Here is a 72089-nt window from a genome sequence, read left to right on the forward strand (position 1 = left end):
CCCACTAGGCTCCAACTTCTAAAACTGTGGGTCACAACCCCATAGGGGGTCTTGTAACTGAATGTGGGGGGTCAAAAATTATGATTTATTATCAATAAATATTTGATCTGTAGCCTATTTGATATACCTATATATCCAAGGTCATGTAAAATCCCTCAGGCGAAAAGGGGTAGGGAGTGAAAAAAGTTTAAGAAGCTCTGGGCTAAGCCAGGGACACATAAATTGGAGGATATGATTATATAAGGATACAGGTGGCAATACTAAGGATGCCTATGTGAAAATATGCCATGACATCTGTTTATTGCTGCACATGTAAATTATTCCGTGTTTCAGTGGGCTGGTTTTGATTTTTTCTAGTAAGTCCACTTGGCTGTTCTATTCTATTCCTGCTATAGCAAGTTCCTTCCTGATCTCTGCACTTTTTGACAGTTTTAATGACTAACTTCTCCTTGCTATTCACCTCCCTGTAGGTTTGCAGGACCTCCCTGTTTCTTCTCCTACCAGTTTGGTCACTCATTCTCAATCTTATCTGCTGGATCATCATCCAGGCCATGCCTAATAACAATAGGTACCCCACAGGGCTCTGTTCTGAGTCTTCTAGTGTTCTCCAGAACTGTTCTCCATCTATATTATACCTCTTGGTGACCTCATCAACTTCCATGATTTCAATTATCATCTCTATGCACATGATTTTCAGTTTTATTTGTCTAACCCTAACCTCTCCGTTGACTTCCAGTCCTGTATCTCCAATGTCTATTAAACATCTCCATTCAGATGCCCCACAGACACCTTAAACTCAACATGTTCAAAACAGACCTTATTATTTTCCCACACTCCCCTCCTCCAAATGTCACTACTACTATTGAGAGTAGCACCATGTTCCTACTCACCTAAGTTTGAGACCTAGATGTCACCCTCAATTCCTCACTATCTATTAACTCATATCCAAGCTTTTGCCTCGGCCTGCCATTTTGATCTCTGACATGGTTGCCACCTGGTGCAGGTCCTTATCAATTCATCTCTAAACTACTAAAACACCCGCATGGTTGATGTTGCTTCCTTAAGGACTATGGTCCTTCCTCCACTCAGCTTTCAAATTGACCTTTCTAAAGTACAGGTTGGACCATGTCACATCTGTTCCCCACTAATTAATCAACTTCAGTGGTTTTCTATATTACCTTCAGTATCTAATATCCTTTGGCTTTTAAAGCCTTCTACAATGACTCCTTCCTATCTTACTAGTCATCTTCTATATTATTCCTCTCAATAAGCATTGTGATCCAGTGGTCCTGGTCTCCCTGCTGTTCCTCATACAAGACACTCCATTTCCCAATTTCAGGCATTTGCAATGGCTGACCTTGATACCTGGAACACTCTCCTTCATCTTTGCCACTTAGCTTCAAGTGCCATCTTTTACAAGAAACCTTTCCTAGTGCTTCTTTCCTGAGACTACCTTTAATTTATCCTACAACACACACACACACACACACACACACACACACACACACACAGAATTTGTACATAGTTGTTCATCTGCAATTTGTCTTCCCTATTATTCTGTGAGTTCCTTGAAAGTGGGGACTATCTTTTGCCTTTCTTTGTATTACTATCATTTAGCCCAGAGAATAGCACATGTTAGAAAGTTGCCTCATGACCAATGTCTTCTCCCTGTTTCCCAAACAGTCCCAAAGAGCTGAGATCTGAGGAATGGCCGCTTAGCTTTTGTTCATACTTTCATTGCATGTCTGAGGACTGTCTTGGAAGAATTCATATTTCTGTATTAACGCCTTCATTTTCTCAGCTGGGAGTAGGGAGAAGAGAGAAGAATATTAAGAAGTTGCAGGAGACGGGACTCTTGTTCCCATCAGGAACCTGTCCCCTCGAGCATTGCCCCCTAACTGCCCCAAGACGGGCTCTTTTCCCCAGTGTTTAAAACACTCGGAGCTTCCCAGCTTGAGAAACCAAGTCCCAGGCAAAGAAAACTAGCTTTGCCGTGGACCCTGACACCAACCTGCTGAATTGGAGAAAGACCTTTGGAGATTCCTAACCCCCCCCCCCCCGACTGCTCCCAGAGCCACCACTCTCCTCACTTCCCTCTCTCTAAAGGCCATCGAGGTCCTCTAAGGGCTTTTGTCAAGGTTCCCTCCCCCTGCAAACCACTGTAACATCTGTCCCTGAGCCGATACCAAAGCTACCTCACCCCACCCCAGCCCAGGCTCTCCCCAGTGAGGTTTCCATGGCTTTACCCTTACAGGTTCTACCTGTATGGCCAGTCTCTCAGTTGTCTTCATTGTCCTCCTCCTTGCTCTCTAACTGGGGGCTTCCCTAAAATTGGGGATGTTCTGAGCCCTCTTCTCCTCTCTCTCTCCCTCGGTGAGCTCCTTCACTTCCAGAGGTTCCCTCATTTCTATGCAGGTGACCCTGAAACCTCCACATCCCAGCCTGATGTTTCTCCTTCCCTCTAATCTCTCACCTCCAGCTCTGCCCCTAGGCCACCACCACTGGGGAGGCCCTGTGAGCACCTCACACTTACTGAAGTCAAGGCCGGGTGCCTCCTCATCTTCCTCCCTAAACGCACACCTGCCACACTCACCCTTTCCTGTTGAGGGCACCACCAACCTCCAGCCACTTTGATCCAGTCTTTGACTCTTCCTTCTCTCCACCCCCATTATCCCATAAAAATCAAAGTTGTAGCAATCCCCCTCCCCCTCCTCCTCTCTTTACACCTGCCTGCCCTTCTTTGTATTCCCAAAGTCCCCACCCTGACTCAGGCTCTCTTGGCTTCCCATTCATTCGACAAGTATGGAGGAAACGTGGCCTAGATGGGCCTCGGACGGCCTCTCTCCTGGAGGACCGATGTCATGTCCCCAGGGAGGTCACGCCTCCAGTGTCTGCCCTACACATCAGGCTGCCGAAAGAAGCTTCCTAAGGCACGGTTTTGATCGGGGCATGCCACTGCTCAACATCCTCCCGTGGCTCCCTTCCACTTGCAAGATGGAAGGGGGACTCTCGGCCTGGCTTTGAAGGTCCTCTACAATCTCTCCATCCTCTTCCCAGTGGAAAATTCCAGCCAAACTGGACTCTTAGCTGCCCTCTGAATTCAGCAGCCCCTCTCCAGCCTCTTAGCTATTTGCCCAGGTTGTCCCCCCCACACGCACTTGGCACGTCCTCCCCTCCCCTAGCCCTCGGCCTTTGAACCTTCTTTGTTCAGGTGTTCAGGTTAATCTTGGACCCAGTCTTTCCTGATCGCCCCCATGCCATCTCCCGCTCTGCCACCCGACCCCAGCCGCGCTACAAGCTCTCCCTTTACTGATCCTCGTTTTGTCTTGCTCTCTTCTTGAATGCCGCCTCAAAATGTCCGAGTATCTGGGAACACGCTGGCCCTTCTTGCCCCCATCCCAGGCTAGTAAAATAGCCACTCCTTCGTGGTGGTCTGAGTCCTTGACAAGACTGGTATTCCCAGCATTTAGCACGAGACCCACCGCCTTTGTTGAATGAATAAGGCAACCCCAAACCCACGGCCCCCAAAGACCCAAAACACCACTCCCAGGAGGTTTTCAAAGCATGTTCCTCCTGACTCAGATTTTTGGAGCCAGGAGGGACCTTATCAAACATTAGTCCAGCTCCTTCTTTGTCTAGGTGACTCAGTTGTCTAGAGGTGACCTCTAGAAAGGTATAGAGACTTGCCCGATGTCCCTTCTCTAATAAATGGCCATTCGAGGGTCAGGGATACTTTCTTTTCACATGTGACTTGAACATTCTCTCAGTGATAGGATTAGGGAGAGGGGAATAATTGAAAGTCTAACCCCAAAGCAGCTGTTTACCCTTGAAAAAGGAGAGGATAACAGCACCCAGGAAAAGGCACTGTTTGCTTGTTCTATTGGGAGGGGAGCTACTTCACAGAAGTTCAAGATAACAACTACTCTATTCTCATGTCAGTGATGGGAAAACCAGAACCCTGAGAAGGAAAGGCCCTTGCCAGATGCCACAATCTGTCCTAATGAGGAAACCTGCCATCTCCCAACCAGCTGCCGTGAGGGGAGCAGAGGCCATGGGGACCACCAGGACATTCAATTATCCACTAAGTCTGGCATGACTTGGGAATGAATTTTATCCTTCTATGAAACTCTGGCAATGTGTGATATTCCAAGAATCTACTTCAAACAAAATAATGAAGCCACATCGTGCATTGGATCTGAGTCAGAAAGAATTAAAAATCTGTTCAACTTCCCCTTCCCGATCCTTCCTTCATCCTTACTTCTCTTCCTCCTCTTGGAAATAGTCCTACACTTGGAGCGGATGCAAGATTTGCCCTCTTTAACCTGCCTTGGAGAAGCAAAGGGGCTAAATAGCTGGTCTTCCAATTAATTCTCTGCCAGCAAAGCCAAGAGAAGAGAAAAAGAACAGAACCAGTACACTTAGAGTGGCCATATCCCAGAACTCCAGATGGACTCCTGATCATTCCCAGGTCCTGATATATTCATTCAACACATATTTATTAAGCCATCTCAAAACCTAGCAGAAAAAGAAAGTGAAATTCAACTTAAAAGAACTGCAGATAATATAATATACTTGGGAACCAAACTGCCAAAATACACCCAGGAATTCCATGAACACAATTACAAAACAGTCTTCCAACAAATAAAGAAAAATCTAAACAATTGGAGAAATACCAACTGGTAGGCCAAACCAATATAATAAAAATGACAATACCGCCTAAATTAATTGAGTTACTCATTTTTATGCCTGCCAAACTACCAAGGAATTATTTTCTAGATCTAGAAAACCTAATAACAATTCAACTGAAAGAACAAAAAGTTAAGAATATCAGGGGTGGGGTGTGCAGCTCAGTGGCCCAATGGATAGAACACCAGCCCTGAAGTCAGGAGGGCCAGAGTTCAAATGTGACCTCAGACACTTAACACTTCCTACCTGTGTGACCCTGGGCAAGTCACCTAACCCCAATTGCATGAGCAATAGAAAAAAAAAAAAGATTAACAAGGGAATGAATGAAAAAGAAATGTAAAAATCAACAAGAAAGGAAGGCAGCCTAACAATACCAACTTTTAAACTTTATTACAAAGCCATATCATAGAAACAATTTAGTACTAGATAAAAAATAACGTGGTAGGTCATGAAATAAATTAGGTAAACAATACTCAATAGTAAATGACAATAACAACCCAATGTTTGATAACTACAAAGATTCAAGCTACTAGGTCAAGTACCCACGATCTGACAGAAACTGCCAGAGAAAACCAGAAAGTAGTTTTGCAGAAATTAGGCAAAGACCAACATCTCACACCATACACCAAAATAAAAGTCAAAATAATATATGGTTTAAACATAAATGCTATTATAAGCAAATTAGAGGAACATGGAAAAACTTATCTGTTAAATCTATGGATAAAGGAAGAATTTATATCCAAATAATAGAAGATAAGTGATGGCAAAATGATAATTTTGATTGCATGAAATTAAAAGGTTTTTTTTGCAGAAACAAAACCATAATTAGAAGAAAAGCAGGAAACTGGGGAAATTTTTTCACAGCATGTTTCTCTGATAAGGATATCACTTATGAAATATAAAGGGAACTGAGCCAAATTTATAAAAAATGAGCTTTTCTATAGAGTACTAGTTTCTATGGAAAATGGAAAGCTTAACTAGAGTACGAGTCTTACTGTCATGTACCCTTTGATCTAGAAGATAGACTCTTCATTCTGAGGTGGGACCACTAGAGCCTTCCCTATGTAACTGCTATAAGACTTTCCCAGGAATCAACAGTTTGACCCTTGAAGAATTGTTAAGATAATTGAACGAGATATAACTGGCAAAGTGCTCGGCAAACTTTAAAGTGCTACATAAATTTTTATCATTATTTATTCTTATTTTTTTTTCTGTTATAACTGAGTAATAGGCCAGATATATTGCTGAGTCGTGGCCATTATGGAGATGCCCCTAATTCACTTTCCAAGGAGGGGACACCAAGCTGTGGAGTTTGGGTTGTCGCTGGTTTAGGAAGCAGAGACTGCTTCCCCAAAGCCATCATGCAGTCGCCTCCACTCATACAGGCTTTCTTCTGTTCCACATTCAGAGAAGTAGCTACATCTTCAGTTACAGCTTTCTTGTCCTATGGAAGAAGCACAGAAACAAACGTCTTCATGCTGGGAATGGCAACCCTGAAAATGCCCTGTCCTGCCCTCCCTGTATCTCATCCCATCCACTGGGACTAATCATCCACAGCAGGGTTTTGTTCCTCTACTCCACATCAGTCTCAGTCCTCCTAAAAGAGGAGACCTTCCTTACTTGTGGATTCCCATGAAAGCCCCAAATATCTGCAATGTGTTACAAGCCTCCCCCATTATTCTTCCCCTACACCTTTCTCCCCAGGTTCCCATATTCTTCTGCTTCCATGTCCTTTTGTGATGGTCATACTCCCACAGATTATAGCAAAGGTATCAAACTCACAGCCTGCAGGTTTCAGTCTATAATGCAGTACATCCTTAAGTGGATTAAAATGTAATTAAGAAATATTTAATACAATAAATTAGAATACAATACAAAATAGATGATGCTAATTGTGGTTTTCTAAATCAATACATGTTCCACAAGGATCTGTTTCCATTTGGGTTTGATGCCATCTGTATTAGTTTCTGTTTTCATAGAAACTTTATATTTGATAAAAAACAAGACAAATCACAAATCTTATAGACCACAATGAAGTAAAAACAAGAAGCAGTTCAGGGAGCACAAAGAAAAGCTATAGATCCAAAGGAAACAAGAATTAAATCTTAGTGAGGAAAAGAACAAATCATAGAACAATGAATAATTATGGGAAATAAGACAAACCATTCATAAGCATGCAATTTTGTTAAAGGTGTGAAGTTTATGCCAAGCTTCTAAAAATCATATGACCACATCATCAAACTTTTAAAGTTTGTATTTTTTTACATTGAAAGTATGTAGTGTTGTTCAATAATTCTACATAAATTCTACATATCAATTAACTTATTTATTGATATACTAATGAAACCACCAAAAGAATTAGTCAAAAACAACAAAGCTCATCTGATTAAGTTAAATTGAATTTGAATTAAATTGAATTATTTAAAAATTATTTTTTAAAAAAAGTTAGAAGGTAGGGAGACAAGCAAAACTAGATACCAAACTATACTATATAAAGACATAATCATCAAAATAATCTGGTACTGTATAAGAAATAGATCAATGGAATAGGTTAGGTACATAATATGCAGAAGCAAATGAATATGTATATGACTTAGTGTATGAGAAAGGCAAAGATCCCACATGAGATAGAGAAGCTCACAGGAGGTAAAATAGTATTGATTACATAAAATTTAAAAGTTTGTGCACCAGCAACTTTGAAAGACTTAGGTCTCATGTATTGAAACAGTAAGACAACTGTATATCAAAGAAAGACTGAGGTACAACATGCAACAGCCTCACAACCTGCAAAATGGCAAAAATAATGGAAAATTGCAAGAGTCAGTGTTGGAGAGAGTAAGGCAATAGGCACACTAATGCATTGTTGGTGGAGCTGTGAATCAATACGATCTTTTGGAAAAGCAATTACATTATGCAAATAAAGTGACTAAAATATCTATATTTTTTGATCAAACGATTCCAATGCTAGACATATCCACCAATGAAGTGATTGTAAGAAGAAAATCCCAAACCATGCTAAAATATTTAAAGTGGCACTTTTTTGTGGCAACAAAGAAGTGAAAACAAAATAAAGGGCCATGCATTGGGAAATGGTTAAACAAATTTTGGTGCATGAATATAACAGAATATTACTGTGAAGTGATGAATATGATGAATGGGGAGCATCATGGAAAGGTTTACATGATTTGATATGGTGAAGTAAACAAATACAAGAAAAAATAAACATGACTATACATCAGAAGTAGAAAGATCCAACACAAAACAATCAAAAGTGAATTTTACAAAATTACAAAAAAGAAGTGTGACTGCAAAAAGATGAGCAGCAAATTTCAGAGGGGGGAGGTCTATATGTGATTACATTGAATATATTTGCAATTTTTTCTATATATTGATCACTTTTGCTATTTCTCCCTCTTTTTAATTCTTCAAAAATATTTGTAATATGAGATGACTTTTGGAGAGGAGCAAATAGAGGGATACTAGGAAAAATGCTAGTGATGTGATAAACAAAATATGTAAATACAATTTTATATTTAAAAGGGGGGGGAATTCTGCTTTAGGACATACTCTGGACAAAAGGGGAGGGGAGGGAAGTCTCCTGGCCCTGAGAACATCATCCTGACCCCACAGTACTGTCTACAGGACCTAATGACAAGCCCAAGTTCAGATTGAAGTTCATCAGGGATGAGCCAGGAGGGAGGTCACATGAGGCTTACCTGGTTGAAGAACATCAGAGTCTTATTTATAGATTGAAATAATGGACCCAAGGGTTGATGTTGGGGTTTGGGCGATTACAGAACTCATGAAGCTCATTCTCATAAATGTCTATGAAAACTATGACCAGCTGATGGGAATCAGAGAAAGTCAGATGGAACTAAGGTGCTGCTACCTTGGCTGGAGATTTTCCCACAGTGGGAAGAACACTGGATAATGCTTGCCCTCGATGATCTTTTACTTAAGTTGGGAAGGCAAGCTAACCCATTTCCCCATATGAGAGGGAATCAAGGTAAAGGACACACAGGGTCGGCAAGCAATACAGGTCAATGGCTGGAGGAATCCTGGATTCCTTCAGCAGAACATAAGCTCCTTGAGGGCAGGAACTGACTGTCGTTATGACCCCAATGTCTGGCGCAACGAAGTGTTTAAAGAGTGGAAATCTCTCCCAAGTCTGAAAGGGATCGCACCGTCCAGCTTCTATGGAACCACCTCTTTAGCTCCCCTAGCTTGGGGGGGGGGGCGGCTACTCACCTGCTTGGGAAGTCCGGGGGGACTTGGAGAAAACAGCCTACTGGTGCTCTCCTGACGACAGAGAACCTTGGGGACAGAGAGCCAGCAGTGTTAAATTCAATTATCCTAGTCCCTCATTTTCGCCCAATTCATCCCTGCCATCCCACACTCCCGGGGAGGGGGGGGGGGGAAGAAGCACTTGGCAGAGCACTCAGGACCCCGCACTCTCCTCCTTCTCCTACTTCTCTCACCTCTTCCTTGTGTGCCTGCAGCATTTCGGTGAGTTTACTCAGTTTTTCAGAAAGCTCTTCCACCTTGGTCTTTGCCCTCCGTGGCCTGGAAGGAGAAGCAAGTCAGCTTCCTAAGCGTACCCCTCCCCACAAAGAGATGGGGCCAGGGACGTGGCAGACGTCAGGTGAGAGTGATGGCAGGTACAAGGGTCACAAGGGTGGGAATGAAAACGTTCCCAGGACAGGACGGGGAACAGATCTCCTTCCCGGGAGCAGAATCCATGCCTCAAAACAATGATACCCTGGGAGGGCCCCCTTCTCTGAAGGCCTCTCCAGGGTAGGAAGAGGAATCACCAGCGCTACCATGGGCATGCATTAGGCCCCCGGGAGGGAGCACGAGAACATCAAGCAAGGGACAGAAAGAGTTCACAAAACCAGGGCTGTTGGGGATGGGAGGGTGAGGGAAGGAAAGCAGCAACAGAGCTCTTTGTTCCTTCCTACGTCTCCAAAAGGGCAACAAGAAGCCTGAGGGATGTTCTACCGAGGATGCTTGGCAGGGCCGAGGGATGCTCTGTGTGTGTGAAAATTTTAGGCTGGGGCAGGGGCGGCTTAGGGCTCTGGAAAGGGGCACCCTCTCACAAAAGCTTCTCCCTATGCCCTGTCAGTCACTGCCAGTCTATACCGCAGGGCTCTTTAAGGCCCAGGAAGACGGCTCCCAAATGCTGTGTGGAAGGAGGGCGTCCATTCAATCCACAAGTATGTGTGAAGCACTTCCCAGGCACTAGGCCCCAGAAACGTGGCTGTCGCTTGCTACAGAGCTGAGGACCAGGCAGTGACTCCAGCCAGATGGTCCCCAGGATCCTTGCTGGAGAGTTGGGAGGGAACTGGCTCTGCCGCTTTTCTGGCTCGGTGACCCTGAGCAAGTCCTTCCCTCTACGTCACCCTCGGTTTTCTCATCTAAAAAGCACAAATAACCTGCACATCTCTTACTTTAAAGCACCAAAGGAACCTGTCCTTTGTAAATCCTGATACTCGAAACATGCTGGCACCAGCATTAGGGGGGCTCTCCTTTTCTATGTGCCTGAGGCGGTCCAGAGCAAAACCGAGCCTTGTCACTGGCACAGTGGCCCAGCCTAGCAGAGGTGGCGGTAGTTGTAGCCGTCATCGCTGTTGCTGCTGTCGCTCGCCCTTCGTTCTTGAAGAGGACCGTGACATCGGGGAGGAGATGCCGTGACATGCAAGTGAGCTGGATTTAAGAGAGGAGGGGCCAGGCAAGGCCACCTGCTTCACCTTCCCCTCCAGAGCCATCTGGGTGCAGCGGCCAGATATACCTCAAGATGATGGGAGATGGCCCAGCTCCCTCTGGTTTCTTGGCCAGAGCTCACACTAACAGTAGTGAGCAGGTACCAGCTCTCTCAGTCACCCAAGACTGGATGGAATTTTTATCAAGAGCCCTGAAAGGAAAGCTCTGTTCTCTCCTACCCCCCGACTCCTCCCCTGCTCGGCCTTCTTCCCCTCACCAGCGTATCTTAGCTCGTGCGAGTTATGACCACACTACGGCGCTGATTCGGAATGCATCAGTGGCCTAAGGCCCAAACCTGAGCCAATGGACCTCGGGTCACCCTTCTTTACAGGGGCAGCTATTCTCACAGGGCAGGCCTGTTTCTGGGACAAGAGGGAGCTTGTGTTAGGTGGTTTTAATTTTTAGTTAAATGGGTATCCCCAAATCATCTGTTATAGTCAAGCATTCCTTGTACTATCCCTTAAGATGAGTCTGCTGCAGAACACTGACTCAACTAGAGCATCTGAACCTGTAGGCCACTTGAGGCCTCTAGCCATAGGGGTTCCTTTTCTAGGCCCTCAAGCACATACTTTTCAGAAACACTTTCCTTCTTTTCAGAATGGGGCTCTACTACTAGAGGGAAAGGGTTCAACTTGGGGTCTCTGATCTCCTGAGGTATATTTGGATTTGAGTATTTTGTTAACATCATCCTTTTCTACATTAAGTCGCAGATGTTCAAGTCCATTCTGCAAATGGAATCGTGATGATGTCCCACTGAGGCCAATCCAATTCAAAAGCAATTTCCCAGAGTCAGAGGTGGGGTAACTGTGGGCCACACCCTTCCCCATACCAGGCTTCAACCTCATCTGAGTGCCTTACACTAACTCTGGACAACCCTCGGTTTCATGGAGGAAATGCCTTCATTCAAAACCCCAGCCTCTCAGATCCAGCTCCCATTGGTCCCCAAACCATCCTCTCCCTTCCGGCTCAGTGACAAGAGCCTTCCTCCCAACCCTAAGCCCCTAAGAGCTTCCCTGGCCGGCCGTTCGTGGAGCAACCAAACGCAGATTGCCCAGCGTTATTTTCTCTTCTCTTCTATCCTTTTCTCTCTCCTTGCAGAGTGCTACTCAATTTTTCACGAACATATTTTCTCTCTATCAATGAGATGTTAACTCTTTGAAACCAACCAGGGGCCATGGATTAATGTTCTTTGTCTCCCCCAGAGCACAGGGCTTGGCCCCCAGTTGTTGCTCACTAAGTATCTGTTTATTCAAGTAGTTTCATCACCTATAAGCCCTGATGTGACAGAAGGGGAGTCGCCCTCTGAAGTCAGGCCTGGATTCCTGCATTGGGTGGGAAGTTTTATTGTATGACCTCTACAATCCTTTCCAACTGTGCGAATCTACACATCTCAGCCTGAGAGAACAGAACCAAAATAAAAGGGTGTAAAGTGGATCTCTTCACCCCCACCCCCTCTACCAGTTCTCAGCAGGGCTCTCCCGGGAGAGCATCCCCTGGTTTTTTACCTGGCAGGCTTGTCACTAAATTCAGAACTCAAACTTTCTATCCGATTGATTGCTTCATGCATGAATCCAAGCTGTCGCTTCCCCTGGGCACATCCCTGTAAAAAGAAAACACAAACATCTTTTGTTGAACAAATATAACACCACAAAGAGGCCCAGCTTTCACCACCATCTCTTATTCTCCAAACTCACTGCCTCATGTTCAGTGGTGTTCTGGAAAGAATTCTGGGTGGGGAGTCAGAGAACCCGGGTCTAGACCTGTAAACTGTAAAACCTTAAGACACATTAGCTTTGGGGGCCTCGGTTTCCTGTTTTGAGAATTGGGAATAACGACATCTGCCTCACTTCATCCGCAGTTATTGGACAAGTGAAAGTTGGAAACCTACAAAACTATTAAATGATAACTGTCTTCAAAAGTTAATACAGCTAGGATTCTTAGGAGGATGAAGAATCAAAGACAAACAGAGCATCCTCATTTCCACTAGTCCATTCCAGAATCTAAAACTTGGCTGGCTAGAATTTAGCTTCAACTCTAAGATGAAATTTAATTGGATTCAGTGCAAAGATTTGATTTTTTTTTTAAAGCAATCTCCTAAGTCTCACATTGGGGAGAACTAGTTAAACATTAGTCTATCTGGTAAGAATCTGGTGGTTGATGGGGTCATGTGTCTGAAGAATGTGCCCTGCGAGCAGAGTTCAGGTGGTTTGGGGTTGCATTAACACAGTCATGGTGGCCGGGCCCAAGGAGCTGGAGGGAGCTCTGCATTATGTCCTTGGAAGGGCCAAGCTGGACTATGCGCTGGTGAGTTGTGGGTATCCCAGTCTCCTACAGACAGTGACCGGCTGGAGAACGTGCACAAGTAAATGGCCAATGCAGCAAGGGGCCTGGAGATAATCCCGTGTGAGGGAAAGGAAAAATGGACAACTGATGGGACAGGGATGAAAGGAAACATGGGGGTTGTCTTCATGTATCTGACAGGCTATTACATAAAACGAAGCTGATTTTTATTTTTCTTGGTCCTCCGAGGATAGAACTGAGTAATGGATATAAAGCTGCCTAGAAGCATAGTTTAGTCTTGAGGGAAAGATGTCTTAGCCATGAGAACCCAACAGGAATCATGGTACTTTAGGGGTTCAGAGATTCCCTGTTCCTAGGGGTCTCTGGTCAGGCTGCTTACTACCTAGTGGGTTAGGCCTGCCCACATTCTAAGAGAGGTATGGGATTGTGTCTGAAATGCATCACAGCAATTTACCACCTGATTTTCAGGCAGACCAAAGTCTGTTGGCAGCACCCTGGATGTCCAAGGGCCAGGGGAGTTAAAAGAGCTGGATTTGAATCCTCACTCTACCATCTACCACCCGTATTTACTTGGGAAAAAGTCATTTAAATTGTCTGCCTCAGTTTCTTCATCTGTAAAATGAGGATGTTATGTTTACATAACTTTTAAGGTCTTTTCTGGCGGGCTCTAAATAGATGACTCTGGGGTTCTTTTCAGGGGTACGAGCAGGAAAGCCACAAACATGGCTGACATTTCTGTATATGAACTGAGCCACTCTCCTAGCACAAAATGAAAAGTTTGACTATCTCCAAGGTAGCCCAATAAAAACAGAATTCCTGATCATAATATATGGAAGCTGAGCTTGCTAATTCATTCAACCTGCTCCTTCTTGTTTTGTCTCGGGAGCCGTCACTCATCCTGTTTCTGCACTTGGGACATGAGTGGGACAGTGGAATATTCCCCGCCTGTGGCCTTTCCTACCCAGTTACCAGCTGCTACGAGCCTACCTCGGGCACATGCTCAACTCTGGCCCTGCTGCTGCGTCCATTCCCAGAGCGCGTAGGCGCTTCCGCTTCCCATTCCCCCATACCAGTTCCAAGGGCTTCTCAGGTCATGCCGTAGAGGCCAAAGCCAAGGCTGCCTCCTCCCTGAAGCCATCACTGATGCTGCCTTTGGGGGAACTGACTTTCTCCTTGCTAAACTCGGAGAACTGGGCTTGGCGGTTCCCTAAAGCTCTTGATGTATACTGAGATTCTGAAAATGACCTGAAGTATGGGAGTGTGTGCATGGGAGGTGTAGGTGAATGCCCAGAAGCACCTTCCTGCTGCCTGAGGGTAAGGCCTTTCCCTCATCTAATCTCTGACCCCACCCCCCTCCCCCAGGCTCTAAACACAGTTCCCTGGGTACAATAGGGAGGGAGGGAGGAAGGGAAAAAGGAAGAGAGGGAAAGAGGGAGGAAAAAAGGAAGGGAAGGAGGGAGGGAGGGAGGAAGGAAGGAAGGAAGGGACAGACGGAATGAGGGAGGGAGGGAAGGAAGGAGGGAAAAGAAAAGAAAGGAGGGGGGAAGAGAAGGCAGTAAAAAAGGAGGGAAGGGAGGAATATGTGATGAACGGGTCCTCTCTCTTACCTTAATGAGATCATGATCGTCCGGCCCACACAGCTTCAGTTTGTGACCAAGCCTGGTCAGGTCTGCCAAGATGATAAGGATTTGGTTATTGCCAACGTGGGGGGGGGGGGGGAGAGAGAAGACCGCTCAGCGCCATCCCGGGGGCATCAGGCCTCCCTGGATCTCGCTAGGACAGCCACGACCCACCATTCTCACAAGAGCCTCTCCCGCAGAACCTCAGCTGTGCTCAGTGCACGGGAAGGGGTTTGGGAAGCAGGACAGAAGCGGAATTAGGACCGAGGAGCAAGTGGGAGCTCGGGTAGCTCCAGGGAAAAGCAGGAAAGAGAGAAAATCAGGCCAGCCTGACAAAGAGGGAACCCTAGGGAGGAAGCAGGCAAAACCAGAGTGGATTAGGGTCTGAACTCTAATCCTCACCCTAACTAAACCCCCAATTTGCTGTGTGAGCTCAAGCCACTGTCCTTCCCTCCCCGGCCCGAGGCTCCTCATCTGGAGGAGGTGAGAGCATGTGAACTCGTGCCACGTCGGAAGGTCCTGAATGGAAGCAAAGAGCTTCCCTGGCCCAGAACGCCGAGCCAGGAGCTGGGTTCCGATCCCACTGAGACGACCCGCGGGACCTGTCCTCTGCTCACCCTGGGCCCCATCGTCTGCTCACTCTGGGCCCCGTGCACAAACGGGAGCAGACGGCGCTGAGCGCCCTCCCCGCCGCAGGGACAAACAGGCCATGGTGCTGAGGAAAGGCAGGCTGCGCTCTCCCTGAGTGCAAGGGTCAGTTTCTCCCTCTGGAAAGGAAGCTGTGGAGGAGCATCAGCTTTCTGGGGGGGAGGGGGCGAGGTGCCAGGGAGGGAGCTAAATGCCAGGGCATCACACAAACGCTAATGAAAAGAATCCGAGTCGCCCGCACTTCTGTAGCGCTCACTAACTCTTCCAATGAGAGCTTGCGTGTTGGGGGAGGAGGGGCGTGCGACCCCGACGGCCATGTGACGGCCCGTCTGCTCTGGCCAACGGGAGGCAAAGAAGGGAGCGGCTGTTCCATCCCAGATTGCTAAACTCACTGGAAAGAGCCCCACTTTTTCTGCATCGTCTCCAAAATAGGGAACAAAGAAGGGGGAAGCTTCCTTGGGATTGGGAAGAGACCGGGGAAATCAGAGAGCTGGCTAAGCCAGGCCGGTGCCGCACTGACTTCTGGGAGGAAGGGATCTGGGCACCAAACCGTGGCCCTCGACTCCTCTCTCTGACCTTCAATCCCAGCCTCTGTAAAATGTGTGTGGGGGTGTGTGTGCTGACTTTAGCGTTAGCCCTTTTGGTTAACTCTCTGCTTTGGGATCTATGACCAAAAGGACACACTAGGCACGTGCACAGGGAGAGCTGGGCACGGGTGACCCCTCCTTTGGTCACCTCAGCCAGGGACGCTGCCGTTCTAAGCGTCGGCTCGGCCCCAGGCCTGGCTGTGAACAGGGGGACACGAAGAGACCGAGTCAGCGCCCCCATCGGCTGCATCAGCCCCGGCGCTGGCCGGGGCCAAAATTGGGGCAACACACAGTTTTCCCTCTTCGACTCCATCTGGTTCGGATGCGGCCTGAAGCCTCCGATCCATTTGGAAACGGAAAAGTTATTCGCCGTCTTAAGGGGCTGAGACTTTGCTCACATTTTCCTAAAGTTCCTGAGTTAGGAACAATTTCTGCCAAAAAACTGAACGCAGACAGGAGGTTATAGAGAAGTCTCTGTGAGACCTCGACCCCAGCATCGCTTCTCGGGAACACCACGTGTAACATCTGGACGCAGACCCAAGGGTACCTATTTGCCACAGACCCACACAGACTGCACTCAGGAAGAGACAGATCGCGATTGACGCTTCCCTACCCACACCCAGAAAAGTCTCCCCAGAAGCCTCTCACCCCGGCCCAGCCAAGAAGGTGGGCTTTGTCTGCTTCTTGGATTCTCTGCTTTGGCAGGTCCTCCTTTCCAAGCCTCTCATGCGAGGCCTAATTCTAAGAAGCTGTATAAACATTCACAGACTTTTGAGGTGCTCCGATGGAAAGAAAGTATAGCTACCAAGGGGAGCAATTAAATAAGCCTGCTTGCTAAGCAGACTTTGGCCAAGTTCGGAGTTTTCCAAGGGGGAAATGCCAAATGAAGCAATAATTTCTTGTCTTCTTTCCTTAGGTTTATTTCCTTAATTTCTTTTTAACTTGTCTTTTTGCTACAGCTAGCATTTTAAACGCTGTAGCAAATAACAGTAGGGATGATGGATTTCCCTGCTTTACCCCTGATTTTACTGAAAAGGCCTTTAGTGTTTCCTCCATTACTGATAATGCCAACTTTTTATTTAGATAGTACTATTTATCTTATTAAGAAAGTCTGTTTTTCTTAAGCCCTTTAATATTTTGTTTTGTTTTTACAAAAAAGGGCTGTTTTATTTTGTGGAAAGCTTTTCTTTCATCTACTGATATATTTTGTTATTTTATTGTTTTTGTTATGTCATGTATTATGCTTGCAATTTTCCTCACTCTACAAAAAATCCAAGCTGGTATGATATATAATCATTTTAATAAGTTGTTGTAGGAATTGATTTTAGAAAAACCTGGGCGAGGGGCAACTAGGTGGCACAGTGAATAGAGTACCAGCCCTGAAGTCAGGAAGCCCTGAGTTCAAATATTATCTCAGGGCACTTAACACTTCCTAGCTGTGTGACCCTGGGCAAATCACTTAACCTCAATTGCCTCAGAGGGCAAAAGAAAAACCTGGGAAAACTTACAAGAACTGATGCAAAGTGATGTGAGCAAAACCAGAACCAGGAGAATATTCTACCTAGTAATGACAATATTATATGATGATTAGCTGTGAATGATTTAATTATTCTCAGAAATATAATGATCTGAGACAATTCTTAAGGACTCATGATGAAAAAATGTTATCCAGCTCTAGAGAAAGAAGTAATAGTTTGAATGTGGATTGAAACATACTATTTTTCACTTTATTTCTTCCATTTTTTGGGGGGTGGAGTCTATTTCTTTTTTCAAGATATGACTAACAAAGAAATATATTTTGCACAATTGCACATTTATAAGCTATATGAAATTGCTAACCATTTCAGGGAGGGGAGAGATGAGGTAGAGAAAAGAGAAAATTTCAAAAGCAAAAAAAATTTTAAACAACTTAAAATTGTTCTTTATATGGAATTGAGAAAAAATAAAATATTATTAACAAGCAAACTGTTGTAGGGACAGTGAGGTGGGCTATTTTATTGATCTCATGGATTTGAGTTCAAATTTGACCTCTGACTCTTATCTGGTATAAGAACTGAGCAAGTTAATTAACCTGACTCAGTTTTCTCATCTGTAAAACTGGGATAATGGTGTTACTTACCTCCACAGTAGTGAGGATTAAAATTTGAATTTGATATTTGTAAATTAATTTGCAAACTTTGAAGTAATATGTAAATGTTATCATTTTTATAATCATATTATATATATAATGTTATTATAATACTATTGTTATTAGGTGAGGGCTATCAGTAATATTTTATTCCCTACTTTTTAGTGCATTAGAGAGAACAGTATTTTTCTTTCTCTCTATCAGGATTATGTCTGCCTCAGAAAAGGTACCTGACAGTTTGCCTAATTGTAAACCACTTATATACTACTAGAATCAATTCTTTGAATGTATTAGAGTTTGCCTATCAGTCCATCTGGTCCTGGTGCTTTTTATCCTTTCGTGGTTTGTTCAGTTTCTTTTTTAGGAATTGGGTTAAATTCATTAGTCCTTAATTTGTTAATGTGACTATTTTATATTTTTAAAATATTCATCTATTTTACAGAAATTATCAGTTTTGTTGGCATGCAATGCCCAATCATTATTTTTAAAACCTGATAATGGAACACCATTCTCATCTCTCAAGAATGAGGTGACAGACTCCAGTCGGATGCGGAATGTGACAGACATTTTTTGAAATGGCCAATGTGTGCTTTGCTTAACTATACCTGTTATTGTATGGGAGGACTTTATGGGGGAAGCCAAGGGGAGAAATAGTTATGTAGAAAATTGAAGAGGTCTAATGATAATGATACCACTCCCATCCCCCACCCCCAAGGGAAGAAAAGAATGCTAAGGAAACATTTGTTAAAAAAACACTAATGAGAACAGAAAGAAGTTCAGATGAAAAGGAAAAACAAGCAGGAAAGCACTGGGAACAACTGTGTTAATCTTAACATCTACTTAAATAATGAAATTCAACAAGCTGTATATAATAGAGACGAATGATTTCACCAACAATCCTCAATTTTCTATTTTCCTTGGTAAGAGGAAATGTTTGTCTCTGTCGATGTTTGTCAAATTCAAAATAATTTTTAAAGGACTGAGAAAAGAGCAAATAAAGCCACTGACATAATAAAGTTGTACCTATTATTTTCTCTTCAGCATTAGAGTCCTGCCAAGTTTCAAATGATTCTTGAAATGGGGGGTACAATCTAAAGGGAAAGAACAAAGTATAAGTGTGACATGGTGTTAAAGCTTAGAAAAAAAACTATGCTCATTATATATTTCTAAGGTTTATAGAAAATCTTTATCTTGAAGGTAAGCTATCTAGTTTAAAAGAAAGGGCAACAGATGGTAGAATAAGGTATGGAAAGGGACATGGCAATTACAATTTCAAGTTGCTTGACATACACCTTTCTATGTGTCACATCTCCCCTCTCTTTATTCCCTCCTGCTATGGTTCTACCAATGGCCCCAAACATCTCTCACCAAAGTAGCCAGTACGTATTCAGTTGGCCTTTTCCCTCTTGAAAGCCACGGCATCTTCAAGGTGGGGATCACCTATACTTGCAAACTCAAACCTGTGCAGTTTGAGCAAGGGGCACATCAGGCCACTGCCTGGTGCTCCATTTATAATCAATGGATTTCCCTGAATGTAACTGACATTGATTTATTGCTGGGTGTCCCTAAAATAAGGCATTAGCATAAGCAAGGAGCCAGCTTAATTAAGCCCTTTGCTTCTTGACTTTCCTTATGCTTAGAACATCAAGATTCAACTTTAAGATTGATTGTGAACAGCTGTGTTAGGGGGATAAATTTGCCACTTAAACGGCTTTTCATGAATATCACCGAATATCCTTGGTGTTCATAGATCATAAGCCATCAGACAAGGGTCTTTAGAGTTATTGCCAAACCCTCCTTTTACATCGATAGAAACAGGATCTAAGTGGAAACAAATTTGTCAGCATAGCGAAGTGGAACTTGGAAAACTGATATATGGAACAGCCAAAGTGGCTGAATAGTACAAACTAAAGCCGTGTGTCTAAATGACTTATGGATCTTGATACACAAAAGAACAGCCCCAAGTATCTAAGTCTGGAGGGCTCAAAGAGCTAATTAAATGTACAATTTTTTTTCTGCCTCAGTTGTACAACCTGCTGCTTCATATAGTCCAGCATTCAACCTGATTTGGGGAGGGGGAAGTAGGGAAAGGCAGCCTGTGTCATTTACAATAGAAAATGGGCACACTTATCTTGGGTGCTAAGGAAACATTCCTAATTAGAAGGCATAAAACATAAAGGAGAATACACAAAGATTTGCTATATTTAAAGTTTTCTAAAAACAAATAAACTACTTCAACATCTTAAAATGGTGTGCAAAAACCCAAGTGACCTTATTAGAGAAACTACACAATCAATCCACGTTTATTTTAGTGATAGGTTTTACTCAGTCTCTAAAATGACAACAAGGAAATCAAGGGGTGAAGGGAATCCATATGGTCCTTGCTTTACAAAACAGGGATCCATGATCAAGAGCTTCTGCTTCCTGTGGCAAGGCTTATTGCCCTTCCAGAAGGTCCCCCAGCCACCTGCCTAACTGAGGAAGGGTTCTCATCCTGGGGCTGCACAGCAGATGACAAAAAAAATCTCAGGGGATTTTGAAGTCAAGGGGAGAAAGGCTTTTAGAACCTTGAAATTTTGGAAAGTTTGATTAATAGATAGTACTTTATTTTTGTACTGTTTTCTACAAAACAAAACGTATTAAGAAATGCAGTTAGATTCCCTGGACTCTATGATTTGGTTTGCTATAAAAAAACATTCCATTTCCTACATTTGGAGGGGGCGAAAGCCTGTCAGAGCCACACCATCTCTGCTGTGGGCAATTCTGCCACCTGGCCACCTCCTCATGCTAGGCATTTCTTGCCCTGTGACCCAGAAGCTGAGAGTTGGCAGAGGAATCTGTGGCCACCTAGTTCAACCAACCCCAAAAGAATCCTTGCTAAAACATCCTGACAAGTGGTCATTTATCTCTTCCCAGAAAGCATCAACTCAATATAGCAAAGGCCTCCCTTAGTTTCCTTTAATGTGCCTTCTAGAGACTAGTACAACCTAGAATAGGAAAAGCTGGTAAAAATGGTTTTCTTTTTATTTTTAACATCAGAATTGGAAGGAGGTTTTGAGGGGTTTTGAAATGTTGCCAAAGCTTTAGAGTTCGGTCAGCAGACATCTTTTCCTGCTATATACACTATTTCCAGCCTGGGCAGAGCAAATCTACTAATCCTCTTATTTGGAAGTTCCTCTCTAAACAAACAAACAAAAACTTTCCTCCCTAATCTCTCTCACTTTCTTGTAAAAAGCCTTCAAGGCTCTCTTAGCTAATTACTGCCCTCACACCTCCACCTCCCCAACAGCCCGGTCAGTCAATAAGCATTTAAGCACTTCATAAGTGCCAGGCATTTACTGCGGATACAAAAAAAAAAAGCCAATCCCTGCCTTCAAGAAATTCATCTCCTAATAGGGGTGGGGGGTGGGGGGTGGGGGGGAGGAGAATCACCAAGGAAACAAATACATAACAAACTATATACAAGATAAATAGGAAGTAAAGAACAGAGGAAAAGCACTAGAATGAAGAGGGGTTGGGAAAGACTTCCTGTAGAAGGTGGAATTTAGCAGAAACTTGAAGGTAGGGGAACCAGAAAGAGGGGTGTGTTGAAATCCTAGAGAGAGAAGAGAATCAAGGAGGAAAGGATGATCAACAGTATCAAAAGCTGCAGAGAGGTCAAGAGGGATGGGGGTTGAGAAAAGGCCACTGGACTTGGCGATTAGGAGATCCTGAAGCAGTCTGGGAGGACAGGCTGATGGAATAATGAAGCTGGAAGCTGGAGTGTCCTAGTTAATAAGAGAGCCAGAGGAAAGGAAGTGAAGGCATCCAATAGAAGGCCTTCCCAAGCAGTTTAGCTACAAAGGGCAGAAGAGATATAGGATAAGAGTTAGCAGGGATCAAAGGAGCAAGTGAAAGTTTTTCAAGGACAGAGAAACAGGGGCATATTGTTAGGTAGTAGGGAAAGAGCCAGTGGACTGAAAAAGTGCGTGGGAGTGGCTGAGGGGAAATCTTTTAGAATAAACAGAATAGAATGGGATCGCTTCTGAAGATAGAGAGGTTAGCCTTATTAAGGAGTGATATTACCTTTTCACTTGAGACAAGGGGGGGGGAGGTAACGGTAGAAGGCACCTGAGTGATATGAGATGAGGAGAATGAAAGAAAAGATAACTTATGGTGAAGGGCCTCAATATTTTCAGTTCAATGTGAGTCAAGGTTCTCAATTGAGAGTGGGAGGAGAGGGAGCCATGAGAAGTTTGAGGAGGGAGAGCAAGATAGAGAACCGATGAGGTGGAGAACTGCTTAGCAGCAGTGAGGACTTAGTTAACATTGTGTAACATAAAGTTGCAGTGAAAGCAGTCAAAACTTTCCGTTTTTTTCCACTTTCATTCAGCAGTGTGTTGTAAATGACCGAAGGCGGGATAGTAGGAGTGATTCAAGACTGAGGCTTGACAATGCATGAGCAGCAGTAGGACAAGAGACACTCAAGAGAAGATTGGAAAGTTCAGCTGGTTCACCAAGAGGTCAAGGTGGGAAAGGGGAGAATAGTACAGGGGGTAATTACAGCTGCAGGGAACTGAAAGGCTAAAGGCCACATTGTGGACAAAGAGTAAGATTTGGCATGAGAAGGCAGCGGGAGAGGAGAAAGTCAATAGTTCGTGATGAGAGAAAGGCATTTCGGAACCCTTATGCACAGAGATAGTGCCTTTGTGGTGACAGCAAGGTCCAGAGTATCACTAATTCTGTGTGTGGCTGAGCTGGAGTCAGCAGTAGCCCAGGGAAGGGGGAGGAAGTTGAGCGGCTGGCCAGTGAGGGTGTTTAAGGGAGTGTTGAAGTTTCCTAGTATGGAGGCAGGAGGTGGGGAGGAAAGAAAGATTGGGAGTCTCATTTGGAGGAAAAAAAGGTTAAGAATTTTGAGAGAAATAATGAAAAGTGTGGGGAAATGGGTCCAAGAGCACCAGATTACCAACTATATCACAGAATAGAAACCATTCAAATGAAAAGAAGAATGAAACAACAGAGAATACAGAACATGCAGGAGAAAATGAAGATAGTACACAGTGTAAAATCAACCTCCAGCCCAAGATACCAGGGCATGGATTCCTTAAACAAAACTGCTAGAAAACATTACAGACAAATTAAACAAGAAATAACCACTCCAAACTAGCAACAAGGAAAGAGGCGGGGGCGGGGGGACGCGGCCTGGATAGAATAAAATAGACAATTTTGATCATTAATATTTAAAGTTGTTTTTCACATAAATAAAACCAATAGATCTAAAATTCTAAGGAAAACCATCATTTTCTGTATATTTCTGACCTCCTGTTGTGTAGAAGATTAAATCAAAACTGTCTAGCTTACAAGTTCTTCACAACCAGACCCCCTTCTACCTTTTCAGCTCATTATTTGTCACTTTTCTTTTTGCCCTCTATAGTCTAGCCTAAAAGTGAGCTTTTGCTATTCTCCATCACCTGGGTTTGTGCCAGCAGTAGCCAGCCATATCTCTCAGCTCCTTGCCTATTCAGCCTCCTCCTGGCTAGCTTCTAGTTCCTAGAATCCTAAAGTATCTCCTGTTTATCTGGTATATACCTTCCTATAAGCTTGTTGTCTCTTTAAATAGAATAGAAGCTCTTTAAACTGATTTGCCTGTCTGTGTCTGTAACCCTGGTGTCTAATAGTGTTGTGCATGGTAGGGCTTTAACAAATGCCTGTCATAGATGGTGCACTGGGCCTGAAGTCAGGAGAACCTGAATTCAAATCCAGCCTCAGACACTTAATATTTTCTAGCTGCGTGAGCCCGGGCAGGTCATTTAACCCCCATTGCCTCCAAAACCCAAACAAAATAAAATACTTAAAAGCAAACAAACCAAAAAAAAATGCTTGTCAGGGTGGTCTGTGTTCATTATGTGCCTGCCTGAAATAAGTGGTTTGTAAAGCTGATCTGGGGCCACAATATGGCACCTTCTAGGGGCACAATTGTATGAAAACATGATAAACACGTCTGTCTGAGGAGCAGAGCTATTCAGGCCACAGAGAAGAAGGTAGGGGGATTACCGTGCAAATAACCATGCCAGAATATCCAAACGGTAATTTGAGGGGGTACACAGGAACTGTTTGGCTGTCTTCAGTTTACTTTTATAAAGACCTTTCAGGAATGGGCAGTTCATGATCTGAATTGGGAAAAAGAAAAATCAGCTGTAGTTAAAAGGACTAGGAGAGATCTTAAGAAATAGTCTGACTCCCCCTCCCCCAACCTATGGCCAAAGTCTTTTTACAGTAACCCCAACAAATTATCATGCAATCATCAGGTTCACCCAGCCCTGGGAGCTCTCATCCCCTAGCTAGCTCTTCTCAGCTAAGCTTCTTGGAAAATCCAGCTCTGCACAAGATCCCCAATCCTTTGTAGGCTGACTTCTGACCTCCTCACTCAGCTACTCAGCTCATCCTTCTCCAAGGCTACCAATGATCTCTTGGTTTGCCAAATTTAACATCCTTATTCTTCTTAGTCAATTTTCATAACACAAAGTATTTTCACTGCAATACTCATAGCTATTTAAAGGGCTTGTCTTTAACTGAAATCTACCTTGCTCATTTCACGATTATTTACTGCTTATATTTATTTATAAAATATATATTTATAAATATTCATAATTTATATTTATCAATATATGTTTATTTATAAAATATATATTTATAAATAGCCATATATTTCTATTTATAAATAATGTTTAGAAAATATATATTTATAAATAATCATATTTATATTTATTTATAAACTATATATTTATTTACTTGAGAGGCATCACACTAGATATGGAAGGGGACAAAAAGAAAAAAATTACAGTTCAGCACAAGGCAATTAAGTATTGAACATATATGACTCTTACATGAGGTCAAACATGATACACAGTTAAAAAAAAAAAAAGGTTTAGGGGAATAAGAGCTCATTTCTGCCTACATTGAGCAGAGAAGGCTTCCTGGAAAGAGCCTTAAAAGGATGTTTAAGTATTCTCTAAATTTTCTAAATCCTAAAGTCACACAAAAATGGGAGTTGGTATTACTGGTGGGGGCTGAGAGAGCAGTGTGAGCCAAGGAAAGGAGGTAGACAAGCATAGCTATGTTAGTGTGAGCCAAGAGGTCCAGTTTCAGTGGAGTACAGGGTATGTGAAGGGAATCCAGGGGAAGATGAGGTTGGAGAGGTGTTTTTTCCTGTGATTAGTGTAGAGTGTCTGGAAGGCTGGGTCAACATTTCCTCACTATCTGAGGCACTACAGAGCTACTGGGATTTATTGAGGACAGCAAGACACAGCAAAAGCAACAACAATGGGACAGAAATTGCTTGGAAATGTACACTGTGGTGTGGGATTCAGGTTGGGGAAGCAAGGGGGAGGCCTGTGGATTTATCAGTCCTTGGAGGGGGGGGGCCCTGGAGGAGGATGGAAAGAGGGAGGAGGAAGAAAAGGGAGGAAAAGAGATGGGAGGAGAAGGGAAGGAGAAAGTTGGAAAGTTGGGAAGGAGGAAGAAAAGGGAAGGGCAGAGAGGAAGGGTAGAAAACATGGAAAGGAAGAGAAAGGGGAAGGGAGGGAGGAAAGAAGTGAAGAGGGAGAGGGAAGAAGGGGGAGTGGAAGGAAAGGGCAGAAGAAGGGGAAAGGGGAGGTTAAAAAAAGGGAGGAGGAGGTAAGAATGATGGGAAGAGAAAGAGGAAGAGCAAGAGGTGAGGAAAAAAGAAGGAAAGGAAAGGAAGGAAGGAGGATATAGAATGGGAGGAAGAATATAAAGAGGAGGGGAGGACAAAAGGGAGAGCAAAGGAGGCTAAAAAGATGGGGAAGGAATGAAGGAGGGGAAGGGGAAGATGGGAGCTCTTGGGAATAAGGAAGGAGTATGAGGGAGAGGGGGTAAGGAAGGCAGAAAGGGGGAAGAGGGAAGGGAAAGGTGGTAAGAAAAAGAGAGGAAGTTAGGAGAAGAGGGAAAAGAGGAAGGGAGAAAGAAAGGCAGGAGGGAATAGAATAAGGAGGGGGAAGGGAAGGCAGGAAAGAGGAATGGAGGAAAAGGGTGAAACAGAGGAGGGAAAAGGCGGGGGGAGGGCGGGGGGGGGAGGGAAAGGCAAAGTCGGGAAGGTAGAGGAGGGAAAAGAAAGGGGAAGGAAGGAGGGGAAGGGAAAGGAAAAATGAAAAGAGGTGTGGAAGAAAGGAACAGGATGGAAGGAGGGGGAAGGGAAGGGATAGGGAAAGAGGAGAGGGAAGAGAAAAAGTGCAAAGGAAGAAGAGATTAGAGGAAAGGAAAAGAAGAGAAGGAAGAAGAGATGGGAAAGAGACGAAAAAGGCGGGGAGAGGTAAAGAGGAAGTCTAGGTAGAGAGGGCTGCAAGCCCAGCCGAGGACTACCCCGAAGGACACAAGATTCAAACAGTTTGCTCGCTCAATCCCTTTCCCTTCCCTGGGCCTCAGTCTCCTCTCTCGACTCTCTAACAGTAGACCCCCTGGTGATCGAGTGGAGGAGGGCTCCCTTTCCACCCCCACTCCCACCCCAGGGCACCCTCGGCGTCCCCCTCCCACTCCCCCCAGCGTCCTTCTTTGGAGTTTCTCCCCCCCCACCCCCACCCCCACCTCACTATGCCCCCAACCTCCCCGTGCCCCGACCCGGCGTCCTCCACACCCCAGGCTAAAAATCACCCCTCCCACTAAAAATTCTCTTCCCCGGCCTGCCCCGGCCCCCTCCGCCCCGCACCTTCAACCTGTCCAGCACCCGAAGAGCCTCTAGAGAGAGCTGGGAGTCCTCCTCCTCATCCTCTTGTTCCTCTTTCACTTCTTGGGGATGGTGCTCGACTTCCATCCTTTCCGGCTTCTCCTCCAGCTTTACCTGTTGCTGTTCTTCATCCTCCCAATCCTCGTCCTCCTCCTCCTCCTCGTCCTCCCAGTTCCCCTCGACCACGCTCTGCCATTCGTCGTCCTCGTCCTCGTCTTCGTCCTCCCTCTCCGGCTCCTCGTCTTCGTCCTCCCTGTCTTCGGGTTCCTCGTCCTCGTCCTCGTCTTCCTCTTCTCCCCAGTCGTTCTCCTCTGTGCCCCATAACTCTTCCCACTGCCTGTTTCTAGCGGCCGCCACCTCCTGATCGCTGTCGCTATCCCCAAATCCGCTCCAACGCTCGGCCATCGTCGCTCCTGCTACCGGACAACAAACAGAACCGACAGATCACAGTGTCCGCGCGCTCACAGGGTGCGCCTTTTCATTGGTCGGATCTAGTGACGTCACGGGGTTCGCACACCCGCCGCTCTCACCTAGCTGCTCCTATCCGGCTCCCTGTCTCCCCTTTCCCTTCCCCCCCCCGCAAGCTGCTCTCGCATTCCTATTGGCTGGGACTCTGGAAGGTACTCGCCCACTTCTCCCGCGGAGGGGGGGGGGGGTGTTGGAGCGGGGTTAACGGGTCTCTGGAAGCGGGGAAAAACCTTCCGCGCGAGGGGCGGGGGGTGGGGGGAATGCTCGAGTAACCGCACAGTAGGAGGGAAGCGTCCTTAAGCACAACCTCCCCCCCATCCCCCACCCCGACCCCCGGTGCACACTCGTGTAAAGTATTCTAAGCGAGAGGGAGACTGAAGCCCGGGGAGGGCAAGAAGGGAAAGTCTGAACTTGGGGTCACTACGTGCAACGGCCTCTCAATTTAGGAAACCGAGGGGGTCAGAGTCCAAATAACGCCCTTGGATGGATGTGGGGGTACCATTTCAGTCCCTCCTTCCTCACCGTCCCAGGGAGAATCTCCCTCCCATGCCTCCTGCCCTGCTAGTCTCTCCTTCCCCCACCAGAAGGAAGCAGTCCCTCCTGGAAGTTTGCGGAGAACGTGATTATAATTACCGTCTTCAGGCTAGAACCCTAGCTGGGGAGGCTCTCCGGGGCCGATCTCCCACTCAGCCTCCCTCCTTGTGAGAAGAGAAGGGACTTGCTTGTGGTAGCACCCTCCTAGAATTATCGGCTGCCCTGCAAAGACCCCTGGAAATGAGCTCCTCTCCCTCCCGTCCCAGAGATACTGAGACCCACAATAACCAAAAGTTTGCAGGTTTTAAAACTTCCAGGACCCTTCCAAAAGCTTCTGTTCAATCCCTGCATTTGAGGGAGGGGGAAAAAAACAAACGTTGCCCGAAAAGGGACTTGTTAAAGTGCTGAGACGAGAATTCAGTCCTAGAATTGACATCTCCCGAGTCACAAGTTTAGGGCTGTAAGAAACCTTGAGAGCTCCCTGGTGCCACCCCCTCCAGAAAGAAAGGAAACTCAATATCTCTAGAAAGTAAGAACTAAGATTTGACCCCCTGTGGAGTCAGAATCAGGTCTGGAGTAACCACCTTGTGATTCCCTCTGCCTCCCGAGAGCTAAACTATCAGTGGAAAGGCACTAGATCTGGATGATCAAAGTTCCCCATTACTCCTGTGACCTGACCCCGTCCTAGCTTTGTCATCTATATCAGGCAATCATAATGCACTTCTTCCATTTGTCCCCAAGTGCAGCTGCCCTTCTTTTTTTCACACTCCCACACGTTGATGTCTCTTCTTGGCACATACTCTTTACTGGCAGCTCCATCAGAGTTATTTCCCTTAAGCAGGAGCTAGTCTCTGATTAAAGTCCCCTCTCAGTGATACCTTTGAAAGTGGATCTTTCTGTTCCAAATGACAAGGCTATTCCTTTCCTGGGAGAGAACTTTATTCCCATTTATTTATGGGAATTGCATTATTTGAACAGCATGGCTGGGAAGCTGGGTGACCCCTATTTGCTGCTTAGAGACTCTTTAGTTAAGAACTAGGCTATGCTGAGCAGAAACAGTCAGTTGCAAAGATTGATGCAAGGAGTTGTCTCACAATTACACATCTCAAGCACCCCTTTTGTCTTATTGGAAAAATTTCCCCACATTGGTGATCAGTTATCGTTTCTATGTTCCTTTGGGGGAGTGGGACACCTCTTTCTGAATTCAGAAAGAGAACCTGTTCATTTATCCCTTCCCAGCTTGGAAAATCCCTAATCTTTCCTCTAATTAGAGCATCCTGGTCAAGTGGAAATATCCTCTCCTGGCCTCAGAGGGAGCTGAGTTGAACTTCTGACTCCTATACTTGCTATTTACAAGATCATGGGAATCTTAATTTTTCTCTGTAAGCCTCAGTATTCTCATCTAGAAAATGGAGGCAATCATAGTATTTTCCCCAACAAGGCTGTTGTAATGTTCAAATGATATAAAGTTTGTTCAGGATTTTGCAAACCGTAAAGAGCTAGAGAAACACCAGCTATTATTACTAGTGATAACATTCCCAATTTCTTCAGATGGTATCAATGATTCCCATGTCCTGTTGACACACTGTCTGAATATCCAGCTGTTTACTTCTCATATCCTCTCTCCCCAAAGTCCCAACTATCATTCAAAAGAAGTAAAACAACACAGGTATCCCAAAATTTATTTTAGTTTCCTGAGAAAAAAATTCCTAGAAATTGTTCCTAGGAATCCTTTCCACGTTTCTTCTTTCTGGTGATGTGAAGTCACGTCAACCAAAAGAAATGGGGAGGGGGGCAGGGAGAGGTAGAAGCAACTGACAATTATGAGAGAGTAGGAGGAAGCAATAGAATCCATAGCTACACCTATATAGTTTGAAAAGCACAGGACTGATTTGTGGTTAGAAAATCCAAAAAGAAATTTCAGCGGGTCATTTTTCCCAGGCCACATTATCATAGGATAATAATAATCTAAAATCTCCAGGTACATGAAAGGAAGGAAGAGGACAAGCATAGGCACTATGTACATGTGCCAGGCGCTTTACCAATATTATTTCATTTGATCCTCACAGTGCCTTTATGAGTTACAAATTGATATTTGTTTCTGAAAGGTAAAAATAGACCAAAAAAAAATCTCCATTTTATTGTTGAGGAAACTTAGAAGTTAAGTGACTTGTCCAGCGTCATGCAGTTCTATGTTGTGTTAGCTAAGATTTGAACTCAGATCTTCCTTTCTCCAAAGTCTAGTGCTCTATCTACTGTACTACTTAGCTTTTATCCAGAAAACCTAGCACCAATATTAGGCTACAGCCGAATAACTAAGGCAAATCTAAAGTCATGTTCATCAAACCCTAACTGGAGTCAGAAAGTTACAAGTTACAAGGGATATACTTTACCCTAGATAGAACTTTTTAGGGTGACTGGGTGTGACTGCAGTTTCCTGGCCTGAGCCACTCTTAAGATGACTGAAGAATATAGGATTGAATATCCAGAGAAAGCTGGAACAGGATCCCAGAGAATAGCACTTAGGACCTAAAACTTGAACATTCTTTCTAAAAGTAGGCAGAGGTTGGCTCCGGCATAGACTCCCAATTTAGGAAGGATGCCTGAGAAAATGAATAAAAGAATAATAGAAGGGGCTACTACTAATAGATGGCAGGGTGGATAGAGCATCGGCCTTGGTGTCAAGAGGATCTGAGTTCAAATACAGCCTCAGTTACTAGTTGTATGATCCTAAACAAGTCGTTTAAGAGAGACAGAGACAGAGAGACAAAGACAGGATAATGGAAATAAGAGAATAATAAGAAATAAGGGAAGCTCAAGTTAAAGAACTCTTCCCCAAACATAGTCCCCAAGACCCCAACTCAAAACAATATAATAATTCCACATAATATCAATAAGCAAAACCTCAAAAAAACACACACACACACACACACACAGTTTGGGTCACAATGTCAGCCTGAAAAATATACCCACGTTTTCACATGTGCAGAGCACTTACAAACAGGCACATATGTACACAAAGATGCACTTAAACATAGGCACCAAATCACTTTCTCTCATGTGCAGAGTACTTACAAATGGGGACACGAAATACACAAACACACACTCACATTGTAGGGCATTCAGAAACAGGCGTGCACATATACAAACATGCACTTACACGTGGTCACACAAGATACACAAACACACTTTCACATGTGTATAAACACAGTCACACATGTACTAAACATTCATTTACACATGTGCACACAGTTGCGCAAGATATACAAACACACTCTTAGTTGTGCAGAGCACTCACAAACAGGCACATACGTATGCAAACAGGCATTTACATGCATACACATTCACTTACATGCACACAGTCACACTAGATACACACATATTCTCATATGTACACAATACAAACAGGCACACACATATACAAACAGGCACTTACATGCATACACACAGCCACAAAAGAGACCCAAACACACCTTTATATGTATAGAGCATTCATAAACAGGCACACATGTACACAAAATGACTTAGTTGCATTCACACACTAGCTCAAGATGTACAAACACGCTCTCACATGTGTTTATAGAGCACTCACAAACAGGCACACGCCCAAACATCCTCACAGTATGTTTGCTAATTCGTGAGAGCATGTTCATGTATATTGGGTGATTGTGTGCCTGTATGTGAGCGCACATTTGTGTATGTGTATGCCCATTTGTGAGAGTGCGTTCCTGTGTGTTTGCATGTGTCACGGAATGGGCACACACTTGCGGGTATTCATGGGTCTGTATGTTTCTGTGTTAGAGTCTTACATGTATACGTAAATGTGAAAATACATGTCCAAGCCTGTTGTGTGTGAGTATGCATGTACAAATGTGTGTGTGCATATGTGTGTTTGCGTGTTCATTTGTGTGCTGTGGTGGGTGCTTGTTTGTGTGTAGGTGTGTGTATGTGTGAGTACCTGCATTGTCATAAGGCTGACCACATGGAAAGAGCTGTGGGATTTGAGGAGGTATTGCATAGACTGGCAAAGCCACCGTGGTGAGTGGGGGAGTAGATTAAGGAATATGGCAGGATAGCCTTGCTTCAGTGAGTACTCATTTGGGGGTCCGGGACACAAATCAGTCAGCAGACTGTCCTGATTTTCTCCAGCTTTGTTCAGTAGCCAGTAAGTAGGAAAAAAGAGGAGAGGAAAACCAACCTGGAGATTGAAAGAACGAGATGGTTTATATGTTACAGAGGTAAGGGAAGAGGGTACTGGGGTGTTGAACTGTTTCACCAAAGGGGCAAAGATGAGAAAAAGAAGAGCATGTATTCATTGCAAGGATGCTGACCTGAGAAAGAGATGAAGAGTGGAGAGATTGATGTCTTGATGAGGATGAAGAACAGGGTTAGCAAAGCATAGGGTGATGGCAGCATCAAGGCTAAGACCACTTCTGCACGTAGCTGTGGTGGGAGGAGGAGGAGATCATGGAAAATGACTAAGTTGAAGATCTGTGTGGTGAGAGATGATCACAGTGTTTGTTGAATATGCTGAGGTCCTCTTGTATGAGGAGTTGGGGAGGAGAGAAAGTCTATTTAGCCAGTATTGAATTCCCTGAGGAAGGAAGGGGAGTGGTCTGCACATCTGTAGATAGCAGTTATTAGAATCTTAATTGGGTGCTAAATATGGTTCGAATCAACAGCTATGGTGGGAGAGGGAGCCTAGAAATGGCCACGGGGAACCACAAGTATTCCAGCTCCCCAGCCTCAACTAGTGAGATGAGGAGAATGATTCACAGTGCACCTAGTGCAGAATGGGGTGGTCAGGGAAACCATGTCACCGGAAAGGAGACAGGTGTCAGCTAGCACAACGCATTGTTGAACTGGTTCAGCTCAAAAGCTGTTCGTGCATACCCTTTGACCCAGCAATACTGCTACTAGATCTTCGATCTCCAAAGAGATCAAAGAATGAGAGTAAATCCTCATGTGTAGAAACATATTGGGATAGCTCCTTTGTATTGGCAAAGAACTAGAAACTAGTGGGGTGTCCATCGATGGGGAAATGACTGACAAAATTATGTTATATGAATATTATAGAATACTATGTGTTGTAAGAAACCCAAAAAGACAGTTTCAGAGAAACCTGGGAAGATGAGTATAAATGATATAGTTAAATGAGAACTAGGAAATGATTTATATTCTAACAGTGTAAAAAGAAATAATTTTAAAGAACTTAACTATGGTCCAAATCATGATTTCCAAGGACCCGTAATGAGGAATTTTGCCCAATGTGGAGGCCACTAGGTGCCTTGGTGATTAGAGAACTGGGTCCGAAGTTAGGAAAACTTGAGGTCAAATCCCATCTCAGACAGTGAGCAAGTCACTTTACCTCTGTCTGCCTCAGTTTCCTCTTCTGTAAAATGAAGATAATAACAGCACCTACCTCTCAAGGTTGCTATGAGAATCAAATGAAATCACATTTGTAAAGTGCTTAGTCCAGTACTTAGCATACAGGTGCTTAATAAGTACTATTTTACCTCCTTCCTACAGCTCAATAAAAAACCAAAAAACTTATGGGGAAAATGGCATTGGTGCACCACGCTGAGACATTTCGTCAGCGACACATCAAAAAGAAAAAAAAAAACCTCAGTAAAATTACTAATAGTTTTCCTTTTGTTTAATGGTTAAGAACAAATAAACACTATAAAAATAATGACCCAGTCTATAGCCTCAGGATTCTTTTTGGCCTGCACCCTGGTCTGTATAAGCCAACTGAGCAGGCTTTGGACCTTGGGACCTACAGGTCTTGGCCAGAGGGGATGAGGGTAGGTTTGGGAGTGTTGTGAACTGGCCCTCCTCCACCCACAGTTTCTACTGCATCAGAAGATACATAATACATAAGATAAAGACTTTTCCCTTGCTTGCAGAAGTGGGCATCAGTAGTTGGGAGTTATTTTGAAGTGCAGTTTTCTGTGTTCTCACTTTTTTAATGGAAGAAATCATCCGTGAGGAAATCTGAAGTCTTTGTTCCTTAATATATTATGTTTTTGAAACACATAATATAGATGCCAGAACTGATTATACTCAGGTATTTCTTCTTTAAAAAGAGTATGGCTTCTCAAGAGCAGGAATCGATTTCTTTTTCATATCTGTATCCTTAGCACCTAACACACTATAAACATCTAGCACATAGTAAGTACTCAAATATATATGTATATGCATATATATACAAATACATATATACTTACATATATACATACCTCTCTCTATATATATGTATATATATTTATATATGTATATATATTGAATATGTATATATATGTATGTATATATGTATGTATGTATATATATGTGTATATATATATATAATATATATATATATATATATATATATATATATATATATATATATATATATATTTGTCATGGTGCTTGTTGATTCATTGCTTGCTTCCTAATCATCCCCTCCTGGTTTCAGTGCTTCACTTAAACAAATTGCAAAGGAGCTGAGTATATCTGCCCTCACAGTTGATTCTGTTGCAGAGGCTAGAGCACTGAGCTCAAAGTCAGGAAGACTCACCTTCTTGACTTCCAATCTGTCCTCAGAAGCTTACTAGCTGTGTGATCCTGGGCAAGTCACTTTGTCCTGTTTATCTCAAAACTCATGAGATTTCCTCATCTGTAAAATGATCTGGAAAAGAAAATGACAAACCACTCCAGTATCTTTGCCAAGAAAACCCCAAATAGGGCCACAAAGAGTTGGACATGATTGAAAAACAACTCGACACAGCTACATATGATGGTGGAGATATTGCTTTACCCTTTCTTCCCCTATGTCTTTCTTTTTTTCTACAAATTATAAGATTTGGCCCAGATGGAGAAGACTGGAAAAGAACCGATGAACTTTCTCCCACTTCCCCCACTAACAAAATCTTTATCTTTTTTTAATTGCCCAGAAGTTTTGGTTATGTTGTCTCATTGTTGTACCCTACAACAGGGATTCTTAACATGATGCCCTTTGACTCCCAACTACAAAATGATTGGAAATTGAGGCTACAAATCGCACATGTTTAACCTATATCAGATGGTTGCTGTCTTGAGGAGGGAGGAGGTAAGGGAAGGAGAGAGAAAAATTTGGAACAAAATCTTACAAAAATAAATGTTAAAAACTATCTATCTTTAAATGAATTTAAAAAATAAAATATTGATTTTTTAAAAAAGCTAAAAATCAGAAGATTGAGGTTACAAGATTACAAAGAAAGATAGTGGTCCCCAAAAGAGAACATGAAAAGACACCTCCTCCCGCCACTACTTTGCAGAGGTGGGAGGTCCAGGAAGCTGGTAAATAAATCAAAAGTCTGAAAAGATATGCAACGTTTGTGCATATCTTTTCTGACTTTTTTGATTTATTTATCAGCTTTACTGATTATATTGCTAGTGATAATAAAATCTTGCAGAAAAAACTGAAGATTATAGAACCACAGGTTATATTTTCGTCATTATTGTCCATTGAAGCCAGAAGAAAAAATAATTTAAGCAATGAACATGTGACTTTAAAAAAAAAGTTTTATCAGAGGAAGATACTTGGATTTCTAAATCCTAGTTTCAATTTAGGTTTCACAGATTTCTGGCCAGAGATGGAACACATTTAAAAAAAAAAAAGATAAGAAGAGCCAGATCTTCCTTGGACTGCTGTACCTTCCCTTGAGGAGAGTGGAATAGGAAAGGCAGTGTGGAGCAAACTTTCTCCTTTTACTGTGCAGGTTTAATTTATAGCCCTTGCTACATACTCTCCTGCCTAATCTCCAGTCCTCAAAAGGAAGGGAATAGTGACATGAGACCCACCACCCGATCATCTCATTTTGTGCCTTTCATCTCATGCCACGTGTGTCTCCAGCCCGATCTCTTGTTTCCTTTACAAAAAAATCAGTGGAGGAGAAAGAGGGGCCATTAGAAAGAAGACAATGTTTGATCGGATTGTGCTCTGGAGAGGTGAAATGTAAATGACTAGTTAGCAGCCAGAATAAAGGATTTGTCCTCTAGCTGGCTCATGTTTGTACAGTAGATAACTTTTTACTCATTTCCTTTTTTGAGGAAGAATCCTAGAGCAGAAACAAAAGTGGAATTGTCCCCAATATAATCAGGATGGTAGTGAGGAACCAAAGGATGTTAGAACTGGAGAACTTGTGACCCCTACTGAGAAGTAATGAACCTAGAAACCGCAAGGACTGGGGAAGATCCAGGTTAGAGCCCTGGAGCCTTAGTGGAATGATTAACTAGCAAAACAAAGGGGCTTTGCACTACAAATGATGGATTAAGAGAGGAGGTTACCTATGCATAGCCTTCAAGCTAGATGTCTCGGAGAGTAGCGACTCTGAAGGAAGGTGAAGAGCAATCATTGGCACTCAGGAATTCAGAGGAGACAAATCCAAGAAAGGAGCTGGTAGTAAAGTCGTGGCCTTAAATATCCATAAACAACTGTCCCACATTTAACAAGAACTAGATGACTTAAATAAAGGTGGTCTATTTGACTTCACGGGTTTCACGGAGAACCAGTGAGAGGAAAAAAACCCATAATTAGGTTTTGGGCTTAGATGGGTTTACTTTATTCAAAAGAATCAAGACAAACAAAAGCCGGGTGAGGTAGAATAGAACTGTATATTAAAAAGGTTTACTAATGTGAGGAAATTCAGGAATAGGGTATAGTTGTGAAGATCAAAGGAGGGAGAAACAAGAGGGATTTTCTCATTGAAATGTAGTCCAGATAATTGGAACAGAATAAGAAAATAAGATCACCAGCTCAGAACAGAAGTACGATATAGTACTGATGGGAGTTTTCTATTATCCAGGCACTGGCCAGAGCTTTCCCACTCTGACAAAAGCAGGATAGTTAATAACTTCTTAACTTCCCTTAGTGATAATTTCATTTTACTGTAATGGGCTTTGTTGGCAAATTCCCAGCTTGACTAAGATGGAAGCACTCCGTTTCTCTTTATTTCCTTACCATATGGATTCCCTATTACCTCCTTCAACTGGCTGCAAAGAGAGCTAGGATGTGTTTTGAAAACTAACAGACTGGCACAACCTTGCTCTTTTTTTCTGATGGGACCAGAGGGTGAAGATCAAAAATAGTTCACCCATAGTGTGGGGTCTCTAAACTGAAACAGGAAGTGGGGAGGAATTTTTTTCTTCTTTCAATTTTTGAGCCCTGTTGCTCTGAGAAATGGGTCAGGGCAGGGGGTTCCTTAGTTTCTACGGGTAAGCAGAAATCCCCACTGGATCTTGAAGTTAGATCCATGAGTACCTTAGAGCCAGGATTCCAGGTGGAATATTGCAGCCAATATTAGAAAGCCCTGAGAGACCCAGAGTGCCTGGCACTGAAGCCCAAGCAGAGCTTTGAGCTTGGAATTTGGGATTGTGTGCCATAGGAACAGAGTTATGCTATGAACCTAATCCTCTTTCCCTCCCCAGAGACTAAAGTGGTATAGAGGAGGGATTAAACCCCATGTGTGGGGTAGTAAGTTTGTATATTAGTCATTGTATTCGGAAATAAATATTCTTTTGTAAAAAGTTAACCCAACTGTTAGTGACTAAATGGATGTGGAGTTCAGGGCACTCCACATCCCTAGGAAACATCATCAGTGTTGGAGTCAATGACAGAGAGCCTAGATACCCCAACCTCTTATAGTACTTTGATACCCCAACCTCTATATATCCATCTCCCTTAAGCATACCTGAGAACTCTGGAAGAGGAGGAAAATGTAATATTCCTACCCTTCAGACATCCAAGCCTGGGGCAGCCAGTGTTACATGTGGGACCTTATCTGTGAACAAATTGGGCTCTTCATTTTAATAGGAATTCCTGGAGAGAGTCTTTGGCTGGGATATTATTTTAGATATCCTTAGGCCGAGAGAGCTGAGAGATACCCCTTCCCCCCAATCAATCAATCGATGCAGCAGATTTTTTAATAGTGTGTGTTACTTCACAAGTCAGTTCCACTGGTATAATTTTGCAAACTTTTCAATTGCTGATTGCTTGACTATTTAAATATGGATACTTTCTGTATTAAATCCTGCATAGTATTGCTATACTGATATCTGCTTTATTACTGATTTCCCAAAGAAGTCACGATATTTAATTTAATAGGGGGGGGTATGGAATCACTAGGTTGCTCATGGCTAGCAGGAATGCTCCTATTGCTTTTTTTCTTCATTTAAACTGATTGAGATGGCTGCTTTTTGTGAAAGCAAAATACCCTACAACTTCTTAGGGTGAGAAAGCCTAAAACTCTCAGATAGTTTACATTTTTTGCCACTTTTCTAAATGAACCTACTTGTGAGTTAAGAAAAGGCTAAGACTAAGCAAATAGAAATACTTGGAAAACTTTGAAATGTTTCTTGTTTTGTTGAATCTGCAAAACTTTGCATTTGGGTATACTTGTGATTGGCTATGAGACTGGAATAGGATGGGTTTAAAAAAAAAAAACTTAAATTAGGACAGTCTCACTTTCTTTCCTGATGTTCTTTGCTGTTGCATCCGGAGGGTGAAGATCACACACATTTCACCCACAGTGTGGGTGTCTTGAGCTGGATCAGTAAGGGGGAAGAGTATTTCTTTTATCCTCTCCTTTTAGGCTTTGTGGGTCTGGAAAAATGGGTCTGCGGGGCTATGATTCTATTCTGTTTTATTTGTGTTCAGTTTCTAGGTGTAGGCAATAATCCTCACTGGTCCCTGGAGTTAAAGCTGTGCTGACCTTGGAGTCAGGATTGCAGCAGTCCAGCCTACAAGGGAAGCCAAGGTACTTGAGACTCAAACCCAAGAGGAGCTTTGGACTTGGAATTTAGGACTGTGTACCATAGGAACTGAGCTAAGCTATGAACTTAATCCACTTCCCCTTCCCATCTCTATGAGATGGCATAGAGTGGGAATTAAGCCCCACTTCTTAGGCAATAAGTTTATATATTTGTGATTATACTTTGAAATAAATACTTCTTTGTAAACGCTAATCTGACTATTAGTGGCTAAATGAAAGTGGAATTCAGAGACCCCACATCCTTACAATCTAGGGAATACTATGGGGACTTACAGAGAGCCTGTATATCCCAAACTCCTTTAAGGATACCTGAGAACTCTGAGGAAGGGGGGGTATATAATATCTCTGGCCTTTTGTCAGTGGGGGCCAGTGTAATCAGTGTTATGCTACATAATAAGAGAAATTCTATTTTGGATCTGATTCTCAGTAACACAGAGTACCTAGTTGTTGGCATAAAATGATGGAAACCCTGAGGGTAAATGAGTACTCCCTCCTAGAATTTGTAATAAGGAAGAAGAAATCTGGACACACATCTTGATTTTGGAAAAGTAGATTTCAAAGAGTTCAGATGAAAGATAAATAGAATCCCACAGAGTAAACTGCTTCAGGGTAAATTGGCCCAGTTGAGATGAAAGATACTCAAGAATGAAATAATTACATTTTTTGTTAAATATTATTTTCTTATTGGAATTATTCTTTCCCCCCTTGCCACATTGTGAAATCAAGAAAAAAATTTCTGTTACAGACATATATAGTCGAGCAAAATTCCTATATGAGCTATGTCTAACAAATTTGTCTCAATTTGCACTCTGAATCCATCACCTCTCAGTCAAAAGATGGATAGCATGTTTCATTTTGAGTCTTCTGGATTTGTGGCTGGCCACTGTTCTGATCCGAGTTCGTAAGATTTTCACAGTTGTTCGTCAAGAATGAAAATTTAAAGGCAGAAAGGTAAATGATTCTATTGAGGAAGAAAAATGAGGATTTGTTTAAAGAGACTTATGTGGCTACATAGGAAGTTCACCAGCTGATTTAGATTTTTAAAAAATGAAATGCATGGAAAATGGAAACAAGGCCAGGAGTCAGAAGATGAATATAAGAGTAGCATGATCCTTCAAAAATAGTGTCAGTAATGTTGAGGAGAGAAAAGGGGAGCGGTTTTAGTTATCTTATGAGAAAAAGGAGATTCAAAGAAGAGAGCAGATCTTTACTTAGAGGTAGATGGAATCATGATAACTGACAACTTGGAGAAGGCAGAACTGCTCATTCCTTATTTTGTTTTTGGTTTCTCTGTAAAGTAGAATGATCTTTCTGCTGGGAATAACAGAATGCAAATGACTAACAGGGAATCACTGCTTCACATGAGTTAAGAGATACAGATAGAATACTGAGCTGCCCTTGATGATTCCAGACACTTGGCTCAGATGAACTCCATCACTGGGTCCACCAAACTCCTATCCTTAAGATTAAAAAAATGATGAAAAATGGGAGAAATAGCTCACAATTGGAGAACAGAAACTGATCTTCCAAAAAGAGAGGGGAACTGGTCATTCAAACTATAGGACAAGGAGCTTGACTTAGATTCCTTGGAAATTCCAAAGTGGATTTTTATTTTTCCAAATTTATTTTATTTAAAGAAATAGAATAGGAAAACAAACAAAAAAACAGAAAAGGAATACAAAACAAAATGGAACAAAAGAGAACATTGCTTCAAAATCTATAACCACAAATACCAGTTCAAGAAAGTATATAGACTACTAGTACAAGAAATCAAATTCGTGAGCATCTATCTTTTCTTTACTTCCTTGTAAATTATTCTTTTGTTCTCTGCTGGGCATCTTTTTTACTTTATTCTTTTTTCCTTCTTTAATTCCCCCTCACCACAAAGCAGGCTATAATTAAGAAAGGATAGATAGATACATACATACATTCCCCCCACATACACATCCCCACATCCCCACATACACACACCTTTCCTATCCCTGCTGACATTTTGCTTTAATTCTGCTCTGAAGATGAGCCCCGGTCTTTCCTATTCCCATAGTATATTTCTATGGTGGGGTTCTTTCTTCTTTGCCAGCTCATTTTTTTTAAACAAGAGATATTAGTGTAAACACTTCTAATCTTGGGGTGAGGGGGTGGTGTCTCTGGCTTTACTTCAGCTCTTCCCTCTGACTAGAAACCCCAAACCAAGAGCTCCACCCTCCAGCAAGTGCCCATAGCCAGCAGTGTCCTTACCCCGCAGCCTCTGCATTCACGGGGTGTTGGTTCCTTCTCACCCAGGGTCCAGTCTCAGCAGCACAGCAGGGCTTGATGTTCCTAATCAGGTGAGGTTCCCTCAGTCTTCCCAGACTCATACCCCCACTCAACAAACAGGTGAAAGTCTGTGGTTCCTATTGAGGCTCACCTTGGGAGTCCCCATTTAATGTTTCCTTGGAGCTAGCCTAGAGGTGTTTGCACTTCACTTGGGTTAATCCCAGCCCAGGTCTTTCTTCAAGTTGTATTAAAGGACCCTTATTCTATCCCAAGTATTCTTGATTTTTCCCGAGTCTTTGTTTGCACCGAGGCGCAAATTTGTTCTATTTGTGGGGGAAATAGAGAGAGCTTGAAATTTACGTACCTATTCCATCATCTTCCCAGAATCTTTCCCCGTTTCTTTCTCTGAAGACAGGAACAAAAAGTCCTGTGTCCCTCAGTCCTGCTTCACTTCAGCTACTATAGTACTTCTTGGAGAAATGGGCACACACTGATTGGAGGGTGAGTTCATGAGCTGGCCTTGCTCACCAGAAGCCTCACCAGGACCTAGAGGGAGAGCTTGGCACAGCACTAAGATGACAATCAACTACCTCCTTGGCAATCCTACAAATCTCATCCTTCTGCAACTTTTTCATTTTTTTAATAAAAGCTTTTTATTTACAAAACATGCATAGATCATTTTCAACATTCATCCTTGCAAAACCTTGTATTCCAATTTTTCTCCCTTCCTCCCTTCTCTCCCACCCTCTCCCCTAGACAGCAAATAATTCAATAGATGTTAAACATGTGCACTTCTTCTATACATATTTCCACATTTATCATGCTGCACAAGAAAAATCAGATCAAAAAGGAAATAATGGGAAAGAAAATAAAATGCAAGCAAACAACAACAAAAAAGTGAAAATACTATGTTGTGATCCACACTCAATCCATTTCATAACTTTTTTTAAACAAGAACTTTCCTTACTTCTTCAGGTGGAAGCTTATCAGTTTGGATTGTTTTGAGAATATCAACTATCTGATAACTGACCTCCATTGTTTATTGAGCCCACTTTGGGAAAAAATTAGACACATGTACACAGGGGTAGATAAATATTGTATGAGAGAGAATACTTCTCAGTCTACAATAAGCTTCCTTGATAATGCTTTGGACTTGCAAGACTTAGAGCCCAAAGGCCAACTCTAGCTCACTGTCAATTTTAATGACTTAGGATCTAAAAATGATTTTTATATTTTGCTGTATTTGAAAAGAGAGAAATTTTCCTTAGTTTATCTGTAGGTTATCACTCCATTTCTTGTTGCTTAGTCATGCCTGGCTCTCCATGATCCTGATATTGGAGTAGTTTGTCATTTCCTTCTCCAGCTCATTTTCCAGATTAGGAAACTGAGGCAAGCAGAATCAAGTAACTTTCCCAGAGTCACATATCTCATATCTGAGGACATATTCGAACTCAGGTTTTCCTGACTCCAGACTCAGAGTTCTGTCCATGGTGTCACCTAGGTGTCTATCTCTTGGTTCTGTCAATTTTTGGTGTCTATCTTCCATAGATGAGTGCGTTGCTTCCTCATGTCTGGCTACTACCTTCCTTTAAATCTCAACTAAAATCCTATCATTTCAAGGAACATTCCCCAACCCATCTTAATTCTATTGCCTTCTCTCTGGTGATTATTTCTTATTTATCCTTTCTAAAGTTTATTTGTGTATCGTTGTTTATAGGTTGTTTCTCCCATTAGTCTGTGAGCTCCATGAGGGTGGGATCTGTATTTTTGCCTTTCTTTGTATCCCTAGTTCTTGGCATAATGCCTGCTACATAGTAAATGCTTAATAAATGCTTATTAACTAACTCCTGATTAGCACAGCGTTAGTGTTATTTGGGCTGGTAGCATGGTCCTTTGTTATTTTATAATTTTTTCAAATGAAGATTATCTTACTGCCAAGATGTGCTGGATCTAGCTGGAACAGGAGCACAAGAGCTGTTTGTTAAATTTTCAGTGTGACCTGTCAGATTGGCTAAGATGACAGGAAAAAATAATGATGAATGTTGGAGGGGATGCAGGAAAACTGGGGCACTGATGCATTGTTGGTGGAATTGTGAACGAATCCAACCATTCTGGAGAGCAATCTGGAATTATGCCCCAAAAGTTATCAAACTGTGCATACCCTTTGATCCAGCAGTGCTATTACTGGGCTTATACCCCAAAGAGATTTTTAAGAAGGGAAAGGGCCTGTATGTGCCAAAATGTTGGTGACAGCCCTTTTAATAGTGGCTAGGAACTGGAAAATGAATGGATGCCCATCCATTGGAGAATGGCTGGGTAAATTATGGTATATGAATGCTATGGGATATTATTGTTCTGTAAGGAATGACCAGCAGGATGATTTCAGAGAGGCCTGGAGAGACTTACATGAACTGATGCTGAGTGAAATGAGCAGAACCAGGAGATCATTATACATAACAATACTGTATGAGGATGTATTCTGATGGAAGTGGATTTCTTCAACAAAGAGAAGATCTAACTCAGTTCCAATTGATCAATGATGGACAGAAGCAGCTACACCCAGAGAAGGAACACTGGGAAATGAGTGTAAATGGTTTGCATTTTTGTTTTTCTTCCCAGGTTATTTTTACCTTCTGAATCCAATTCTCCCTGTGCAACAAGAGAACTGTTTGGTTCTGCACACATAGATTGTATCTAGGATATGCTGTGACATATTTAACATATATAGGACTGCTTGCCATGTAGGGGAGGGGGTGGAGGGAGGGAGGGGAAAAGTCGGAACAGAAGTGAGTGCAAGGGATAATGTTGTAAAAAATTACCCTGGCATGGGCTCTGTCAATAAAAAGTTATAATAAAAAAGATTCGGTGTAGCATTTAAACCTTGGAATTTGGCAAACATTATAAATGGGGATTTGATTTATTGTTTTGTTAATTGTTTAGAATTAAGAAAATGATAGAAAATGTTAACAATGCAGATTAAACTTAAAAATATCCCTTGCATATTTCACAAATTTTTTCTTCTCAGAGAGATAGTTTTTAAACATTTACCAGCACACTACTACCTGCCTTGGTCAAAATTATTTTCATTCCTAAGTTATTTCACATGGTAAAATTCATTCTTGTTCTTGATGGGATGTGAGAGAGAGACGGAGTTAGCTGACAGCCTTTACATGAACACCTTTAAGCCCTCATCTCTTTCCAAGAGAATTACTTGTTCTTTGGTCCTTTTCAGTCATGTCCAAGTCTTTGTGACCCCATTTTGGTTTTCTTGGCAGAGGTTCTGAAGTGGTTTGCCATGTCCTTCCCCAGCTTATTTTACAGATGAGGAAATTGAAGCAATCAGGGTGAAGTGACTTGCTCAGGGTCACATAGCTAGGAAGTATCTGAGGTCAGATTTGAACTCAGAAAGAGGAGTTTTCCTGACTCCAGGTCCAGTACTCTATCTACTGAAGGGCCACTTAGTTGTCCCAAGGGAAAGTCAATATTTCTCTTTCTCTTTTTCTCTCCGGAAGGCTGGATTCACGGATCAAGTGTCCTTGGAACTTTCCTCTCCTTTAAAGGAAATGTGCCTCCAAAAAGCTGGGCTTCAGGAGCTCTCAGCAGAGATAATTCTAGAAGTAACCTTGGAAGCCAGCTAATTTACCCCCTCACTATAGTGGTGACAAAAGTAAGGCACACACTATTAGGTCTGTATTCCAAAGAGATAATAAAAGAGGGGAAAGGAACCACAAAACCAAAAATGTCTGTAGCAGTTCTTTTAGAAGTGGCAAAAAATTGGAAATTGAGTTGGATGCCCCTCAGTTGGGGAATAGCTGAATAAGTTACGGTATATGAATGTCATGGAATATTATTTTTCTATGAGAAATGATGAGCAGGCTGATTTTACAAAGGCCTGGGAAGATTTACATGAATTGATGTTGAGTGAAACAAGCAGAACCAAGAGAACATTGTACACAGTAAAAGCCGATTGTGGGATGGTCAGTTATGACAGAGTTGGTTCTTCTCAGTGGTTCAGTGATCCAGGACAATCCAATAAACTTTGGATGGCAATTGCCATCCACATTATGGAGAGAGAGATCTGAGGATCTGAAAAGAAAAACAATAAGCTATACATAATGAAGATTTATATTTTCAAATACAAGCCTCTTTTTCTGTTCTCTGGATAAGAAGAAACTCACATTTGTAGACCTTTGGCATGTTCATAATAACAAATAGGAAAATTTGAATTATGGAGACTGAATATGGAAAAAACCCACAAGCTATGTTCACTTTTTTCTTCTGTTTTTTTCTTTTGTGGTTTTCTTTCATGGTTATGTGTTTTTATGTGTAACTGGGGAAAATAAAAATAAAGAAGAAAAGGTAAGGCATATAGAAGGCGTGTGACTTGTGCATGTTCAGCAAGAGTATAGATGGTTATGGCATAATTAGAACTCAGATCTTGACTCCAAATTTGGTGTTCTTTCCACTGAACTACATTGGTTTTCCTTGTCATGATTACCACGTGGTTATGAAATAGAGCCTGGTACATTTATAAAGAACCCCTGACAGCTTCTCCCTAAGTGAAAGAGGCTCAGAGCCAGTTTCTGGGGGTGTGCATGTGATGCTTTGTATTGGAAGGGCCTGGGAGAGACCTTCCTTTAATGGGTTTCAGATGGCTAAATATAGGGTGAATCGAAGCGACTAAGGACTGACTAGTCTTGGTCATTTTCTCTTAGCTGTTCTGTCCTTTCTTTGAGTCCTTTCCCGCTAGTATCCAGCAAGAGAAAATTCTGAAAGAGCAGGAACGTTGGGTTTTCCCCACTGAGGCCAGCATGTGGCCCTGTGAAATGGACCGGGGTCTTTGACCTCTACAATTGTTCCTTTCTGTTCTAGGTAAAAGGGTTAGATCCTTTGACCTTGTAAATGTCTAATAGAAGAGTGAACACTTGTGTCCTAGTGCCTTAACACTGCAGCATCCAAATACAGGGCAACATTAATGCATTGAGAAGCAAGAAGTTACTTTCAGGAATAATCTCTGGGAGCCAAGTGAAAGGTGGGTGAGACAAGGATTCATTTTGCAGTCAAACTGCCACTAGAAGTGACTTATTGGGACTAATATTATATAGACTGAACTAATTTTGAGCCTATTCTTCTAAGAGATTGAGGTAGTATAAGATTTTCTTTAATCTACTCCATCCTCCACTTTTCCCCTCCTCCTCCTCCTCCTCCTCCTCCTCCTCCTTCTCTTCCTCCTCCTCCTCCTCCTCCTTCTCTTCCTCCTCCTCCTCCTCCTCCTCCTCCTCCTCCTCCTCCTCCTCCTCCTCCTCCTCCTCCTCCTCCTTTTTTTGGGTTTTTTTGGGGGAATCTTTTTTCTTTTGTTATATCTCCAAAGGAAATATACCATCGTAAGAGCTAATTGATGTTAAGTGGTTAGATAGAGTCGGGTTGCTACTCACTTGGCAACAAAGAGAGGAATTCAGCTGATGTGGGCTCAAGATCTTAATATAAGAGAAGAAATACATTCAAACCCTCCAAGGTACCCTCCAAATCCTGAGGGGGCAGATGGGGCCTGGCCCTAACATGCTCGCTATCTCTTTAGACACTCAGAGCCCAGGGAAATGGGGTCCCAAAACATCAAATTCTCCATCTGCTGTTATTTATGGGGACTAGCATGCACTTAATATATGCTTGATGATTTATTGTTGAATTGAATGAATTATGAATAAATGAAAAAGCATTTATTAAGCACTTAACTACTTGCTAAGGCACTGTACTAAGCAGGAAGGGTACAAATACTAGAGCAAAGATCATTCTTTCTTTCAAAGCGGTTACATTTTCAAAGGGGAAGAGAGCACAGGCCAGGGAGGGATACTAGTCTGAAAGGTTACAAGGCTGATAGTGGAGCCCTAGAGGAATGGATGGACACACTTTTCCCCAGAACAATGGCAGAGTTGTTGTGATAATAGTTCCAGAATCTGAGAAGGTAGGAGGACAGCATAGTATGTATGTGGCCTTGAGACTGCTGGGAAGGCTCTTTAGAAGGTGTGTCAAAAGGAGAAAGTGAAGGGAGACAAGCCTGGCACTTTCCTGGACCCCAAGGGTGGAGCAGCTTTGAATTAGGCCAAAGTCTTAATGGCTAAAGTGTCCAGAGTCCAGTGGCAAAGTGAGTGGCAAGGTTGTGGAGGAGATGGGATTGCATAACATCATCTCTTCCTGGCTCTTTGGGTCACTAGAAGGAACATGGCCAAAGCCCTCCAGAAAGGTAACAGCCCTCCTTCCAAAAAGCTGAAGTAAATGGCCCGTTGTGTGGCAATGCCGCCCTCGTGTGACCAAAAGAGGCACCACAGAGGCCCTCTGTTTTCCTTTTTGGTCCTTTAAATGCTCCATCGGCCCTAGAAATCCCGAGTCACACTTATATCCCTTTCTAGCATCAATTGATATTCCTATCTCCATTACTCATACATTTTTCTGATTTACTAGCAAGAAATAGGCCGAGTCCCCATTCTGCCTTTGTTGATGCAATGTTGCAATGGGTCTCCATGTGGCACCTGTGTGGTAGACAGGTGCCTTCATGAGACAATCTCCTCCTCACATATAGATAGAGCAAAGGGATTATTTAGATGACTTTACGAGGAGAAACCTCTCTCACTATCCACGGGCAAGGCTCTGACCGATGCTATAATTGCAGAGGGTTTCAGGAATTTCCTAAACTACAGAAAGGAGCCTTCCCTTTTGGCCCCCCTCCTCCCAATATATACACCTCATCCCGGAGTCCCCTTGGCTTTGTCTAGTCTTTAAAGTGCAAAACTATCCCATATACTATTCCATAAATTTATCACAAATTTGCCTCATTATTTTCCCATCCAGAATTTCTCCAAAAAATCTAAAAAATATTTACAATCCATGCCTCATTACCCATTAAAAAACCATATATTTCTTCCCTTACTTCATGGGACCCATAAGGAATAACTGTTTTCATGAGAGCTCAGGGTATCTTATTTTTATTTTTATTTTTTTTTTTTTTTGCTGAGGCAATTTGCCCAGGGTCACACAGCCAGGAAGTGTTAAGTGTCTGAGGTCAAATTTGAACACAGGTCTTCCTGGCTTCAGGGCTGGTCCTCTATTTACTACCCCAACTAGCTGCCCCTCAGGATATCTTTCTTATAAGAAATCAGAATTTTAAAAGCTACACTAATGACACTTTACTTGGGCCACAGATCTAAGGGCAGAGCTGTTGTCATTCAGAGTCTTACAGCCAGCCTGTTAATAGTCCCACTTCACATCTAGACTTTTTTTTTTCTCAAATTTTCCTATTTGTTATTATGAACATGCCAAAGGTCCACAAATGTGAGTTTTTTCTCATCCAGAGAACAGAAAAAGAGGCTTGTATTTGAAAATATAAATCTTCATTATGTACAGCTTATTGTTTTTCTTTTCAGATCTTAATCTTTCTTTCCTGACTTTTTGAATTTCAAACTCATGCCTTCATGTCAGTCACCTTATCCCTATTCCCTCCTCCTTGTGACTCTTTCCTCATCCTGTCTCTTTTCAACTTCCTTTTGACTGTTTTCTTTCCCATTGTGTGGTACGGCAAACCCCAATTCGAAAATAACAAATCCCATTAACCAAAGTTTCAGATAAATCCCAAACAAGTATTTATCATGACCTTATATTGATAAGAATAAGAAATTTGTCCCAGTAAGTCCACACAATTATCTTACATATCTAAGTAGATGTTTTCATAAGTTGAACATTACACAAATAATTTTGCTCTAAAATGCCCAATACATACAAAAATTCTAAACTACATATTGTCCATAACAGAAACATTCTCAAAGGGAAAAAGACAAAAATTATTATTCTCAGTGTCCCTTTGAATAATGATACAATTTTATGATGACTCAATCAATTAAAACTTATACAGAATATCCTAATTCCATATAAAACAATCTGAAAGCTTCTTTAAAAACATCAATTAAACTTTTGTAAATGACCCTAACAAATTTTAGATCATATTTATGACTATATTCCTTTAAACAAGGAAACCATTATACATCTAAAGAAACAAATATTCAATCAACTTCTGCAGTAAAAGTAGGCAGTCTCTTTAAATCACAATTAGCTTTCTACATCAGAGGGCCAAGTAACACTAACAAGGCCCTTTCCACTGCTGACCTTCCCCTCCTCCACGTGGCACTTCTCCCTAACTCCTGACCCCTACTCAACATTTCACTTTCCCTTTTGCTACATACTTTAAACAAACTTCCAAACCAACAATCCTTCTAACTAGATGCTCCATTGCTAAAGTAGCAGAAAGCAGTGGGGGGTGGGGTGGGACAGAAGGGAAAAAGTTTTAACTAAATCTTCACCTTTGCAGACAAAAGATCCTCTCCCATTTCTCCCTCTTACTTCTTGAAATCATTCAAACCCTTCAATTGCTTCTACAAATCAATTCTTCCTAAATCACCTTCATTCTCTTTTCCTTTCCTTTCCCAACCTTTAAGATTCACAGTACAATGAATAGCTAAATAATGCCATAAAACCCATACACATGCTCAGCAGAGCTGACAGAATTTAAAGCACAACTTATAATGTTTACAAATGACTCCCCAATATTTCAGAAGGTAATATACTTTATGTGACCTCTTCAGGCAATTTATCAGAACTTTGTTTTAACAAGCCATTGTGAAAATGAACCAAAATCAAATACAGCTTAATTTTTTTTTATCTCAAGTAGTAAAGATTTCAATATTCAAACAAATTCTAAGATCTTATATTCAGAATAAACCTGGCACGTGCCAGGCAGCAGTCAAATTATTTCCCACCTCTTTAAAATAAACTAAGTTTCCAAAATTCCTAATCAAATGTTGCAGACAAACTGAATTACCAATTTGTCTGCTTGAGTTTAACCCTCTTAAACTTTTCTGCTCTCCAATTCCATGAGAGCAAACTTGCTAATCATTTTTTTTCTTTCTTCTCCTGACAATTTTTAGAAACAGGTCCAATAGGTCAGAGGGCCCCGTGCTGGGCTACTCACTTGTCTTGCTCTATTCCTTGCACATCCTGTCACCCCTTGCTTCTGATATTTCTTATTCCACCCTTTTCCCTGACCTTGGGCGGCTTGTAAAGTCTGCATTAGCATTTTGATTCATTGATTCTCTTTCTTCTCTTTTTCCCTATCTCTCCTCCACATATACCTTTGTTGCTTCTTTCAATAATTCCCCAGTTGACTTATTATTCCATCCTTCCAGTTCAATTTCTTATTTATGTCTGGCCATGAATTGGAGATAAAATATAGCTTTAGCACACTTTCTATTGCTGGATCTTCTAAGTTTATTCCCGAATATTTTTGAATCTCCTCTTTGAGACGTTCTAGAAATCTGAAAGGAGATTCATCCTTTTCCTGTCTAACCTCTAAGGCCTTGTTAATATTCTGTCTTTCAGGAAAGGAATTCTTGGTCCTAGTAATAATTAGATCCCTTAAATCTTGCATATTCTGCCTGCATGCTTGATTATTATTATTATCCCATATATATCCCAAATATTATTATTATCCCATCCTGGATTTGCTAGCAGATATTTTTGTTCCACAGCCATCACTCCTTCTGCAAGGGGATGATGTCTCTCTCACTCTTCCATACCTGACTTTCTAATAGCTAATTTTTCTTCTGAAGTGAAGAGAATGGCTAAGATATACAATAATTCTCTCCTCAGCTGTTCTAATTCTCTTTCCAAATGTCTATATACTAGTTCCTTGTAGGCTCCTGCTGCCCCTTGGTTCTCTAGTTTAATCAAGGGAGGCTGCCCTATTGGTTCTGCTTCCTTATAAGGTGGAGGGACTGCAATGAAAGGATCCCAGGGGTGGGATGGGATTTTCTCAGTCTCTGACTCTTTTTCTACCTCTTTTGCCTGGCTTAAAAACAGCCAGTTTTTTTGTCCCTGGAAGCCAGAGGTTTGCATACATTGATTCTTCTGGATTAAAGGGACTTTTCCCACTAACATACAAATTTAGTTGTTGACATGTCCAATTATCGGAGGAACCATATTTTGGCCAAATGATTCCTCCGCCCAAATCTTGTCCACCCCAAACAAAACAGCAAAACTTTATCATTTTCTTTTTCTTTTTGCACTTTGGCAATTCATTCCAATTCTGCAGCTGGTTCCCTAATGGCCTATTGTGGCTTGGGGACCTTGATTGCGCTTTCCCCACGATTGGAGAGGACCATAGTCCTGCCCCAATATTTTTGGGAAAGATGACTCTTTACTAGTGGTCAACCAAGAGCTGCTTCAGTGAGTCCTTTCCCTTGGGATCTCTGCAGTCTGACAACACACACACACACACACACACACACACACACACACACACACCCCTCAGTTTAGTGAGAGCTAATCTCTTGGTTCTCCCCAGACCCAGAAAATTGATTCCCAGGCTCCCGAAGAGCTTACCTTGATTTGTCCGTGCAAATTCATTCCAGACCATGAGCTCACACACATACACAACACCAGGTTCCACTCTGTTTCTTTCTTTACTGAGTGTCTCTGCTTTGGGCCTTTGCTTAGCAGTGAGGAGAATGCTGCCAAACTCTGGAGATTTGGGGACAAAAGGTCCCTAGGCACTTTTTGGTCTCCAAAGTCAAACAGTGATCATTCCCTTAACAAGCATTCATCTCGGAAAAGAACCCCCAAAACTGTGTGGTATGGCAAACCCCAATTCAAAAATATTCAGAGATTATCTCAAAGTGAAGAATAGAAGTTTTATTAGACTCTCATGAGAAACAGACAGTCCACTCACTGGAGTTCTCCAGTGAAGGGAGGCCGTGGTCCCAGAAATTAAAGATGATTATATAATTATGTGTTATGACTACATAACTCACAAGAATCCATGATGCCCTCTTCCCTTATCCAGTTAATTTTCACTGCTTGTTTAGAAGGAAATAGTACAGGTTTGTTAAATTCTAGCCAAGCTGATATAGTTAGCTTCTTGCAGATATGTTTACCTGAGTTTATGGTGGTCAGTTTCACAAGGTTTACACATGTTTGCAGGTGTGTTTGCCTAAGTTTAAACTAAATTCAAGTTATAGGTTCAATCTACCTTAGTTAATAATTTTATGAGAACCCATCAGAGGTAAGTAATCCATTGAACTAGAATAACCAAAGAGACCTAGTTTACCTCAGGCTTTCTCAATCAATAAATATAGATTAGCCAGTTTGTTGACTTCTCAAAATATTTGATCCAAGCCATTAAATAGTCAGATTCTTCTCTAAGCAATTAAGTAAAGGTCCAGGAGATTATCTCGGATATTTCTGCTAGAAGAGCAAGTTTTTTGTTCATCTTCCCAGAGCCTTAATGATTAACAGACCTTTGGAATTGGGTCTGGAATTATCAAGTGATTATTCTGAGAAGTCCTCAGTTTTCCGTTTCACTCACCATTAAATAAGGCTCTAATGGGATTTTCATGTTACTTGCATTTTTATCCCTATTTACTACCTTGATGCGTAGTAAATGGCTGATAAATGCTAGTTTCCTTCAGTATGTGTAAGGTGTCCTAGAAGTCTTAGGGCTGTTTCCTGTTTTAATAACTTAAAGTGAAGAATTTTTAGGACATCTTGCATTAAATCTTATTTATTAATGACAGAGCTATACCACTTGTCTGTGTCTCCTAACTTCATATTTTAAAAAATGCATTTTTGTTTTTTTTTTCTTTCTTTTATCCTTTTTTTGTTGGGGAAGGAGGATATTATCACTTCTCCACTTCCCTCCCTCCTCCAAAAAAACTCCATTCCTTAGTAGTAAATTAGTATATTAATACAAAGCAAATACCCAATTCATCATGTCTCAATATACACAAAAACACACAGACACACCCCCCCCCCCACAATTTCATTCTTAGGGTTTCCATGTAATAGGTACCCCTGAGGGATCAAAGTCTTTTCTCAGGGCTTGAGTTTCTGGCATGTTCTTGGAAAAGATAATCACAGAGGCCCCCCGGTCTCCCATGAAGAATTCCTTTTTACAGACCTTAGCACAATAGAATAGTTTCCCCTCAAATAATCTGACCCATTTTCTATAGGAAATTCTTCCCAGTTATAACAGACATTCTCCCTGGTTGTCCTCCTATGCCTGGAATGCTCTTGCTCCTCATTACTACATCTTAACTTCCCTGGCTTCCTTCAAATACTAGCTAAAATCCCAAAAAGCTTTCCCCAAGCCCTGTTCATTCTAGTGCTTTCCCCCTGTATTACTTCCTATTTATCCTGTATATAGCTTGTTTTAACATAGTTGTCTATATAGTGTCACTCCTATTGGATTGTGAGCTCAGGGGTAGGGACTGTCTTTTATATGTCTTTTTATTACAATGCCTGGCATAGAATAGGTGCTTAATAAATGCTTACTGCTTGACTGATCCCACCAAATCATCCCTAACCCCTAGGCTTCACTAGCCCTGAGGCATTTCTAGAAATAATCATATGTGTATGATAGAAGGAAAAACCTAAATAATTAAATCTTAATTTTCTGTGACTGACCCAAGTTGATTAAAGTACTTACTTAAGCAATCTTCAATGCCAAAAGAAAGATACAGATTTTTTGTGGACCGTGAGCTCACATACATTGAATCAACAATTCAATATGGCTACTAAATGGGCTCTTGAACTTTAGTGAGAGCAGCCAAGCTTAGATAGTATAGAGAAAAGAATATTGGATCTAGATTCAAATTTGACCTCAGAAACTTGCTAGCTCTGTGACCCTAGCAAATCACTTCATGTTTCTCAGTCTTGATTTTCTCATCTGTAAAATGGGGAAAAAACCTCCCAGGATTACTGGAAAGATCAGATAAGATAACAATGCATAAAGCTTTTTGCAACCCTTAAAGTGCTATATAAATAAATACTCTTATTATTAGCTTTCAGGAATAACATGATCATCCCTTGGCTTCTTCTAGATTTATATCAAGTACCACCTCTTGGAAGAAGCCTTTCCTTGTCTCCCTATTCCTCAAACTACCCATCTCATATATGTTTTAAATATATGGACTTGTCTCCCTAGAGAATGCCCTCCATGAAAGTACATTTCATTTTTTTTCTTTTAATCCCAGCTCACAACAGTGTTGATTGACACATTGAATAAAGACATGATAATCTCTCTGTACTCTATTTTAGACAGGTTGTATTTGGAATACTGTGTTCCATCCCAAGTGTAACACTTTAGGAAAGTTGCTGATAAGTTGCAGAGCATTTAAGAGGGGAGTTAGGCTGGGAAAGGGCCATGACTTCCTGCCATGTGAGGATCAACTGATCAACTGAAAAAAAGGAAGAAAGGAAGGAAGGAAGGAAAGAAAGAAGGAATGAAAGAAAGAAGAAAGGAAGGAGGAAGCGAAGAACAATAAAAAAAGGGAAGAAAGGAGGAAGGGGAAAGAAAAAGGAAGAGAGGAAGGAAGGGGAAAAAGAAAAGAAGTAATGAAAGTGGAAAGAAAAAGGAAAGAAGGAAAAGGTAGGAATGAAGGAAGAAAAAAGGAAGGAAAAAAGAGAGGGGGAAGGAAGGAGGAAAAACAAGGATGAAAGAAGAAAGGAGGGAAGATTTTAAGAAAGAAGAGAAAAAAGGAGGCAAGGAAGGAAGGATGGAAGAAATGATGGAAGGAAGGAAATCATTCAATAAGTGTTACCTCAGACAAACTAAGGCCTGATAAATAATTTTAAAAGGCCAAGATCTCCTACTTCATCTCCCTTCATCTCCAGTTGTCCTGACCTATGTCTTGTCACTAAACTCAGATGACTCTGGAAGAGGAAGGGAGGCTGAAGACTTTCCATGTCCCTGCCTCACTTAAATACCATTCACTTACAAGTCTTATCACCCTCCTAGTATCACTAAGGGTCCTCAAAAGCAAAGGATAAAAACAATCTATGAAGAGTAGTTTTGCTGGCCCACTGGAAGACCAAAGTGGTCAGTTTCAGTTGGGCAATGCCCAACTTCCTTCCTTTTTTCCTTCCCTCTATTCTTCTTTCCTTCTCCTTGCTTCCTCCTTTCTCTCCTTCCTTCCCTTGCTCCTTCTTTCCTTTATCCATTCTTCCCACTATCCTTCCCTCCTTTGTTTTTTCCTTCTTTTTTCTTTCTCTTGGTTCTTTCCTTCTCTCTTTGCTTCCTTCTTTCCCTCCTTCCTTCTCTCTATTCTTCTTTCCTTCTCTTTTTGGTTCCTTCTTCCCCTCCTTCCTTCCCTCACTCCCTCCTTCCTTTATCCTTTCTTCCCACCATTTCCCCCTCCTTCCTTCATCTATCCTTCCATCTTTGCCCCATTCCATCCTTCCTTCCCTCCTTCCTTCCCTTCTTCCTTCTCTCTTTTTTAATCTTCTCTCTCTGCTTCTTTCTTCTCTTCCTTCCTTCTCTCTATTCTTCCTTTCTTCACTCTGTTTTCCCCTGCCTCCTTCTATCTTCCTTGCCAGCATCCTTGCTCTCTCCCTTCACTGTATCCTTCCTTCCTTCCTTCCTTTTCTTCCTTCCTTCCTTCCTCCCTCCCTTTCTCCCTCCCTCCTTTTCTTGCCTCTTTTCATTTCTCCCTCATTACTTCCTATCGTTTTTGTTTCCTTTGTTCCTTTCTTTTTTCTTACTTCTTTCCTTCTTTCCCTCCTTTCTGTCTTTCTTCCTCCATTCCCCTTCTTCCTTCCCCTTTTCTCATTCATTCTTTCCTTAGTTCCTTCCTTTCTTTCTTCCCTCCTTCTTTTCCCCTATTCTTCTCTCCTTGCTTCCTTCTTTTCTTCCTTCCCTCACTTCTTCCTTCCTTTCTTTCATTTTTCTTCTCTCCATCCTTCCCTCTATCTTTCCTTCTTTGTCTCATTTTCTCCCTCTTTCATTTCTCCCTTCCTTTCTTTTTTCCATCCTTCCTCTCTTCTTTTTTCTTTTCCCTTCCTTGCCTCCCTCCCCTTTTCTTTCTTCTGACTCTCCCTTGTTCCCTCCCTCCTCTTTTCTTTCTTTCCTTCCTTTTCTCCTTTTTTCTTTTTTTTTTTACTAGCTGATTTCTTCAATTGTCCAATAGATCATTCTCTTCTTCCTTCCTTTCTTTGTTCCTACCTCTCTTCTTCCTTTCTTTCTTCTTTCATGTCTTCCCTCTTTCCTTGTTTCTTTCCTTCTTTCTGATCCCTTCTTTTATCTTTTCCTTCTCTCATTCCCTTTTTTCTTCCCTCTTTTCCTCCTCCCTTTTCTCCATTTTTCCTTTTCAATATCATTCCATCCTTCTTTCCTTCCTTCCTGACTGCCTTCCTTTTCTCCTTCTTCTCCTTTTATTAACTGCTTCCCTTCCTTTCCTTCTCTCCAGTCTTACTTCCTTCCTTCTGTCTTTCCCTCTTTTTTCTTCCATCTTTTCTTTCCCTCTTTTATTTATTCTTTTCTTCCCTTTCTCCTTCCTTTCTATCTTCCTTTTGTCCTTTCTTCCTTTTCATTCCCTCTTTCCTTATCTCTTTCTTTGTCTTCTTCCTCTATCCTCCCTCCCTTCCTTCCCTATTTTCTTCCATCCTTCCATGTCTTTTTTCTTCCTTCCCTCCCTTTTTCTTTTTTCTTCCTTTTCTCTTTCCTTCTCTCTTTCCTTCCTTCTTTCTTTCTTTATCTACTTATTTTCCTCCTTTTTCCTCCCCCATTTCCTTTCTTTTTTAAACTTTCTCCCTGACCATCTCCCTTCCTTCCTTTTTTTTCTTTTCTTTCACCCTTCCTTTTTTCCAACCTTCCATCTTTCCTTCCTTCTTTCCCTCCTTCCTCCTCTTTTTCCTTGTCTCCTTCCTAATTTAATTTCTTTCTTCCTCCCTTTCTTCCCTTCTTCTTTCTCTCTCTCCCTCTCTGAGCAATTTATATTTTTGTTAATATTCATCCATTTTTTATTAGATTGTCAGATTTGCTGCCATAGAGTTGGGCAAAATAGTTCCCAATTGTTGCTTTAATTTCTTTTTCACTGGTGGTAAGTTCACCCCTTTCATTTTTGATGCTGGTGACTTGGTTTTTTTCTTTCCTTTTTTCTGGTCAAATTAACTTTTGGATTTATCTATTTTGTTAGTTTTTTCATAAAACCAACTCAGTTTTATTTATTAGTTCAATAGTTTTTTTTAGTTTATATTTTATTATTCTTTCCTTTGAATTTTAAAATTTCTAATTTGGTATTTAATTGGGAATTTAAAATTTGTTCATTTCTAGCTTTTTTAGTTAAATGGCTAATTCGTTTATCTCTTCTTTCTCTATTTTATTTATGTAGCTGTTTAGAGATATAAAATTTCCCCTCAGAACTGCTTTGGTTGCATCCCATAGTTTTTGGTATGGCGTCTCATCACTGTCATTTTCTTGGATAAAATTATGGATAGTTTCTGTGATTTGTTGTTTGACCCATTCATTCTTTAGAATTCGATTGTTTAGTTTCCAATTGGCTTTTAGTCTATCTTTTTTTGGCCCTTTACTGAATATAATTTTTATTACAGTGTGGTTTGAAAAGGAAGCATTTACTATTTCTGCCTTTTTTCATTTGATTATGAGGTTTTTATGTCCTAATCCATGGTCAATTTTTGTGTAGGTGCCATGTACTGCCGAGAAAAAGGTATATTCCTTTCTGTCCCTATTCAATTTTCTCAAGAGGTCTATCATATCTAGTTTTCCTTGGACTCTATTTAAACTTCCCTAATTTATTTCTTATTTATTTTGTAGTTAGGTTTGTCTGATTCTGAGAGGGGAAGGTTGAGGTCCCCCAGTGAAATAGTTTTCCTGTATATTTCTTCCTATAACTGGATTAAAACCTTTAGGAATTTGCCTGCTCTACCACTTGATGATACACATTTACTACTTCATTATTTATGATACCCTTTATCAAGATTCACTTTACTTCCTTATCTATTTTAATAAGATCTGTTTTTTATTTTTGCTTTATCTGTGATTAGAATTGTGACTCCTGCTTTTTTTCTTCAGCTGAAGAATAATAAAATTTTTTTCCAGCCTTTTACCTTTACTCTGTATGTGTCTCTCTGTGTCAAATGTGTTTCTTATAAACAATATATTGTAGGATTCTGTTTTTTAATCCACTCTGCTATTCACTTCTGTTTTATGGGAGCATGCATTCCATTCCCCTTCACAGTTATGATTACCAGCTCTGCATTTCTCTCCATCTTATTTTCTCCCATGTACACATTTTTGTTCCTTCTTTCCACCCTATCCTCAGTTATGTATTTTTACCCACTACACCCACTACCTTATCTCCTATCACCCCTTCTCCATTCTCTTCCCTTTCCCTTTAGTGTTTCTGCCCTGCCTTATACCCAGTTACTCCTTTTTCTTTCCTCTTTCTTTTCTTATGGATTCAGATATGTTTCTATACCCAACTGAATGATTATGTTATTCCCTCTTTGAGCCAAAACTGAAGAGATCAACCTTAAGACAATGCTCATCCCTCTCCCTTCTTTCATGTGAAATAATTGTCCCATTATGCCTCCCCTTTCTTTTTTTTCCAGTACCTTTTCCCATCTTTAATGTCTTTTTCTTTGATGTCATCACATCACAGACCATTCACAACCACACCTTCAATCCATATGGTGCCCTCCTTCGTCTGCCCCAGTAATAGATACAGTTCTTAAAGAGTTACAGATTTTTTCCAGATGTAAACAGGGATGTAAATAGTTTAACATCTATATGTTAAACTTTTTACATCCATATATATAAGTTAAACTGTATATACATATATGTTAAATTTTTTACATCCATATATATTATATATATTTCTCTCTGTTTACCTTTCTATGGTTGTCTTGAGTCCTGTGTTTGTACATTAAATTTTCTTTTTAGTTCTGTTTTTTTTCAATAGAAATGATTGAAAGTCTCTTACTTCACTGAAAATCCATCTCCTCCCTTGAAAGATGATGCTGAGTCTCACTGGGTATTTAATTCTTGGTTGTAATCCCAGGTTCTTTGCCTTCCAGAATATGGTATTCTAGGCCCCAATTCTGTATTGTAGAAGCTAGTAGATCCTTAGTAATTTTTTTTTTGTTTCTCCTTGATATTTGGATTGTTTTTGCCTGGCAGCTTGTAATATTTTTTTCCTTGAGATTATAGTTTTGGAATTCCACAACAATGTTCCTTGGGATTTTCCTTATGGGATCTCTTTCTAGAAATGAGTGATGGATTCTTTCAACTAGCATTTCCCCTCTGTTTCTAGAATATTGGGTCAGTTTCCTTAGTGATCTTTTGTAGAATGCTATCCAAGCTCTTTTTTTTTTTTTGATCATTGTTGAAGAGGGCCACGTCCATCAGAATTGATCATCATATAATACTGTTGTTGAAGTATATAATGATCTCCTGGTCCTACTTATTTCATTCGTTATCAGTTCATGTAAGTCTCTCCAGACCTTTCTGAAGTCATCCTGCTGGTCATTTTTACAGAACAATACTATTCCATGTTATCAAGCTTTTAAAAAATAATTAGTATCCATATTTCACAAATTGCTTTTTTTAAATTGACAAAGAATACTTTTATGAGATAAACACAGTCTAAATACCTAAACCAAGGAAAGATAAAATCAAAAGGAAAACTATATTAATATTTATCAAATTTTTAAATCAAGACCCTATCAAACAGACTACAGTGATTTATCTAAGAAATAATTCATTGTGATCAAATAGAATTTATATCAAGGAAACAAGAATGGTTCAACATCAGAAAAACAATATATATAATTGATTATATAGAAAACTCAAACATCCAAAACCACATGATCATCTCAAAAATACCAAAATCCCCCCAAAAAACTCTGACAAAGTACAGCACTCTTTTATGCTAAAACCTTACAAACTAAAGGGATAGAGGAATCTTTTAAAATATAAGATAAATAATATATAAATATAATATGTAAAATAAATAGCACAGATTAAACATAAAACCCAAACCAATGCTTTATATGCAATACAAAAGAACCTTTCCCAGTAAATATGGGAGTGAAACGAGCATACTCAATTTCCCCTCTACTGTTTTATATAGTTCTGAAAATGCTAGTAACAACAAGAAGACAAGAAAGAAATCAAAAGCATAAAGATAGGTAAAGAAAATATAAAAACTATTCCTGTTTGCTAATTATATGAAGGCATATTTGAAAAACCCTAGGGAATCAGCAAAGATACTAATTAAGACAATAGCTTTAACAAAGTTTCAAGTTACAAAATAAATCCTCAAAAATCAACAGCATATATAAACAACATTACCATATATTATACAATAATATACAATATATTAAATATATTAGCATATATGAATATACTAAATATATGCAAAATGCAAATGTATTATTATATATAAATATGCTAAATATACTAAAAATATGCTACACAATAATAACAAAACACAAGAAAGAATCACAGAAAAAAATTTCATTCCAAATAACTACAAAATGCATAAACTATCTGGGGATTAGCCTAGCAAAATACAAAGAGACTTGTATAGATTCAGTCACAAAGCACTTAAAAATATAAATCACAACCTAAATAATTAATTCAATGCTCATGGCTAAGGGGAATAGCATTTTCAGATCTCAAACTATATTATAAAGCAGCATTTATCAGAACCATCCCAGAACTGATTTTAAAAAAACCCAGAAACTATGCCCAAAGGGCTATCAAACTGCATACCCTTTGATCCAGCAGGGTTTCTACTGGGCTTATATCCCAAAGAGATCTTAAAGGAGGGAAAGGGACCCACACATGCAAAAATCTTTGTGGCAGCCCTTTTTGTAGTGACGAGAAACTGGAAACTGTGTGTACGATGCCCATCAGTTGGAGAAAGGCTGAATAAGTTATGGTATACGAATGTTATGGAACATTATTATTCTACAATAAATAATCAGCAGGATGATTTCAGAAAGGCCTGGCGCCAGAAAAGCATGAACTGATGCTAAATAAAATGAGCAGAATGAAGAGATCATTATACACAGCAACAGCAAGATTATATGATGATCAATCCTAATGGACGTGGCTCTCTTTGGCAATGAAATGATTCATGTCAGTTCCAATGGTCTTATGATGAAGAGAACCATCTGCACCCAGAGAGAGGACTGTGGAGACTGCGTGTGAATCACAACATAGTATTTTCACTCTTTTTGTTGTTGTTTGCTTGCATTTTGTTTTCTTTCTCATTTTTTCTCTTTTTGAACTTATTTTTCTTGCGCAGCATAGTACTTGTGGAAATATGTATAAAAGAATTACACATGTTTAGCATATGTTGGATTACTTGCCATCTGGGGAGGGGGTGGAGTGAAGGGAGGGAAAAATTTGGAATACAGGGTTTTGTAGGAGATGAATGCTGAAAATTATCTATGCATGTGTTTTGAAAATAAAAAGCTTTAAAAATTAAAAAAAAATCCAGAGGAATAAATAGTGGAACAGATTAGACAAAGGGGATTCAAAAACAACTGGATTCGATAATCCAGTTTTTAATAAAGTGGAAAAGATAATTCCATATTTTATAAAAACCACAGTTTGACAGAAATTAAGCTCAGACCAACACCTTATGCTACATTCCACGATACATACTGAATCATATACATTTCATAACTGGGAGTAGGATATATATTCTTAACCAAATAAAAGATAAAGGCAATTACAAAAGATAAAATAGATTAACTTTTTTACCTGAAACTGAAGAGTTTCTGCTGACAAAATAATTTTATATATAATAAGAAAGGAAATGGTAAAATGGGAAAGATATTTGTATCAAATTTGTCTGAAAAGGTTTGGCATCCAAGACATATAAATAATTTATATGTATATATACATATATATACATACACATACATGCATGCATACATACATACATAAAACTAATAGCCATTCCTCGATAGATAATTAGTTAAGGGCTATGAACAAATAGTTCTCAAAAGACCTGCAAAGTATTCACAGCTACATGAAAGAATGCTTCAAATCACAAATGATAAAAGAAATACAATTCAAAGGCCTGGAGAGACTTACATGAACTGATGCTGAGTGAAATGAGCAGGACTAGGAGATCATTATATACTTCAACAACAACACTATATGATGATCAATTCTGATGGACGTGGCCCTCTTCAGCAATGAGATGAAACAAATCAGCTCCAATAAAACAGTAATGAATTGAACCAGCTACACCCAGCGAAAGAACTCAGGGAAATGAACTGTGAACCACTACATAGAATTCCCAATCCCTCTATTTTTGTCTGCCTGCAGTTTTTATTTCCTTCACAGGTTAATTGTACACTATTTCAAAGTGCGATTCTTTCTGTGCAGCAAAATAACTGTATGGACATGTATATATATATTGTATTTAACATATACTAACATATTTAACATGTATTGGTCTATCTGCCATCTGGGAGAGGGGGTGGGGGGAAGGAGGGGAAAAATTGGAACAAAAGATTTTGCAAGGGTCAATGCTGAAAAATTACTCATGCATATATCTTGTAAATAAAAAGCTATAAAAAAGAAATACAATTCAAAATAATCCTAAAATTTCACTTCATAACCTTAGGCAGAAATGACAAAAATTGAAATATTCAGTGTTGGAGGGGTTGTGGAATAATTGTCGCATCAATACACTTTTTGGTAGAGCTGAGAAATGATACATCCAATTTTGAAAGCAATTTGGAATTATAAGAATGAAGTGAGTAAGTTGTCTATACTCTTTGAACCAAAGATCGCATTACTGAGTTTATACCCATATATAAATAATATAAAGCATTTACACCAGCACTTTTTGTAATGGTTAAGAAGTGGAAGCATAGAAAATGACTTTACAAATTGTGGAATATGAATGTAATGAAATGCTAATGTGCTATAAAAATGATATATGTGATGAATACAGAGAAGTATGAGAAAACCTACATGAATTGCAGAGTGAAGCAGGCAGAACCAAGAAAACAAAATACACAGTAAATACAACAATGTAAATGGGAAGAACAATGACACACCAATATTTTTAAATTAATGTAACAAAATTATTAAGATCAAACAGGATTCAAAAGAAGAGAACTCACATCTAACCTAGCCCTTAGTCGTGGTGGGGAGGTCCACAAATGTTGCACAAGTTTTCAGACTTTCTCAATGTATTGATCGATTATGCTAACTTTTGTCATATATAATGGCTCTCTGGGAGGGAGAGAAGCAAGGATACTTAGAATACAAGAAGCAGAAAATAACAATAAGCCTTTATTTAAAATATTATTCTGGTTCTGTTCATTTCATTCCATATCAGCTAACATAAACATCAGTTCACACAAGTCATTCCTGGTTTCTTTGCAACCATCATTTTTATCATGTGTTAAGGCACAATAATAATCCATTAGTTTATATACCCTAATTTATACGTTGATTCCTCAATTTTGACACTACAAAAATAGCTGGTATATTGTACATATTTCCTCCTTCCCCCCTTTCTATGATTTCTTTGAGGATATGGACCAAGTAATGGTATTCCTGGGTCAAGGGGTTTTCATAGTTTAATGACATTTTGGATATAGTTACAAATTACTTTTCCAAAATGTTTCTATCAACAGGTCTTTAATGTGCCTATTTTCCCCATAGTCCTTTCAACACTTATCATTTTCATTATTTTTGGTCATTTTAAAAATCAGTTTAATGGGGGGTGAAACGATGTCAGAGTTCTTTTAATTTTTGTGTTGTCTAATTATAAAAGATTCGGAGCATTTTAACCACAGCTCCAATGCATTCATGATCCAAAATGTCATACATCTACAGATAAAGAACTAATGGACTTAAGGAGAAAATATGAAGCATATTTTCCCTTTATTTTTTTTCCTTTTTCTTCCTTGTAACATGGCTAAAATGGGAAGGAGGAAGAGAACCTGGAACTCAAAATTTAAAGGGAAGACTTTTTTTTTTAAATAGCCTTTTATTTACCAGTTATATGTATGAGTAATTTTACAGCATTGACAATTGCCAAACCTTTTGTTCCAATTTTTTCCCTCCTTCCCCCCACCCCCTCCCCTAGATGGCAGGATGACCAGTAGATGTTAAATATATTAAAGTATAAATTAGATACACAATAAATATACATGATCAAACCGTTATTTTGCTATACAAAAAGAACTGGACTCCGAAGTATTGTACAATTAGCCTGTGAAGGAAATCCAAAATGCTGGCAGGCAAAAATATAGGGATTGGGAATTCAATGTAATGGTTCTTAGTCATCTCCCAGAGTTCTTTCGCTGGGCGTTGCTGGTTCAGTTCATTATTGCTCCATTAAAACTGGTTTGGTTCATCTCATTGCTGAGGATGGCCAGGTCCATCAGAATTGATCCTCATATAGTATTGTTGTTGAAGTATATAATGATCTCCTGGTCCTGCTCATCTCACTCAGCATCAGTTCGTGTAAGTCTCTCCAGGCCTTTCTGAAATCATCCTGTTGGTCATTTCTTACCGAACAAGAATATTCCATAATATTCATATACCACAATTTATTCAGCCATTCTCCAATGGATGGGCATCTACTCAGTTTTCAGTTTCTGGACACTACAAAGAGGGCTGCCACAAACATTCATGCACAAACAGATCCCTTTCAAAGGGAAGACTGTTAAAAATAAATAATAAATATTAGAAAATAATCAAATATCTAGATCACATTATTTTAATTGATGAATATCTGCTTTCTTTCCCTCTCTCCTCCCACCTATCCTGAGAAAGAAAGAAACCCAAATCCTTATTATAAATGTGTACAGTCAAGCAAACAAATTCCCTAATTGGCCCTGGCCAAAAACACATTCCTCAATATATAATCGGAAGTTTGTCACTTTTGTATCAGAAGGTGAGTGGTATGTTTCATCATGAATTTTATTGATCAGAGTTCCTGAGTGTTTCAACGTTGTATGTCTTTACAATGTTGTTATTATAATATAAATATATTTGATTTCTGCTCACTTTATTTGCATCAGTTCAAACATACAATTCCCAGGTTTTTCTGAAACTACCATCATTTCTTATAACATAATAGTGTTCCATCACATTCATATGCTATAACTTATTTAACTGGTCCCCAAATGATGGGCATCCATCCCCTCAATTTCCAATTCTTTGCCACTGCAAAAAACAAAAAAGAGGTTTTATAAATCATTTTGTCCATATGTGTTCTTCTCCTTTGACCTCTTGGTGGTATAAACCTAATAGTGTTTATTACTGTGGGCAGCTAGGTGGTACAGTGGATAAGTGACCTGGAAGTCAGGAAGACTCATTTTTATAAGTTCAAATTGGCTTCAGATATTTACTAGCTGTGTTACTCTGGCAAAGTCACTTAGTGGTGTTTATATCAGTTTCCTTATCTGTAAAGTGAGCTGGAGAAGGAAATGGCAAACCACTCTAGTATCTCTGCCAAGAAAACCACAAATAGGGTCGCAAAGAGTTGGACATGACTAAAAAAAGTACTGTTACCAAGTCAAAGAGCATAGTTCAATAACTTTTGGAGCACATTTCTAAATTGCTTTCTAGAATAGTGAGATCAGTTCATAGCTGGTTAATTATTTTAATTTAATATGCCAATTTTCCCACAGGCCCGCAAGTATTTGTCCTTTTTCTTTTTTGTCAACTCTACCAATATGGGATAAAGCTTGAATTGTTTTAATTTTCATTTCTCTAATTATTAGTAACATAATATTTTAATACAGCTACTGGTAACATATCTATTTTTTTTCCTGAAAACTGCCTATTCATATCCTCTGAGTACTTATCAATTGGGAAAGTAGTTCTTATTGATATAAATTTAGATGAGTTCCTTAGAACTTATTATAAATGAGACCATTATAAGAGAAACTTATTGGAAAGATTTTTTAAATATTTGCCTGCTTCTCTTCTAATTTTAGTTGCATTAGTTTTTTTGGATTCAGTTATGATTATTAATTGTGTACTTACCACCATGCTATTCTCTTACCCTTTTCTTTTTCTTTCTTTCCTATCCTGTTTTTATATAGAAGAAGAGGTTGTCAAATCAATTAACATTTTTAAAGCATCTACTAAGTACCAAACACTATGCTAAGTTTTGTGGATACAAAGAAAGACATAAGACAATTTCTATTCTCAGGGGGTTCACAATCTAATGGGGAAAGACAACACATAAAAAGAAACTGCAAAGCATAGGGGAGAATGTCCTTCAACAAAAGTAAGAAACGATCTGAGGTGTGATTTACTTTTAGATGAGTTTCTAGAAACCATGATGAAGTCCAGGAGAGTGGGAAATGATGAGGTGAATGCCCTGGCCACCTTTCTTAACTTGTGGAATATCTGGGAGGAACTCTCCAAAGTCTACCCTTTTGCTGTCCTACTGAAGGAAGGGAAGAGATGCTAGGCTAACGGGTGCCAAGGAGGTGTGTCAAAGTTGAAGTATTTTGCAGGAAGATGATTTTCTTCAAGAGATCATGAAGTTCAGGTAAAGTTGTAAAAAAATGAATGTATTTAGTACCAATGTTCTAGTTTTGGTGAACTCTGTTTCCCCTCCCCTTTTCTTTTTTCCTTACACAGAGTCCAATATCACAGGTTGTTAAGCTATCCTTTCTTTGAAATTTCTCTTTGAGATCCACCCTCCTTAGTAAGAGATTCTTTTTAAAAATATTATTTTATTTTCCCTAATTACATATAAAAACAATTCTAATCATTTTTTGGTTTGGCTTTTTTGAGAAAGGCAATTGGAGTTAAGTGAATTTTATACCTTTTGTATCAAGCTGTTAATTCTCTTTCTAAGTACTTCTTTTAAAAGATCTCATTTCTTTTCCCATTTTTTTTCATGTAGCACTCATTTCATTTATTTAAAAAACTCAAACATTCAAAACTTAAAAAAAATTTGCTTCATCTCTTCTAGGAATTTTAGTTGGACTTATGCTTCAAATTTGTTTTTCTTTTTCTGTAGAGGGCTGAAACTCTGAAAAGGCGTGCTTGAATCAGACAGCAGAGCACTTAAGGCTAATTATCTATTCGATGTGAGGTAATGGCTCTATAAGCATATACTTAGATGATATGGTAATGTGATGGCTGTTGCGATTGGAGCTTGCTGATGTTTGGTGATGAGGTAATCATAGGCAAGGATTAGAGGGTTGAGGGAGAGAGATCAGGATCACTTGGCTGCAGGATGAAGAGGAGAGAGGCTGGAGACTCCAGATTCCAGAATCCAGGATACATCTTTGGCAAGCCACGTGGCAGCTTGCCACTTCTTCTTAGACTTCCTTCTCTTCTTCCTCCTCCCTCTTCCTTCACTTCTTCCCCTAAAGACCAAGGACTTTGACCCTGACTCTGACTGATCCTGAGGTCCTCAAGGGAACTATATTTTTCTTTTCTTTCTTTCTTTCTTTTTTTTTTTAACTTATAGGTGTTTTGGAATCATTCTCTTATTCTTCTAGGTTTCTCTTGAGTATCCCTGTCATCACAATAACACTTTATGGTAGGATTATTTTTTTATTTGCTCATTTTTCCTGACTTTGAATTTACTGTCATGTCTGGATTCTGTGCACTTCTGGGAGAAAAGTCAGGGCTGAGGTTATGTTTTCTTGGGTCCTGCTGTTGCTATCTTAAATTGAATTGATTAAATTGAATATTGAGCTATTTTAGGATCTCAGAGACAGCTTGGGCTTTGGGCTTTGCAAGCTTTCAGTACTCCCAAAGTGGTCTGATTAAGGGTAAAGTATGATCTGAGCTTTGTAAGTTCTTAACCTGGGTTTAGTCCTATGAGTCCTGTGAGCTTACCCCCATTTGGAGTTCTTGTAGGTAGCTGCTGGACTCAGCCACTAACAACCAGTTGGAAAGACTTGCAGATTCATAGTTTCAGAACTACTGGGTCCCATTTAGTCTGGGATTCCTGCCTCTGTTATTCCACTTCAGGCTTCCTATTGGCCTACGATGTGGTGATCTTCTTCAGATCTTTTATTATCTCCAATATAGCCCGGTTAGCTTAGAGCCCTCCGAATATTTCCAAATCCAAGGGTTTTGTCCTTCAGCCTCTGCCTCTGCTTTTTTCTGCCTCCAGCCAGCACAAAGATGGAATGAATCTCTTGTCTCCTTCACTTGGGGCTCGGCTAGCTTTCTGGTGAGTCTTTCAGACCAGCTTGGTCTCAGTGGGGGGAGTGCAGGAGCCCAGCCACAACCACAGTGGTGTGAAATGGAGTGAATCTGGTTGTCCACTGAATTCTCGACTCGTAGCTTCTTCTGAAAACTCTTTCTTCCGCCACCAGCAGCCAAGGGGAAAATATTCCTTCTTGCCTCGGAGAGAGGGCTTCTGGAGTAATTCTGCTGAAATCTCCCAAAGTGCTCTGTGTCTGCACTAGAGTGCTCTTCTCCAATCCAGATGAACTCTCTTCTGCCACCAAATGGAAAATATTCTGGAATAGCTCTCTCTTCACTGCCCTTATATCTTCTGAGAGAATGGGATTATGGGTTTTCTCCCATAATGCTCTCTGGCCCAAAGAGCTTTAAGGGAAGTGTGAATTCACAAAGTTACAAAGTTTACATTGTGAAGCTGGCATACTTGTGAACTCCAATGAGTAAAGGTGTAAACACAAGCATTGTTACTCAGTTCCACTTAGTACCTTGTTTCAGTTTCTGGCCCAAAACATCTTCTTGTAAGATCAGATCAACTCTAATTAGTTAGCAGTTTGTAAAGATTCCAACACTAAGAGGCTGGAACTGAGACTTCATTCAACTTCTGGGCTTAAGAGTCACACACCTGCTGCTTTTTTTGAGCTTATTCCTTGATTAGTACACAATCTAGGGCCCATTATCCCTTCTCATCCTGAAGCACCATCATTAGGTGCAACGTTTCTCAAGTTGCTTTGAATCTGTGACTTGGAACTGGATAGTGAGTAATAGAGCTATACAAGGTCAGAACCTTCCATGTGGAACTGTAACCTCCTTTCCTTATTGCATAGTCTCAGTCCTCTTTCAGTTTATTTCTAGATATTCACCAACCTTCCCTTTACTTATACATTCTATAATTTTCATAATGCTAGGGAATATTCCACATATGGCAATTCCTGGCTAGACCCCCATCCCCAGTATCTCTCTGGATGAATCTCTCTATCTATCTCTATGCCAACTTGGACTGGAAAATGAATCCTTGTGATTTTTTCTTGGATTTATCAATCAGAACATAGTCTGTTTTTCAATTTTCAAGAACTTTGTGGAGAAGTAACTGGGGAGACTTTGGTTGTACTTTTTCCTGCCTACTCTTTTCATTTTGGCTCCCCCTCAGTCATGCTTCCCCAACTTGTATTTGTGCAGTTGACTTTTTTGTGGCCAAGTGGAAGACTTTTCATTTATTCCTACTGACTTTATTCTGATTAGATTCAATCCAGTACTCTAGCGGGTCAAGATTCTTTTATACCCTGACTTTACTGGCTAGCTTTCCTTCTCAACTTTTATGTCCTTTGTAAATTTGATGACTATCCAAGCTACTGCTAAAATGTGAAACAATCAAAGCCCTGGAGCACTCCACTTAACGACTTCCTACTATGTTCACATTGAACTATTTTGTTGTTATTCAGTTGTTTCAATTGTACCTGACTCTTAATGACCCCATTTGGGGTTTTCTTGGCAAAGGTACTAGAGTAGCTAGCCAGTTCCTTCTCCAGCTCATTTTACAAATGAGAAAATTGAGATAAGAGAGTTACATGGTTTGCTTAGTGTCACACAGTCAATGTCGGAGCAGTGTCTAAGATTTGAACTCACAAAGATGTCTTCCTGACTCTAGGCATGGCACTTTATCCACTGCACCAAGAACTATGCTTTGAGTTTAGCCATCTGACCAGTTTTTAATCTATCAGATTGTGTTATTTTCTAGTTCATATTTCTTCATTTGCTCCACAAGAATAATACAAGATAGTGTAATGCCAGAGAAACTGAGCAAGACAGAGAGATGAGAGACTATTTAATAATTTATTAAATGGAGTGAGATACTGGGACCAATGGATCCATGTTTATTCCCAGGGCTGAATGAGATTATCATCTCCAAGAATCCAGCCAACAATCAGAGTTCTCAATGACCTATATACACGTGGCTCAGAGGCAGGGGGTAGACTGAGGCAGGGGTGGAGTCAGGGTGCTGAGATGGGGAATGGGATTCTGACAAGGTGGGGTGAGCCTCTGGAGAGGGGATGACATAATCAGGGGGAGGCACTCCGGAGATAGGGAGAGGTATCTGAAAAGCAGGGAAGCCGAGGCAGGACTGAGTCAGGATAATTAGGGAAACTGAGTCAGGACAATAAAAGAGAACTGTGGCATAACAATAGTTGATCAAAGGCTTTTTTCCCCTACAACCTATGTAAACTATATCTGTGAGCATTGTCTTTATCAACCAGTTTAACAATTCTATCAAAATAGGAAATAAGATTAGTCTGGAATGCCCTGGTTTTGATGGTTAAGCTGACTTTTGGGGATCACTGCTTTCATTTCTAGATGTTCACCAACCTTCCCTTTACTGACACGTTCTATAATTTTCCTAAGAATTGAAATCAACATCACTAGCCGATAGTTTTCAGACTGTTCTCTTCTCTTTTAAAAATTGGGATGACACTCACTCTATGCCTGTCCTGTGCTACTTCTCTAATTTTCTGAGATCTTTGAAATATCACTGACAATTTTTCAATAATCCCATCTGCCAATTCTTTCAAGATCTGATAATGGAACCCATAAGGTCAAGTGCCTTGAATTCAATAGCAGCTCTAATTATCTCCTTACTTATCTTGGGTATCATCTCCCCATTAGTCCTTTTTATTCCATCTTTTCCACTGTAATGACCATTCTGCTCTGTGGAGAAAATAGAAACAAACCAAAAATTGAACAGCTTGGCTATTTCCCTCTTGCAGTTACAGCTATCCTATGTGTTCCAAGGATAGGTCTCCTTTGATAATCATTTAACCCTAATTTAGTTCAACCTCCTTCCCTTTTGTTGTCCTTAGCTTGCCTTGCCAACCTCAGCTAATTCTGAGCCTTAGCATTTCTTTTTTCGGACATTTTCTTTTTTCAGGATTGTGACATACCTCTATGATCATACACTGTGATAGACTATGGTTAGGCAAATACACAATATAAAGGAGGAAGCAGGTCAAAGGGAACAGCCCAGTTCCTTCCTTCCTTCCTTCCTTCCTTCCTTCCTTCCTTCCTTCCTTCCTTCCTTCCTTCCTTCCTTCCTTCCTTCCTTCCGTCTTTCCTTCCTTCCTTTCTCTCTTCTGTAACCTCTTTGCTTATGTAGCCTCAGTAATTTATGCTGTACTCATACTTGCACTTAGGAAATATTCTTAAGCTTCCAAACACTTTTAGAACCACTGCTGTGGTGGTTACTTGAAAGAGAGTGAGGGTTTGATTTCCTGCCTATAAATCTATGAAATTTTGGGAGCTGAGTGCTGATTCTACCTCCCAGTGCTGGTGGCAAAGAAATGTGGGTGGGTTTTTAGAAATCACACTAATAAGATAAGGTGGTATCCATCCTGTCAACCTTCAGGTAGTAGTGTGGTGGGTATGGAAGGAAAAATGTTGGCAAAGGGTAACTTCAGGGCATACAGGTCAGAGAAAAACTTGCCAGTCCTCTGCCATAGGAGTTTAATGCCTTTGACCATAGGGAAGCTCAAATGGTTGGCCCCCATCTCTGGGAAGGCAGAGAAATGTTTGTGCTTTATTAAGAATGTGTGTGTGTGTGTGTGTGTGTGTGTGTGTGTGTGTGTGTGTGTGTGAGAGAGAGAGAGAGAGAGAGAGAGAGAGAGAGAGAGAGATACTATAAGTATATTCTGTCAGTGGTATTTGTGTATATTCTGTGTCCTGGTCATATGGACAGACTTTCTTTTTTCCTACAGCCTGATCAGTCAAAGAAAATGAGTGGAAACATGGAGGGCTGAAAACAGATGACAGTTCTGGCCAGTCAGGAAGGGAGAGAAAAGAAAGGATGGAAAAATTCCCTTCCCCCAAACTTCATAAATTTATGGCACTGAAAATTAAAGAGATACTTATTTTTTACATTAAAAAAATATGAACTTCCAAACTATCCCAGGAGTGAACTTTAGTTGTTTTTGTATGCAGAAATGAGGATGTTTTTAGGGTACACCTCACCAGGCCACTAGGTGGCATTGTAAGCACAATGTTGGACTTCTAGTCCATGATACTGTCTCAAGACACTAGCTATGTGAACCTGGGCAGTTAGTTCATTTAAACAGTTTGCCTCACTTTCCTCATCTTCAAAATGGAGATCATGATAACGTCCACCTCACAGTTACTGGGAAGATCAAATGAGATAGCTTATGTAAGTAAAATGCTTTGTAAAGTGCTATGTGAGTGTTGTCAAAAAGTAGAGCTCTGAAAAGACTTTGTAAACAAATGAGGGCACCCAGTGTGCTCTCTCTGTCTCTTTCTCCCCCTCTTCCCCTTAGAGGGGAAGGAGGTGACTTACAACATGGAATTTGCTATCTGAGCTCACAGCGGCATCTCTTATGCTAAAATTAAACACACACACACACACACACACACACACACACACTCACAGAGGTTGTGAAAGAACACCAACTTCTTTAAATTTTCAGTCATGAAGAGGTCACAAAATCTCATCAACTCTGTAAAAGAAGCCACAGGGGTGTGTGTGTGTGTGTGTGTGTGTG

The 72089-nt window shown here is 40.8% G+C and overlaps 1 protein-coding gene across 5 annotated transcripts; it reads right to left on the reverse strand.

Annotated features, from left to right (window-relative positions):
* Positions 1–5051: 5051 nt before the first annotated feature.
* Positions 5052–40956, reverse strand: LOC127542622 (nucleolin-like). 5 transcript variants are annotated; one of them, XM_051968354.1, is made up of 10 exons: positions 40867–40956; positions 34013–34123; positions 26434–26864; positions 23763–23878; positions 18753–18820; positions 14355–14416; positions 11952–12046; positions 9165–9249; positions 8935–9000; positions 5052–6130 (listed from the first exon to the last, which is right to left on the reverse strand). In XM_051968354.1, exons 3-10 carry the CDS (start codon positions 26854–26856, stop codon positions 5945–5947), a joined length of 1101 nt encoding a protein of 366 aa, XP_051824314.1. In that variant the 5' UTR covers positions 26857–26864; positions 34013–34123; positions 40867–40956; the 3' UTR covers positions 5052–5944. The 5 variants fall into 5 exon arrangements, with proteins under 5 accessions (XP_051824314.1, XP_051824312.1, XP_051824313.1 ...); XM_051968352.1 differs by lacking the exon at positions 40867–40956 and adding an exon at positions 40485–40571; XM_051968353.1 differs by lacking the exon at positions 40867–40956 and adding an exon at positions 40485–40571 and having other exon boundaries at positions 26434–26867.
* Between the last annotated feature and the right edge of the window lie 31133 nt (positions 40957–72089).

This window comes from Antechinus flavipes, chromosome X (assembly GCF_016432865.1).
Source record: "Antechinus flavipes isolate AdamAnt ecotype Samford, QLD, Australia chromosome X, AdamAnt_v2, whole genome shotgun sequence".
Taxonomy (NCBI): domain Eukaryota; kingdom Metazoa; phylum Chordata; class Mammalia; order Dasyuromorphia; family Dasyuridae; genus Antechinus; species Antechinus flavipes.

Excerpts from the sequence above, each read along its gene's own strand:
- LOC127542622 (XM_051968354.1), bottom strand. The coding sequence starts at position 26,856 with ATGGCCGAGCGTTGGAGCGGATTTGGGGATAGCGACAGCGATCAGGAG. Across the intron at positions 23,879-26,433 it reads GGGTGCTGGACAGGTTGAAG|ATCATGAACTGCCCATTCCT; the intron begins GTGCGGGGCGGA and ends TTCCCAATTCAG. Across the intron at positions 14,417-18,752 it reads TGCTGAAGAGAAAATAATAG|ACCTGACCAGGCTTGGTCAC; the intron begins GTACAACTTTAT and ends TCATCTTGGCAG.